General features: G+C 39.1%; 5 protein-coding genes across 11 annotated transcripts; 2 read left to right on the top strand and 3 right to left on the bottom strand.

The window, feature by feature from the left end:
• Window positions 1-8881: 8881 nt before the first annotated feature.
• Window positions 8882-9636, bottom strand: LOC138890198 (peroxisomal and mitochondrial division factor 1-like). The gene is made up of 3 exons (XM_070173564.1): window positions 9589-9636; window positions 9444-9506; window positions 8882-9343 (listed from the first exon to the last, which is right to left on the bottom strand). Exons 1-3 carry the CDS (start codon window positions 9634-9636, stop codon window positions 8882-8884), a joined length of 573 nt encoding a protein of 190 aa, XP_070029665.1.
• Window positions 9637-23176: 13540 nt separating this feature from the next.
• LOC104214060 (serine/threonine-protein kinase SAPK1) lies at window positions 23177-31847 on the top strand. 4 transcript variants are annotated; one of them, XM_009763664.2, is made up of 9 exons: window positions 23177-23463; window positions 23599-23673; window positions 24420-24521; window positions 30130-30183; window positions 30271-30363; window positions 30447-30539; window positions 30630-30734; window positions 31071-31169; window positions 31429-31847. In XM_009763664.2, exons 1-9 carry the CDS (start codon window positions 23344-23346, stop codon window positions 31702-31704), a joined length of 1017 nt encoding a protein of 338 aa, XP_009761966.1. In that variant the 5' UTR covers window positions 23177-23343; the 3' UTR covers window positions 31705-31847. The 4 variants fall into 4 exon arrangements, with proteins under 4 accessions (XP_009761966.1, XP_009761967.1, XP_070028346.1 ...); XM_009763665.2 differs by lacking the exon at window positions 31071-31169 and having other exon boundaries at window positions 23180-23463; XM_070172245.1 differs by lacking the exons at window positions 23177-23463; window positions 23599-23673 and adding an exon at window positions 25025-25840 and having other exon boundaries at window positions 24430-24521.
• Window positions 31848-32868: 1021 nt separating this feature from the next.
• Window positions 32869-59178, bottom strand: LOC104214059 (lysine-specific demethylase JMJ21). Of its 3 annotated transcripts, none has more exons than XM_070172242.1 (16): window positions 58873-59174; window positions 57885-57995; window positions 57736-57791; window positions 57510-57652; window positions 56412-56609; window positions 56133-56332; window positions 43316-43415; window positions 42644-43204; window positions 42087-42209; window positions 37063-37143; window positions 36651-36979; window positions 36271-36579; window positions 35051-35117; window positions 34699-34912; window positions 33726-33888; window positions 32869-33198 (listed from the first exon to the last, which is right to left on the bottom strand). In XM_070172242.1, the coding sequence occupies exons 1-16, from the start codon at window positions 59097-59099 to the stop codon at window positions 33060-33062; spliced, it is 3021 nt and encodes a 1006-aa protein (XP_070028343.1). In that variant the 5' UTR covers window positions 59100-59174; the 3' UTR covers window positions 32869-33059. The 3 variants fall into 3 exon arrangements, 2 of the variants coding, with proteins under 2 accessions (XP_070028343.1, XP_009761963.1); XM_009763661.2 differs by having other exon boundaries at window positions 36271-36525; window positions 58873-59171; XR_011406920.1 differs by lacking the exons at window positions 32869-33198; window positions 33726-33888 and having other exon boundaries at window positions 34859-34912; window positions 35051-35234; window positions 58873-59178.
• Window positions 44901-53552, bottom strand: LOC104214058 (uncharacterized). Of its 2 annotated transcripts, none has more exons than XM_070172243.1 (2): window positions 50148-53552; window positions 44901-50072 (listed from the first exon to the last, which is right to left on the bottom strand). In XM_070172243.1, the coding sequence occupies exon 1, from the start codon at window positions 53317-53319 to the stop codon at window positions 52597-52599; it is 723 nt and encodes a 240-aa protein (XP_070028344.1). In that variant the 5' UTR covers window positions 53320-53552; the 3' UTR covers window positions 44901-50072; window positions 50148-52596. The 2 variants fall into 2 exon arrangements, with proteins under 2 accessions (XP_070028344.1, XP_070028345.1); XM_070172244.1 differs by having other exon boundaries at window positions 44901-50389; window positions 50462-53552.
• A 484-nt stretch (window positions 59179-59662) lies between the features above and the next one.
• LOC138890197 (uncharacterized) lies at window positions 59663-60613 on the top strand. Its single transcript, XM_070173563.1, has 3 exons — window positions 59663-59796; window positions 59968-60086; window positions 60201-60613. Exons 1-3 carry the CDS (start codon window positions 59663-59665, stop codon window positions 60611-60613), a joined length of 666 nt encoding a protein of 221 aa, XP_070029664.1.
• Window positions 60614-72089: the final 11476 nt, after the last annotated feature.

Raw genomic sequence — 72089 nt, 5'->3', positions numbered from 1 at the left:
GAACATCATGGACATCCCTACCATCAATATGAACCTTAGTAGGATTTAAGGATCATACACACTTGTTTAGAATAATTTTATAAGGAAAGAACAACATGGACAACCTTAGTTGCTAGGAGTAGAGTCATTATGAAATAGCGTATCGTTTATGTTCATTTCATTTTAGACCATGCCAAAAGAAAGAAGAAAGTGCCTTAACATACCTTAAACCCGTTGAGTCCTTAATCCCTTCCAAGCAACTCTTCAAACAAGTCAACTCAATCTATCATAGTATAAGGAGATTCAAAATCAGTGCTGAGCAAAGGCTAAGTCTATAACTTAAGCTAGTAGCTCGTTTACGTAAATTTTGGCAGCATCTCCCTTGTAACAAGGGCCTCCTCCAATACCATATACAAACAACAATGACCAGAGCAATCCATCAATACATAATTATCAATATCAAGACACCATATAACAACAACAAGTCACAACTACATTACGACGAGCGGCAAGCTCCGATTGGAATCCGTATACCCCTTATCAATCCTTATAGACTTCTTACTTCAACATAAAAGTATCATTAACTTGATAATGAAGTCATTAATCAATGATTCCAGCCTTATACCATATATTTATAACAACAAAAATAATCCACAACTTCAACTATCCCCAACTAGCAACTTTATTCACTAGTTCATGTCTAGCCCATCCATTTAACTTAATCAATATCAAGATAACCTTAGGCACAAGAAAGAACACAATATACATACCTCCTACATTAACTTCAAGTCAAAATCCAAGTTATATTCATTTTACAACAACCCTTAATAGCAATACAACACCATAAAAGTGACTTAAGCTAGTCCAAGTATTATCTTATAGTTTATCATCCTAACAACTTAACCAACATACAAGCAAACTTAAGCACAATTAGTAGGTTGTTATACTCACCTTAGACAGCAGCAACAACTTGGAATTTCATCCAAATACAGCCCACAAGAATCCTCAATGACAACACAACCTCAAAGAGGTGTTGTTCTTCACTAGAGCTAAGTTTTGATGTTGAAATATGGTGTAATCACTCTGGAATCACTTCAAACCCTTGTGATATATGTTTAGGAGGGTTAGGAGAAGTTTGGAGACGAACTTTAGTTGAAAAATGAGCAAAAATAGGCGTCCAAATCGTTTATAAATTGAAGTAGGTCAACCACCGCCTAAGTGGGTCCCATTGGGAGCTGCTTGCGCGGTCTCGCGAAAATGCAAATATCTCTCTACTCCGATGTCGTATTGACGAATGGTTTAATGCGTTAGAAACTAGACTCGTAGATATTAAATTTGGTAGGTAAAACACCCCATGATTCCAAGTATATTTGGAGAAATTCTCAGATACATTTGACCTAAATTTCAGCAAATTTATGAATGTAACTTGTGATGACCTTTGCCAACTCTTGTTCCACAACTTGCTTGCCTTCAAAATGTAGAAAATGAATATCATACGACTAAAATAACTCATAGAATAACCTCCTTATCATGTTAATAACCCTAGTCTCACCCCAAAGTACATGTTATAACATTCGAAACTTGTCGACTTTCGACGAAACTTATTTTCTTCAATTGGTTTAGCTTCTAAGATTTCCAACCCTCTTGGTACTCGTTATTCATGATCTTAAATATTTGTAACCTCTAAGGTAACATGATTAACTTACTTTATTTGATTCCAAATATAATCTCATTTTCGAGCTTACATCAATGACTTACGACGTACTCTCATGTATGAAAACTTGGGGTGTAACATCATTTCCCCCTTTGGAACATTCGTCCTCAAATGTTGATTGATGCGCTTATCAATTTCATAAACTATGGCTCTTACGAATACTTTAATGCTCATCTTTCCATCTAAGCAACTGTTTTGTGAATAAATCCAAACGCTTGGGCAGTTCCATTTTTAGGCCTCTTTGTCACACCATGACATGTGGTCGGAATTCTTCCAACATCGTAACATTTGCTACCTTATGTCATGCAGTATGTACGACTGTGTCCTTGTATGAGCGCCTAGTGAGTCATATTCTCTTTTTCCTCCATCTTTTAGCCAATCTCTAAGCCTCACTTTATGAACATATACAGAATTATGACAAGCTGTCCCTCTAGGCATCTATAGGTGTACTGATGTCTTTCACTTGGTACTTTATTGAACTTAAGACTATTTCTATATCTTGTTTCATAGCCTTGTATATCTATCCTTATGGATTTACTACATCTAGGTAGGTTATACTATACCATAAAACTTACTTCGGTTTATTATTACCGAGGTTTGCTACCCAACTCCAGGTTACTCTCTCGCTGCTTATCCTATATGTATAAATCTAAGTCCTTTAGTGCTTCCTCATTATTATTCATCTAAGAATAACAAACAAATCTCATCTCGAACTTTGGAACTTGTACCCATCTATTGTTTATTCACCTTAATGTTGATCTATAATCTATCACTGATAACTTGCAACCTCTTACGTAATACACTGTCACTAGGGCTCACATCTTATCGGGGAACATATGAAGTGATTTTCCTGATCCACCTAGGGATAATACTATACTTCAATAACCGTATTTCATTGCATCCCAACGCGATTCATCTTATGGGGGTATTCTAATCCCGTGCAATTAATGAAATCCCTTTCTCGTTAAATTATTAATCAATCAAAGGCCTAAGCATCATCCTCTTATCTATCACAATTACACCTTTATTCTACTGCCAGGGCAACATTCCACCTCTTCTAAGTGCACCTAGTCTCAGACTCCTCTGTGTTCATTCAGGCTGTACCGAGCTTTTTATTACATATGGAAATCATCAGCTCCCTTGTTTTGATGGGTTTAATCCCGAGGACATACATATTCTCGTCACCTTCTCACTCACCTTTTCATATCCTTACTCCTATCTACCTAAAACCTTGTTGCTCTACAATACTTTACCTTAGGACCTACACCGATCTATTTATACTACTCCCAACCTTCCTTTAACTTGATAGCACCATAAATTTCCTTTTGTGCCTTCTCAGTTGTCCTTAAATGTAAGCAATTACTTTTGCTGGTCGTTCTATCACTTGTTGCATGAATACTTGGCTTGTCCTTTTTGCCCACGAATACTATAATTTCTTGTACCTTATATGATCTCAAACATCACCTTTGATAGCTTCTTTTTTTACCATTCATTAGCCATGATAGGTGCCACTTTCTTATGGAGTGTATACAATATTGTAGTGAGACTGTTGTTACAGGATCATTTACTCTCTAGCTCACTATGCTTAGGTGGAAACCTTCTTCCTTATTTCCTCAGCTAGTCTTTCATTGTAGTACTTAGGGAGACCTTCTGGCTCTTGTAAAGTTGCGAGCTTGATATATCGTACACCCGAAGGTAATTTTCGTTATTCTTACTCGCCTATAATAATCCTTAGTTACATAAATTTATGCCTTTGTGCTCGTATGGTTACTTCTAAGCTCAAATTTTTATTGTCTCCTTAGTGACACTCTCTCTTATTTTTATAAACCTTAAAAATGGTACCTTTAATTGCCTCAACTCCTATCTGAAATTTTTTCAAATGATTGCGATCTCGCATCTGTGAGACTGAATTCACTATGCTGCGGTTCACTACATTTATCTTGCATGATCTATTGATTTATCCGTGATGTTTAGCCATAACTGGGCTCTTCCTGAATCAACTACTAATTACTCGTTGGTCCATTCTCATATATATATTCTGCATAATCCCTCTTGGGATATATCCTTTATCTTAACTTATCTCTCGCCACTAGCTCCTGATGTATCAAGTGTCCATTCACACTTATTTATCAATAATATCCTGGCCGGAAACTTTTACTGCCTCTCCCCGGTGTCGTGCTTGTATAATGTTCTGGAGTCGCAACATATCTGCAGGAACTGATAAATGCAACATCATCCCTTTCTCCTTTTTACCACATTCTTCCTTTACCATTCCATAGTTAACTGAACCGCTTAACTCCGACTTAATACCATATCACACAATATTCTCCTCTTCAGGGGAGTACTAAGATTTAGTACTACGACGATCTACCTATAGTTGTTTTACCTCTTCATCTTTGGCGTCTTTCACATTATCAATGAACCTTAATCACCTTATGGTAACCTTCTGTACCAGGGATAACTAAATTTCTTACGCACGAAGGTGACATCTACGGTAACTGGCACACTTACTCCCTTAAGATTAACTCTGCTCAGAGTGCTTGCTTTAGGTAAGCGACTTCCTAAATAACCTTTAAAGGTTATTCGTCTATTGTCTATTCTATTATTGTTGGAGCACGATCTTTGAAATTCTCATGATGTCGACCATTATCAAATCCTCCGGTCCCTAATTCATGTTCGGTTTTATCTTGTTCACCAGCCCATACTGATTTTTATTACTCTGGGGTCTAACCTTTCCTCCTGGTAATCACGTTGAAGTCACCAACTCATTTCTCGAAATAAAAATATGATTTTATGGCTTATACTCTTTTATTGCCTTAAGGCTTGTCACCTCTTGTATTTTCCTTCACTTTGACTATAGACTCTGTCATCGTGTCATATTTTGATTTACTGTTATCACCCCTATATCACATCTTACTCATGATGCTTCATTTATTTTCTTCTTATTCTCCGGATAATATTCTTTTTGTCTATCACTTTATTCTGAAAACTTCAACAAAAAGTTCTTTCCCTATAAGCTCCCCTAGCTTCATCTCACTGGCTCTTGGGAATGCCTAACATTCTTTTTTTTACTCGGGGCTAGAGTCATACTAAGGTAAATATTTGTCCCTTCTAGGATCCCACTGCCTATCTTCTGAAATTTCTGAATATTCTAGTATTCATATCTGATTGTACTACTCTAGAGTTCACCATCTGGGTGTCTTAGAAGGAGATTTATTACCACATTTGCACCATCTTTCGGAAACGTTAGTTAATGATAACAACCTATCCACAATTTTTGGGTTACTCTAACTCCAACTGGATCCTGATATCCCATCTTTCTCTTAAATAATATCTGTTAGCTCCCATAGAACATAACTGAGATGGGTGTGGCCAATTGTACTTACCTCTGTCATTGATGAAGGTACCAAAATGCTTATATTTCTCTGCCTGATTTGAAAATATTGATAATCTTCATTATCTGGGTGCCTCGTACCCCTCTTCACCTTACTTCTTTTACTTGTTAAAACTTGTATCTAGCTTCTGAATTCCTCATAGATTTTCACCATATTCGTGAATAGATATCTGTGCCTTAAGGCTCCTTATTAAGAAGCATACACATCTTAGTACACACATGATCTGTTGAAGACCTCATATTTACTCATCATAAGCATGATGTGAAATCGAGTTCCTCTGACTCAACTCTTCAACATCCACATGCAATCTCTTACCAACTGTCTTTGTGGATGTAGGTATCGTTGTATTACGACTAAAGTCGAATTTAGGAGTTTGAATTCTTACAACTGAGCTCTACTACACGATCTAGAGTAAGAACAAAGAGTGACAGACCTAAATGCCTTGTAGCCTCCTGCTTATAAGTGTGGTGCACAACACACCCATAAACAAGACTCTACTAGACACGACTTGTAGACTCCCTAGGACAGAACTGCTCTGATACCACTTCTGTCACGACCCAAACCGAAGGCCGCGATGGGCACCCGGTGCCTTACTCAACCGAGCACCAATGCAACATATCTTTCTTATCATATTATCATGAGTAAATGAGCCAGAAAACTCGTCATGAGATAACAAGAATAAAACATAAGGGAATACTCAACATATGAAGACCCAAAATGATATACAAACTTATATATGTGACATACGGGCCTATAAGGCCGACATGACCATTTGTAAACTCAAAACATAGGCCGACAAGGCCATACAAGTGTCCCTACAACTGACATCTATCTACAAGCCTCTAAGAGTAAATAAAATCATAAATATCGGGACAGGGCCCCACCATACCAATCAATACATATCCAAAGCATACTGACCAACTAGGCAACTCCGGAGCAAGTGGAGTGCACCAACACCTTCGCTGAGCTGATAGCCTACAAGGAGGACTGTCAACCTATCAATCGGGACCTGCGGGCATGAAACGCAGCGTCCCCAGGCAAAAGGGACGTCAGTACGAATAAAGTACCGAGTATGTTAGGCAGGAAAGCATAAACAAGAACAGTAATGTAAAAAGAGAGATAGAGGAGATACAACCTGTAACATCTGAGTGTCTCTGGGGTTATTGATATGAAATGCATAATACATATATATACATAAACTTTTTAAAACATTCGCCTCTGTGGGCATCATCATATCGTACCCGGCCGCATAGAGGACTCGGTAAAAGCGTACCCGACCATCATAAGGTTCGGTAGAATCGTACCCGGCCACGTGGAGCTCGGTAAACCCAACTGATCAGTGGTTGCACAATAGGTGCCGTACCCGGCCGACTATAGCGCGGCTCGGTAGAGTAAAATAGATACTATATATAATGCATGCTAGACTCATGGAATCATCTTCTAAACCTTTTGGAGTGACTTAAGAACATTATGGACATCCCTACCATCAATATGAACCTTAGTAGGATTTAAGGATCATACACACTTGTTTAGAATAATTTTATAAGGAAAGAACAACATGGACAACCTTAGTTGCTAGGAGTAGAGTCATTATGAAATAGCGTATCGTTTATGTTCATTTCATTTTAGACCATGCCAAAAGAAAGAAGAAAGTGCCTTAACATACCTTAAACCCGTTGAGTCCTTAATCCCTTCCAAGCAACTCTTCAAACAAGTCAACTCAATCTATCATAGTATAAGGAGATTCAAAATCAGTGCTGAGCAAAGGCTAAGTCTATAACTTAAGCTAGTAGCTCGTTTACGTAAATTTTGGCAGCATCTCCCTTGTAACAAGGGCCTCCTCCAATACCATATACAAACAACAATGACCAGAGCAATCCATCAATACATAATTATCAATATCAAGACACCATATAACAACAACAAGTCACAACTACATTACGACGAGCGGCAAGCTCCGATTGGAATCCGTATACCCCTTATCAATCCTTATAGACTTATTACTTCAACATAAAAGTATCATTAACTTGATAATGAAGTCATTAATCAATGATTCCAGCCTTATACCATATATTTATAACAACGAAAATAATCCACAACTTCAACTATCCCCAACTAGCAACTTTATTCACTAGTTCATGTCTAGCCCATCCATTTAACTTAATCAATATCAAGATAACCTTAGGCACAAGAAAGAACACAATATACATACCTCCTACAGTAACTTCAAGTCAAAATCCAAGTTATATTCATTTTACAACAACCCTTAATAGCAATACAACACCATAGAAGTGACTTAAGCTAGTCCAAGTATTATCTTATAGTTTATCATCCTAACAACTTAACCAACATACAAGCAAGCTTAAGCACAATTAGTATGATGTTATACTCACCTTAGACAACAACAACAACTTGGAATTTCATCCAAATACAGCCCACAAGAATCCTCAATGACAACACAACCTCAAAGAGGTGTTGTTCTTCACTAGAACTAAGTTTTGATGTTGAAATATGGTGTAATCACTTTGGAATCACTTCAAACCCTTGTGATATATGTTTAGGAGGGTTAGGAGAAGTTTGGAGACGAACTTTAGTTGAAAAATGAGCAAAAATAGGCGTCCAAATCGTTTATAAATTGAAGTAGGTCAACCACCGCCTAAGTGGGTCCCATTGGGAGCTGCTTGCGCGGTCTCGCGAAAATGCGAATATCTCTCTACTCCGATGTCGTATTGACAAACGGTTTAATGCGTTAGAAACTAGACTCGTAGACCTTCAATTTGGTAGGTAGAACACCCTATGATTCCAAGTATATTTGGAGAAATTCTCAGATACATTTGACCTAAATTTCAGCAAATTTATGAATGTAACTTGTGATGACCTTTGCCAACTCTTGTTCCACAACTTGCTTGCCTTCAAAATATAGAAAATGAATATCATACGACTAAAATAACTCATAGAATAACCTCCTTATCATGTTAATAACCCTAGTCTCACCCCAAAGTACATGTTATAACATTCGAAACTTGTCGACTTTAGACGAAACTTATTTTCTTCAATTGGTTTAGCTTCTAAGATTTCCAACCCTCTTGGTACTTGTTATTCATGATCTTAAATATTTGTAACCTCCAAGGTAACATGATTAACTTACTTTATTTGCTTCCAAATATAATCTCATTTTCGAGCTTACATCAATGACTTACGACGTACTCTCACGTATGAAAACTTGGGGTGTAACAATTCGACCTCGCTCGAATTACTTTACACGACCTTTCTCGAGTTACTTTAAGCTCTACAATCGACTATGCCAAAACACTACACACAAGCGACCGAAAAGCCAGGAACCTCACCGCATAGCAAACAAAAAATGGTAATCCGGAAACACACAGCAAAAAGGCAATAATTCCATTACAACTGTTATATTACAAAAACTTTTTACAAAGGTCCCAAAGACGCCCTCACAAAAATAGCAAGGCAAAATAAAAATAAGTACAACGGCCCTACGCTGCGTCATCTCTTTTGGCGTACTCATCATTATACAAAGAGTTGGAGGCGATCCTTTCCGCATCATCATCAACATCGTCCCCGTCAGGCGTATCGGGGTTATAACCACAGGCTTCACGAGCCGCACGCGCTTTAACACGGACACCCTCGAGTTCTGCCTCAGAAACCTTCCCGTCGGCCTTCAGGGACTTGTACACATCAAGCTGAGCCTCGACATGAATCCACATCTCATACAACTCCCGCGGCACGACGGGATCGACAGAAGTATGAGAGTAGACGGCTGCGACTGCTGTCACACTTTCTCAGCCTTCATAGCAACAACCAGTTCATTTAATCTGTACAACTCCGCCTCCAGATCCTGGATCCGCTCTTCTAACCTCGCCACCTTGAGCGCCAACGTCTCCACCTCGTTATCCCGCTCAGACCTAAAAACACGGAGGGCGTCATCTAAGGCCGCTACTTCAGATATAGTGGCCACCCTGCCTTTTTCGGCATGAGTCAATTCATCGACTTTAACGCTCAACTCGCTCCTCAGATCGACAGCCTCCATTTCCCTTTGCCCAAGCTCAGCAGTTAAAGAAGCCACCCGCGCCTGAAGGCCAGTGTTCTCGGCCATCACCCCCTTGCTCATCTCGAGCTCATCCTCCTTGGCCTTAAGAGTCGCTTCAAGCTCGTTGCATCGGCCTATGTCCTTCATCAGCTCCTCATCCCGCTCCTTCAGCTCCTTAACTTTCCGCGCCAACTCTTCCTCTTTCTGCTTAAGCCCATTATGAAATAGCTGAAACTCTATCTTGGTTAAAGACATCGGCCAACATACTGTGCTTGGTACGATACTCTTTGTACTTAGAGGTCACCTTCTTAAAAACGGTCGTCCTCCGCTCATCCCGCCGGTCGTGCTCGATCCCCATAATGAGAGTCTGACATGCAAAGGAAAGAAAGTCGGCATAAGCAGATTACACATGCGAAACAAATCCTAACAGGAAAAGAAAAAACACTTACTTGCAAAGCCATGCCAGAAATACTCAGCGATAGCTCTGCATCACTCATTGTTTGAAGCACCGCGTTCTCAGAAGCAGCGCACAAGGGGGCGAAGGACGACACCACATATTCAGAGTTCGCCAAAAGGTCGTAACCCACGGGAATGATTACGTGTCAGTTAGGGCCCTCCGTCCTCACTTCTATGCGGGTGTTTTTCTCCAAAAAGGCCCGTACCTCTTCGGGATCGATGTCCGAGCCTGAACCATCGTCCTCTGCAAGCACCGCTCCATCTCCTCCAGCCACCGATGACGCGCCACATCAGCAGCCCGTGCAGGCTCCCCGCCTTGTTGTACCCCCTTGGCCCTAGGGGACCTCCCCGCCATAATAGCATCCGCTATAAAAACAGCCCCTGCATCTGGCACAAGTGGTGACGCCGCTCTCGAGGCAATGACCTTCCTCTTTTCAGCACTGGCAGCGACAGACTTCCCAAATTCCATTCTCCTCCTCTTTCTCGATGGTGACTCCTCTTCGTTAGACGACTCATCTACAAGGTGGTAGATAGGCCGGGAAGAGATCTCATCCTGTATAGTAACACTCCAAGGAGAGGAGTCTCTAGTTGACAAAGTTTGAGTACAACCTCCACGGATGGACTCAGCCAAAGTAAATTGCATCCCTGTCGATGCAATAGCTTGGCGAAATGCCGGCACTTAAGCTTTCTTTTTGGAAGCCCGTTGACCAGTCACCATAAAGAGGTCGTATCAACAAATAGCGGTAAACAACAAAAGGATGAAACAAAGGTAGCACTTACTAAACTGGACCTTTGGTCCAAAACATTTGTAGAAAACCGCCCAATCTCGAATACCCGCCATGTGAGATAGCACGCGAGCCACTCAGTCTTCGACGTCGACGATAGGGGAGGGCGCATGCCTCTCAGCTAAAAAAACAACAACAAAGAAACCACAGATTAATGAAAAATGAAAAGACGAAAAGGAGACAACAAGTGTATACCAATAACACCTACGATTATGGTTCCACTGCTCGGGAAACCCGGCAGGGTCCGATACCAAGTGTTCAGTTTTGATGAAAAAGTACTTGTGCCAAAACCTCCGATTCGTCCTGTCGTCCATTCTAATTATCAGCCCTCTAGTCCCATGATGTCGCAGGTGTATCATAGTGCCTCTGTAAAAACTTGGTGAAAACAAGTGTAATAGGTGGCGGATACCGACCTCGCAACCGGCCAATTCTGCATACTTTGTCAGCATCGAGAAAGCTTTATACAAATAAGGGGATAGCTGTGCCGGACAGACGTTGTAGAATCGGCAAAATTCCTCCGCCAACGGAAGAAGAGAGAGAGTGTAACCGATTAAGAAAGTTATCTTGTTCACTGATTATATTATTGAAGCACACATTGTTCCATTTTCTCACAAAACCTAAAGATTCCACATTCATCTTCATTTCTCTCTTTTCCACGTTGCTGACAAAAGAAAGGAACACTCCAATTATTCAATAATTGGGTGGTAGATCCTTTCTTATTACACTTATTGCAATTATCTACATTTATTACATATTCATGCTATAACGCTCACTGCCAATCATTGAGTATTAAATCTGTTATTTAATGTTCTTGAGCACTACTCGTCTCGCAAGTATTCTATTGCATTTGGTCTAGACTTTATTAAGTTGACTAAAGCTCGCCCTTTAACTCATCATTAATTGGTTTAACTAAAAGATTTAACGTTGTTTTGGTCAAACATGTGGATCTTTAAAATTATTTTACCGTTTTCAACTTTTAAGCTTGCTCTTATGTTGGGAGGCCTAGATTGGTTACTAGTAATTGTTTACTGAACAGTCTTGATGCGGAAAAGAACCTTTTTAATTGCCAAAGGTAATTTGTTTTAAATCTACTGTTAATCTACATCAGCACAAAACTCTTTCAGTATGTCAGTGCCAGATTTTGTATAATTAAAGTAACAAATGTGTTAGAAGAAAGAAAGTATCAATTTGTCTTTTTTTGTTTTCTTACTCGACCTTTTAAGTTGGGGTGTACATAGGTCGGCTTGGTTCGGATTTTTCAATTACCAAATCAAACTAATTGTGACGGGTTATTAAATCTAAAGACCAAAACAAACCAATAAAAATTAAATTTTTTAATCTCAATTTTTCTCGAATTTTTCGGATTTTTTCATTAAGTCTTCATAACACAAAATATAAAATTTATGCTCCAAATATATTTCTTTAATCCAAGTAAGACAGAACTATATAAGATATTTTTCAAGAAAATAACATAAGAAATGAGATGAGTGAAGACATTGTACTAAAATTTTAATACGTAATAAAGATAATAAAATCGCATAAAAATATTATTAATAAGCCATAATAAACATGAACATAATCTAAAATTACTATGTTGCTAAAATAAGTACGACTACTATGTACTATTACATAACTAAACACTAAAAAAAAAGTTATGTATTTTATCTAAACTATGGAAAAACTAAAAAAATATATATCCAACACTATAGTCATTTTATAGTACAATTGAATTGAGTGCCTTTTGTTAGCCGTAATATTGATTTGATTTTGGTTTGGACTTTATTTGAGTTACTAAAATTTATAGGGTATAAAATTTATTAGAGCATTCAAAAATTATAATCCGAACTTAAAATAATACATTAAAAGGTAAAATTATGAAATTTTTAAGAAATATTTATAAATTACACTGAAATAAATAAGAAATAAATACTTTTATATATTAAATATATTTAAAACTTCTATATATGTAATGTCGGGTTGGTTTGGTTTTGGTTTGACTTTTTTTAGTTAAAATCAAACAAAACCAATTATAATCAGTTTTTTTCCCAACACTAAACCAAATCAAATCGAACCATAGTCAGTTTTCTTTGTACACCCCTAATTTTAAAACGAAGGACAGCATCTATATAAAATATATTTACACTCATATAACTTCTGTATGATAAGTATAACAAAATACAGACAGTGATCTCAAATTTTGTTTCACTTTTAATTGGAGATGATTTTATAGGGTCAATTGGTTTTTTGGCTCTTTACAAACTTATTTTTGGTTTTATGACTCTACTTCTTTTTTACACATGAGAGATTTACTTTTACACGTAAGAAATCTGTCTTTTACACATAAGAGGTCTTAAAAGGCCAATTTCTCAAATTCAAAATTATAAATGGGCATGATGTACAAATATAAAGCATAACTCATTGATCAAGAAGTCAAAATGTGAATTATAATATTACAAGTTTAAATTGCTTAGATTGTTTGACCACTTCTGTCTGAAAATTTTCTGTCTTCATGTTAAATATGCGAATGAAAATATAATAGTTGACGGAGGAAAATTGGGTTTTTTGGGGGGGAGAGGGGAGGCTAGTGTTAGAAAAGAAAGTCAAACATCAATTTTTGTGGCACCAACTTTAGAGCTATACTAAATAAATCAAACGGAATAAAGAAAGAAATAGGGAACGTTAGTGGCACTGAAACATGCCCATGCATATGAAACTGTGACAACTTATGATAGTTAAGTAATAAATTAAGTAACAAAACATTATTATTAAGTATAATTAAGTGATAATTCTTATATAATACAATCCAAAGTTATTTATCGTTTGATGCATATACTGGTCCAAGTGAATGGGAGTTTTGGAGTAAAACCATTAGAGATCAGATCTTTTTCGATCTTCGTATATATCGAAAGTTTAATGCGTCGTACATTTTTATATAACGGTCTTACAGGTGAAAGTGGAGTGGGTCCGGCGGAGAGGTCCCCGCCATTTTCGGCGAATGAAGTTGGTGGTGGGCATGGACGGTGCAACTTGTTTGGTTCCTACTTTTCTAATGTGAGCAGCTTGTCCACGCGCTTCCTACAATTTTGCTTATCATCAAAAGAATCCATACACATCACCCAATTCCTCATTCCAAGGTTTTTTGTTTAGAAATTTTATTCTAGAGGTTGATTCCTTCGATTGAATAAGGTTTATCCTACTTTTCTATGGGGATATGACCTTTTGCTTTGGCCCTCCACCCAATAGGAAAGCGAATCTAAATTGAGGATAGTCGTATTATTTTATTTTTAATGGTAGCAATATGCTGGAGATATTATTTGCACAAATAAGATATTTGCGAATCTAAATTGAGGATAGTCCAATTATTTTATTTTTAATTGGAGTGGTGATTTGCACAAATAAGATATTTTGGTGTCACTTTTAATTTTTTGATCCTATTTAACTCATAGACAGAACTTTAAATTTAACAATTGTTGCCTCTTGCTCGCCCCATTGCCAACACTTTTGACTTTTAAGGTTTGTCCATGAGCAAGCGGGGGTCAAAAAATAAGACCATCCATTTAAGGCCATTGGGTGTAATTTCTCTATACTTGATTATATGGTTGGATCTTAGGCATCTGGTTAAAACTTATTGATTTAATATTTGTAGATATAAAATTGGGAAAATTTTGAAAGAGTTTTAATTTTTTGTTAGAAAATAATTATGGAGAAGCATGTGTATTATTTTTGGTGAAATACCATTTGATTATTTTGGTGTTTTTGGGAAAGGAACATTTTGTTTAATTCTCAAAAAATCAAAATTTCTTTTTTTCCCCCAACAAATATATGACACGATTTTGATTTGATTTTAATTTTTGAAAAATTTCTCAAAACCAAATATCTGACAATAACAATTACATCTCAATCTCAAACTAATTAAGGTTAGACAGCAGAAACTTCAATATTCATTCGTTTGGTTCTGATACTCATATTTGTCTTTAAAGAAAAAATCTAGTAGTAGATGTTATTTAGTCTCCGAGAATTCATCTAAATTGACTAATTCTATGTTCTCCATTCAAAGTTGAAATTGACAACTCAGACAGTTGGAATTAGACCTCGTCAATCCAATGAACCAAATAAATTGCTAATGTAATTAATCTCGTGTTAAGATCACACACGTTATTCTCATTGTCAGTTATTGTCCATTTTACTGGAATGTTTAATACTGTTAAGAAAACAAACCAAAAGATAATTCGAAAGTAGTGCATCAGATCATGTCCTGTCTGTTGACGAAAATACTTATTCAAGACTAATTTTTATACAACACTAATAAATGTATGACATTTGCTTTTAAATATTTGTTTTATTTCTCGATCATGGTAAATAATTATATATGGAGAATATATAGAGGTTGAGGAGTTCTTTTGAAGATATCAACATATATTCCTAAAATATAAAAATTTGCTCGCTCATCACCTAGCTAATTCTCTATTTTGATTTTATATAGAGTTCCCTGATATTCTATTTTTGCAAGTTGGATTGTATATGATGCAGTAGTGACTTATGAACATTTTAGATATATTATAAAGTTATATTATTGTATTAGTGAAAATTAGACTCGTCATGTGGGTCCATTAAATGGCGACACGTGTCAGTAAAGTTTGAAGAAAAGTGAAGAATGACATGTAAAGATGATATGTGAAACACCCCCGGGACCGAACATACTCATACCGTGCATGTTAGCCCCGAAACTGATCATCATGAAATAGCCCAAATCAGGCGCGGGAGAATATCGCATAATTACAAATGAGGAAGAAATAAATTAATCCCGGATTATATGAGATTTACCATCATTACACCATCAGTTACAAATCAAATATTAATAAATGCAATAAATGAATGTAACGGTCAGAACAAGGCAATCAATTACAAGATTGACTCAACAGGCACGAGATTGACTCAACAGGCACGAGATTGACTCAACAGGCACGGGATTGACTCAACAATCACGGGATTGACTCATTAATTACGGAATTAATTCATCAGTTATGGAATCAACTCATCAGTTACGGAATTCCAGCATTTACACAGCTGTTACAAGTCTTCCACAAGTAATGGATGGATTGAGTAAATGCTCATAATGGACCCATAATTCAAGGAGACTAGTTACTTAGATTTAGCCCTATAAATAGACATACTTTTACCACCATAAGGGAATCTAATTTTCTTCTCTACAATTCTATACATTGTAATTCATAGCATCTTGCTCCCAAGTTAGCCATAGTTCGGCCCTTCAAGCTCTGTTCGGCTCATTATCCTATTAAGGATCATTCAATAAGATTTCTTTCTTCTTTGCTTTATTTTTATTATATTATCTGTCATTGAATTTATTTCTCACTTCTCTATCACGTTGTATTAACGAAATTTTATATCTTTCGGATTGAATCGGTTGCTTATGGCTTGTCATATAAAATTATTGCTTTGACCTTGAAAACTATTTTTTGGGTTAAACAGTTTGGTTCAGTTACCGGGAACTCAAGCAAATTTGCTATTCATCCAAAGATAGTAACAATTTTTGTTAATATTCGCTTGTTTTTAGTTTAAACCTTCATCATGGCCGAAATTTACCAATCAACACAGTTGAGGACAACCAAGTTGGAGATGGCGTACCAACAAAATAAAAAGGGAAGAATAGCCATGATAATGATATGTAAGTAACAAGCAGAGAAAAATAGAGAATGTACATCGATATATTGGTACCGCAACTATCTGTACCAGAGCTGATTATAACGGATCTGTACGAAACAGTTCCGGAACAGGAGGTTCAGATACACCGGGTAATTTTAATTTGCAAAATTTAGTTCTAACCTTACAGAAACAGATCAAGGAACAGAACGAGCGAATAGAACACCTCCGGGAATTCCTATCTATCCCGCGAGAATGATATGCATAACCATTGCAGCACCGGAATTTAAACAGAAGAAGACACGGTATAAGTGTCCAAAAACAGGTTCGAAAATCAAACCGAGGTGATTCCGGATATGATTGAAGAGTCAGAAGAATAATGTCGGACCTTCCCGGAACTGAAGAGTAAAATTTACATTCGATATAATACAAAGTTTCGAATAGAGGACACGTTCATTCAATTGAAAGTCAAAAACAGGTCCGGAGATCAAGTGGATGTGATTCTTGGGTGATTCGAATCTAAATGCAAAAATCTAAAAAACAGGTCCGAGCAAAGAGATACGAGATTTTCTTCACGGGCTAAAAAAGATCCGGCTCTCCCTGAACAGGCTAGGAATTACCTTGCTAAATTATACAATTTCACAGGAGAAGAACGAAGATTAGGAAGAACATGGGTAAAACACCCACGAGATTGCTTATAAAGATACCACACCTAACAACTGAAAAAGAAGAGATAGATGCGGGATGGAATAGACACGAGGAAGAATGGTTCATTAATAACCTTGGACAATTATACAAATATTTCCGGAAGCAATTATTGAACCGAAGGCATCAGAAGCCACGAGGTCAAATGCTGAAGAACTAGAAATTATCATTGACTTCCCAAATAGGAAGGTTTACGTTGGTCGAGACTCGACACCGAATTTAAAGGTAAGGTGATTAAACTTTTACATGCTAACAAAAATTGCTTTACTTGCCTCCATGCTAACATAGCAGGTGTACCACCGGAGGAAAAGTTTTATATGCTCAATATTGACCCGCGGTATAATCCGGCCAAGCAAAAGAAGAAACTAGAGTCAAATCATAAAAGATAAAGTTACAGATCTTCGAAAGATCGGTTTAGTCCGAAAAGTCGAATCATTCGAATTTGCTATCTAACAACAATGCATCATTACTTTCAAAAATTCGAGGAGAAAGATGATTGCCGGTACACCAAATTGTCTCGGATGTCTCGGTAAATGCAATTTTAATTCAAGAAGATAAAGGTACACATTCTCCTATCTATTATAAAATGCTCTTAGATACGGAAACTACATATCTACATTTTGATAAGTTCGCATTAATTGTAGTTTCCCTAAATCTAAGGCCTTATTTTTAATGTCATTCAATTCCCGTAGTCACTATATTTTTATTAAGCAATATTTTGCATAAATATGAACTGTCAGGAAGGCTAGCTAAATGAGTAGTCGAACTAAGTGAATATGATATTGTTTATCAGCCACGTACGACTATAAAATCACAAATTTAGCAGATTTCATGATTAGTTTTAGCTCGAACATATTACCCGAACATGTTATTTCTGGGATAATTCTTGGGATCTGGACCTTCTACACAATTAGGTCCACAAGTACTAAACTTTTCGAGTTAGGGGCAATGCTTAATACCTATCAGGGAAAGTAGTTATATAATTCATAAAAAATATTTTATTACTAACAACAAAGACGAGTATGAAGCATATGCTACAGGGCTTAAATTAGCTTGGGGACTCAAAGCAAAAATATTGATTTAACGATTGATCAAATCCAAGAAAACTATGCAGCCCAAGAAAATTGAGTCGGATGTGTTAGTCTCAGATCTACTGTTGATATCACTGACTTAGAAAGCAACTCCGGGCACTTATTGAGAAATATCATTTTCGGATCAAACAGTCTCGGGATCGAGCCATCTCTTATTTAGGTGATTTGTGATCTATCATCAATTAGAATGAAAATGAGGTAAGCCTTACTAATTTAATTTGGAATTGGCATAATAAATTCATTTATTACTTGCAGAATGGGACTTTACCCAAAGATAAGCATGCTCTCGATAACTCTGAGTGCGTCTCATCCCGTACTACCTGCCTTGTTAGAGGAGAATTATATTTGAGAATATTCAAGGCTCCAAAAGCTAAAATGACACATGGACCAAACAAACAAAATATATGATGCGAGAAATTTATAAAGAAAGCAGTGAAAATTACTCCGGTAATAAGGCTTCAAATCAAAAACTCATCAAAGTCAATATGAATAGCTCAAATCAAGATATGGTATGATCCTCGACAACATTTTGGAACCTCCGTAGTTCCCGGCCAGAGTACAAAATATTTAATAAAAAGAGCTTCGGTACCGTCCCTATGTTGGAACTGGACCATTTGAAAGTCCATCAATATTGAAACTAACTATCCTACTGGGGACTATTAGACCACGAACTGTCAAATTATGATTCCAGTGTTTGAGTTCTCATACCTCAAAACTCAAACACTAGGGAGATTACTCATACTTGAAGATTAGTCAATTTGACCTGACATTATTTACCAGCTCAACTCAGTTAGTTGTATTACTCATATCAAGCATAAACACTTCAAACAGTGTTAAATGAGCTCTTCAAAAATATATATACTACACGCACACAAAAAGGATCAAGAACTCCATGTCAGAGTCAAGAATCCCACGATAAAAAACGAGAGTGTTACATCTAAGTCAAGATAAATGTATGCAAATAAGCCACCAGAATAAAGTTCACTTTGAACAAACACACGATTTATATTCGGTCCAACAACGACCATTCAAGCTAAATATCTAAGCCTTTCTTAATGGCTAATTGTATTATGACTCGGATCGATTATCCTGTAAATCTCAAATATTATTTCGGACATGTGTCCCTCTCTACTTGGAAGTATGTTCATATACTCCAATTTAGATTCAAAATCCAATCAGATTAAATGTCTCTTCAGGACAAATCTACAAAGATATATATTTATTTGGGATCAATACTCCCTCAAACTCAATGTCTTACAGGGGTCAATACTCCCATTAATTTTAATGGGGTCAATACTCTTGTAAATCCTATCGGGATTAATATTCCCTCAGACTAAAAGTCTACTCGGATCAATCGATCCTATTTTATGCCTGAATAAAAAGGAGACGTCCTCTTCATAGCGTTTAAAGTATATAAAAGAGCCCTCTTTCATATAAAAGTTATACACCCAAAGGTGCAACATTAAGACATCGCACATGTAGCGATGCATCCAGATATATATTTTAAGTCTAAAAGACTAAGTATGAGCACTCAAATAATTTTTTAAAGTGCTAAGAAAAATTTGTACTCGGATAAATTCTCTAAAATACCAAATGATGATATTCGACCCGAAAGACACGAGGAACACTGTATTAATCCCGGTCTAGGTTACAACCCTTTTGGTAAAAAAAGGGGTTAAGCAGTCATCATCTAAATATATAGCTCCGAGTCCCGTATGTTTTTCCTTTTCAGGAAATGGACCACGTGGAAGGAATAATCAAATGCTCGAGATTTCATACTTCAAAGCTCTAACACTTGGGGACTATATATATGGAAGGCAAAGAAGATTAGAAAAATCAAAATTCAAGTCAAGCCTAAGGTCTACCCAACAAATCGAAAGTTAAGAGCAAAGTCACGAGCCAAAAACACAAGCATGACTCGAAAACCTTTAAAAACATATTCGTAAATATAAACGAATGTTTCAAAAAAGGTTAAAGGCAGAATATTAGTTACGGGTAAAAATGCACATCTTTATACTTACTCAAAAACGGTTGTAACTGAAAACAGTTACGGATGAAAAAGCATTACCCTTGTATTCATTTGAAAACTATTATCAATAAAAATAGTTAAGGGTAAATTCATACCCTTATATTTAAAATTGTTGTAAACAAAAATAGTTATCTCCTTGTACTAATTCAAGAAAAAACTGTTGCAAAAGAAAAGCAGTTACGAGTGCAAGCTTATATCGAATCTGTTAAAAGAAAAAACAGTTGCAAAATGAGTTATAGACGATACACAAACACATGTGAAATGTTATGAAAGTAAAATATAAAAATTTTCTTCAAAACATTGTTAAAGAAAAACATGTTTAAAATTCCTATCTCTCTTTTGTATATTTACACCATTATGAAGTTGAGACGTCTTCTTCATTAAGTGTCGTTCATAAAAGGGCCCGCTTTTATAATTCGTGCTTATTCAATAAAGTCACGGAGCATTGAAGCATTTTTAATGCAAAGTTAAAGAGTGAAACAAAAACCCAAACATTAAAATAGGCAGAAAATAAAGCCGAAATATATATATCAAACTTTGCAAACATAAGGCAAAGATTTGTCTTCAAACTCCGAAACAAGACAGGGGTAAACCAACCGATTATTGACGAAAGGAACATAAGCGGTGGAGTTATCATCTGAATATCTAAGTTCTGCACTCTTTTTTCCTTCGTCCGGTTTTTGTCCATATTGGGTTTTTCTGGCAAGATTTTTAATGAGGCAGATGCAAGGATGAAAAGGATAAAATCTTCCACTTCCCGGTCACATCATAGTGAGTAACCGGAAAGTGGGGGACTATCTGTATTAGTGAAAATTAGACTCGCCATGTGGGTCTATTAAATGGCGACACGTGTTAGTAAAGTTTGAAGAAAAGTGAAGAATGACATGTAAAGATGATATGTGAAACACCCCCGGGACCGAACATACTCATACCGTGCCTGTTAACCCCAAAACTAATCATCATGAAATAGCCCAGATCAGGCGCGGGAGAATATCTCATAATTACAAATGAGGAAGGAATAAATTAATCCCGGATTATATGTGATTTACCATCATTACACCATCAGTTACAAATCAATTATTAATAAATGCAATAAATGATTGTAACGGTCAGAACAAAGCAATCAATTACGAGATTGACTTAACAGGCACGAGATTGACTCATTAATTACGAAATTAATTCATCAGTTATGGAATTAACTTATCAGTTATGGAATTAACTCATCAGTTACGGAATTAACTCATCAGTTACGGAATTCCAGCATTTACATAGCTGTTATAAGTCTTCTAAAAGTAATGGATGGATTGAGTAAATGCTCATAATGGACCCTTAATTCAAGGAGACTAGTTACTTAGATTTAGCCCTATAAATAGACATGCTTTTACCACCATCAGGGGAATCTAATTTTCTTCTCTACAATTCTATACATTGTTATTCATAGCATTTTGCTCCCAAGTTAGCCATAGTTCGGCCCTTCAAGCTCTGTTCGGCTCATTATTCTATCAAGGATCATTCAATAAGAATTCTTTCTTCTCTGCTTTATTTTTATTATATTATCTGTCATTGAATTTATTTCCCACTTCTCTATCACGTTGTATTAACGAAATTTTATATCTTTCGAATTGAATCGATTGCTTGTAGCCCGTCATATAAAATTATTGCTTTGACCTTGAAAACTATTTTCTGGGTTAAACAATTATGCAGCTGTTTCCGAAAAAAATCATCTATTACCATCTACTATAACCAAATATTTTTTCAGTTGTGATAAAATGTACCTTCCTCTCTAAATGAGATATGATCACGATTTATTATGGGAACTCCTCCATTGTAATTGGTGGGCTTTGAATGGCCCAAGTTTGTAGAAATGACACCTGGTAGTCACTCTAAAGGGCTGTTATTTAGGAATTAGCCAGTGCGTTCTGAATTTCAATTTTTTAATTCAATTTTTTCCGAAACAAAAATATTACGAATTATCTTGAAATTAAGATTTTTAGTTTAAAATATCATGACAAAATAACTACTGACTAATCTCTAAATAGTATCCCTGAGAATGACTATTTGTGCACTTACCCCAAGTTTGGAGGGTCCTCTCCCCCTCTCCCTCGAGTGGAAATTCATCAAAGAGGCAAATCCAAAGGTCGAGGACAATATGAAGAAGGGCTAAATCAGTAGCCACTTTAGATCTATTGTTTAAATCACTAATCAACATTTGCAATGTATTCAAAACATCGCCTGAATTTAAAAATGATGGCAGATACTCTACCTTTTCATTTCAGGATAATTCTTTAGTCTACAGTTGCACCTATGTAAGTCCCCTTTCCTGCCTCCAAACCAAAATATGCAATGACACCTCAGAAATAGGGGCTGAGCCACAAGTTTGCTACGGGTTCATTAGAACTTAATAATTTTAACCCAAATTCTATATTTATATTAAAAAATTTATTTAATATGTATAAATAATTTAAACTGTTTTTCTCTAATATTCAAAACCCGTAAACTCAAAATACTAACCCCGCCTCTGTTTAAAACCTCCATCCAAAATTGTCTTCCTTTTGTCCCATGCAATTGCATCATGTTAACCATCAATTTTATTAATCTTGATAGCAGCTTGTGCAACAAAACCCTGATCGAGCAATTGGATTATTAGGAATGCTTTTTAAAACTCTTTTGTGTTGGTTTGTGCTAACACCAAATCCAAATGACCCACCAAAATCAAAAGCGCATCAGACGAAAAAGAAGCACAACAATTAAGGACCCGTTTGTCCATAAGTTTTTTTTTTTTTTGATTTTTAAATAAATTTTGTCCATAATATTTTGCAAGTTTTGGAAATTTTTAAAAAATGAGTTTTTCAAAAAACAAAAAGTGGTTTTGGTCACTTTTTCAAAAAAGAAACTTTTTTTTCACTTACAAAACTGTAATATTTTTTCAAGTAAAATATATATCTAATCATAATTTCAAATTTCAAAAATACTGGACTTTATAACGTAACTTCCAATATTATTTTATTAAAAAATTACAATTTTTATGTCCAAAGCCCTACGTTCATCCAATTTATTGACCTACCAAAATCACAATTAGTGGCAATTTTCCCGCAAACCTTACGGACAAGAAAGTTGTCTTGTCATCTACTACTGTATTCTATTCTTTGTTTCGTTATCAACTCTTACCACGTGTCTATCCTTATTCTTCCCTCTCTCTTTCAATTCAAGGTCCGAAACTCAAACCTTTAACCGCAGTAATAAAGTAAAAAACTTACAAAACACGCTTCTCTTTCTTGTCTTCTTCTTACCCACTGAGCTGATAGTGATAACAATAGTTAAATTTATGAAAACTTAACCTCTGAATATTTTGAACCTCTTTTCTCTTACCTTTGAATATTATCAATTCAGTACGTCAATATACGCAAGCCTTTGAGAAAATTTTTCTGAATTCTGAAGAATCTGAGATTAAACCCCTTTTCCCTTTTTTCCTTGATTATGGAGCGTTATGAGATAGTGAAGGAGTTGGGTTCTGGTAATTTTGGGGTAGCCAAGCTTGTTAGTGACAAGAAAACCAAAGAGCTTTTTGCTGTCAAGTTTATTGAAAGAGGCCACAAGGTTTTTTTTTCCCCACCTTAAATTTGACACCTTTACTTCATTATATATTTTGATTTTTCATTGAAGTAGTTGTTAATATATGTTCTTGGTGATGATCAAATGTTTTTGTTTTGGTTGACTATTTTGAGGTTGCAGATAGATGAACATGTGCAAAGGGAAATTATGAATCACAGATCATTGAAACATCCAAATATAGTCAGATTTAAAGAGGTGTGTATGCTCTCCTTCTTACTGTTAGAAAGAATCTTTCTTTTTTCTTTATTCTGTTATGCATTGATTCCTGTGGGGATTCTGAATATTGCTGCCATCGAGGCTTATTAAGGAAATCTTTTTAAGTTGTTTTCTTAGCCATGTGATCATGTTTCTTAAATGGCACCAACTCCTTTTCTTAATGATCAGAAGTGGTAATGAAATTTAATTATTGGAATAGATGATCTGGTTGGTAAATTGTTAATCGTAGTAACAAGATACTTAGAGCTTGTTTGGTACGAGGGATAAGGGATAATTAATCCCGGAATTAAATTTGAGATGAGTTTATCCCACATTTGGTTGGGATAAAATCGCGGTATGGGATTGTAGTGTTAATTTTTATCCCGTAGGGAAGGTGTGATAACAACCCCGGGATAATTAATCCCAGGATAATTATCCTGGGATAACTTATTTCCCAACCAAAGGACCTTGCTGCTCGCAATTAATTGCAATCTTCTGCATCTTATAGATTGAAACCAATGAACTTTTCCTTATAGTAGCTGGAATTGATGGTTTACAGATATTTTGTGTTTGGTGATTTAATCGTGGCAATTTGCAATTAATGGGATTACAATGATTGTTTCAGAGTCCTTGTGCTGGTTTAAAATAATAATCAAAGAAAGTAAATGATGTAGATGAAGTGGCAAGTAGACTCTTGAATTCTGTTTATAGTTTGCTTTTTATATGAATTGACTTAACTCTTATAGGTCTTGCTGACACCGACTCATCTAGCTATAGTAATGGAGTATGCTTCCGGAGGAGAACTCTTTGCGAGGATCTGTAATGCTGGAAAATTTAATGAAGATGAGGTAAGAATGATACTTGTACCACTTATTCAAAAAAAAAAAAGAAAGAAAGAAGAAGAATGACACTTCCTGGAACTGCAATTAGTCTTGGCTAGAACGAACGAACGAACAAACTGTATATTGCTCATACCTCTTTTAATTTTTAAAGTGTTGGTTTATGTTTAGTCAACACTGGCATGCCAATTGGAAAAGTTGGTGGAAAGAGTTGGTGTGGATACTAGGATACAAAGGTAGTTTGATGTCACCAGTGACATCAAGAGGAGGTCTTTACCTCTATAAATAGATGCACTCCCTCATTTGTAGAAACCATCCCAAAAATAATATAATACATTGTAGTGAGTAGAGAGTTAAGGGAGAAATTCTCTTAAGTGTAATTGGGAAATCTCCCCTTCCCTTTTTAATATTAAAAAGGCAACTGTTCTCTGGTGGACGTAGGATTATTTTGATCCGAACCACTTTAAATCTTGTGTTCTTTCTTTTACATTTCCGCTAACAATTGGTATCAGAGCGACATGATTCTTTAACGATCCAAGGAGGAAGAACAAGCAAAGATGAGTTCCATGAAGTTTGAAATTGATAGATTCAGTGGACGCAATAACTTCAATATCTGGAAGATCCAGATGATGGCGTTACTGCGGAGGGAAGGTTCAATCCATGCTATTGACGGAAAGTATCCTAAGGATATATCAGCTCCCGACAAGGAGAAGATTGAAGGGGATGCATTGAGTGCAATCCAACTATCCCTTGCACCTAACGTGCTTTGTGAAGTGAGTACGGGTACCGAAGAGACGGCCAAACAGTTATGGGAAAAGCTAGAAGGGCTATACCAAGACCGATCAGTGACAACAAGGATGTTGTTACAACGACGTCTTCACACATTTAAGATGGGGTCAGGTACTTCGTTACACGATCATTTAGATGCGTTCAATAAACTTGTCATGGACTTACAGATTGCAGGAATTGAAAAGGATGAGGAGACGCTTGCATGTGCTTTGCTATTTTCATTGACTTCAGGATATCGTGATATTGAGAATTCAATGATGTATAGCAAGGAGCCTATCAAGCTTGAGCAAGTGCGGCAGACACTTAACTCTAGTGATGTGCGGAGGCACATTGAAGGAGATAGAGATGACCAGGCAAGTGGGCTCTTTGTGAGAGGCCGGACTAGCCAACAGGGAAAGAGTAAATCAAAGCACAGATCAAAGTCTCGTGTGAACAAGAAGAATACAGAGTGTTGGGGTTGTGGCAAGAAGGGGCACTTTGAACGAGATTGCCCAATGTCAAAGTCCGAGGAAAAGGCGAGTGCATCTACAGTTGAACAGGTACATGATTTTGATAATGATTATGTACTAACAACATCATGTAATAATAATAGTAGTTATGGAAACAAATGGGTGTTAGACTCTGCTTGTACTCTGCATATGACGTTCCGAAAAGACTGGTTTAGCAGCTATGAGAAAAGTGGAGGAACCGTAGTAATGGGCAATAATGCAACTTGTGCAATAGTTGGCATTGGCTCAGTTCAGGTTCGCTGCCATGATGGAGTCGTGAGGACTATTACACAAGTCTGTCATGTTCCTGATCTGAAGAAGAATTTGATCTCCCTGAGTACTCTAGATGAACAAGGCTACGGGTACATGAGCGAAGCAGGAACTATAAAAGTGACAAAAGGTTCTTTAGTCATGCTGAAAGGCAAGCTGGAGAACGGCCTTTACACATTGGCCGGAAGCACCATTGTTGGCTCTGCAAATGCATCTACAGTGCAGTTATCTAATGATGACAAGGCAAGACTATGGCACATGAGACTGGGTCATATGAGCGCACGTGGACTGGAGATGTTGAGCAATCGTAAACTTTTGGAAGGTGAGAAGATCAGCACGCTTGACTTCTGTGAGCACTGCGTTCTAGGGAAGCAGAAGAAGGTCAGCTTCAGCACTGGCAAACACAAGACAAGAGGAGTGCTAGACTACATCCATTCAGATTTATGGGGTCCTTCTAAACTTCCATCGAAGGGCGGAAAGAGGTATCTTCTCATTTTTATTGATGATTTCTCACGAAAGGTTTGGGTGTATTTTTTGAAGGCAAAAAGTGATGCTTTTGAAGCATTTAAAGAGTGGAAGATTTTGGTTGAAAATCAAATGGAGCGGAAAATCAAGTATCTTCGCACAGACAATGGCTTGGAGTTTTGCAATGAAGAGTTTAATGAATTCTGCAAGGTTCATGGGATCTCAAGACATAGGACTGTCAGGCATACCCCACAGCAGAATGGAGTTGCCGAGAGAATGAACAGAACTCTTCTTGAAAAGGCTCGTTGTATGCTCCTACAAGCCAAAATGTCCAAAGTATTTTGGGCTGAAGCAGTTCACACTGCTGCTCATATTGTCAATCGATCTCCAGCATCGGCAATTGACTTTAAGACTCCGAATGAGGTATGGTCAGGTGAACCCTCTAACTATTCATACTTACGAGTATTTGGGTGTCCAGCTTATTATCACGTTAATGAAGGAAAGCTTGAACCAAGGGCTAAGAAGGCCATATTCGTAGGGTATGTGGATGGAGTAAAAGGGTACAAACTTTGGTGTTTGTCTTTACTCAAATTTATAGTTAGTAGAGATGTCACCTTCGATGAATCCTCTATACTTGATCCCCGTAAAGTTTCCGTGGAGTTTTCAGGAAACAAGAACAACGAGCAGGTGGAGCTTCCGGTGGAGCTTGCCAAGGAAAAGGATCAAGAGACTCAGGTTAAAGATGAGTCAGAAGATGTAGGCGTTGAAGAACTTGCTGTCAATGAACCATACACAATTGCGAAGGGGAGGGAGAAGAGGCAGACACGAGAACCGGAACGCCTTATAAATCAAGCAAACTTGATTGCATATGCGTTCGTAGCTGCACAAGAAGAGATTAAAGATCTGGAGCCCTCCTCGTATATTGAAGCAACTTCTTGCAAGGATGCCGCACAATGACGGTTAGCCATGACTGAAGAGATGGAGTCTCTTCACAAGAATCAGACATGGGTCTTAGTGAAAAGACAAAAAAGGAAGAGGACAGTTGGATGCAAGTGGGTCTACCGAAAGAAAGAGGGAATTCCTGAAGTGGAAGATGCTAGGTTCAAGGCGAGATTGGTTGCAAAAGGTTTCAGTCAGAAGGAGGGAATTGACTACAATGAGATTTTCTCTCCAGTCGTGAAGCATAGCTCAATTCGCGTGCTACTAGCATTGGTTGCCCAATTTGACTTGGAGCTTCAACAGCTTGATGTCAAAACTGCTTTCTTACACGGTGATCTAGAAGAGACAATCTATATGGATCAGCCTGAAGGTTTCCTAGCTGAGGGAAAAGAAGATCACGTATGCCAACTAAAGAAGTCTTTGTATGGTTTGAAGCAATCCCCTAGACAGTGGTACAAGAGGTTTGATGCATTCATGACTACACATGAATTCTCAAGGAGTGCATTTGATAGCTGTGTGTATCACAAGAAGATGTCTGGTAACTCAATGATTTATTTACTGTTGTATGTTGATGATATGCTTATTGCTGCTAACAACATTACAGAGATAAATGCTTTGAAGAAACTGTTGAGTAAGGAATTTGACATGAAGGATTTAGGAGCTGCAAAGAAAATCCTTGGTATGGAGATTTCAAGAGAAGACGGTGTTGTACATCTTTCTCAGAAGAGGTATATTGAAAGGGTTCTCAAGAGATTCAATATGCATACGTGCAAGCCTGTAAGTACACCATTAGCTCCTCATTTTAAACTTTCAGAGTTACAAATGCCTCAGTCCGAGGATGAGGTGGAGCATATGTCAAAGATTCCTTATGCCAGTGCAGTTGGTAGCATTATGTATGCTATGGTATGCACACGTCCAGATATTGCTCAATCTGTAAGTGTGGTAAGTAGATACATGTCCAGCCCAGGAAAGAGGCATTGGGAAGCTGTCAAGTGGATATTGAGATATCTCAAAGGAGCTTCTGGTGTTGGTCTGACCTTTCGAAAAAGTGGTGGAGGTATTTCAATTCTCGGTTATGTAGATTCTGACTATGCAGGAGATCTTGACAGAAGAAGGTCCACAACTGGATACATCTTTACCCTCGTTGGCAGTGCCGTTAGTTGGAAGTCGACTCTGCAGTCGATTGCCGCTTTGTCTACGACAGAAGCAGAATACATGGCAGCAGCGGAGGCGGTGAAGGAAGCTATCTGGTTGAAAGGTTTAGTAGCGGAATTGAGTTTGGTTCAGCTGGAATCAACTCTTAGATGTGATAGTCAGAGTGCTATTCATCTAATGAAAAATCAGAGATTTCATGAGCGCACTAAACACATTGATGTCAGATTTCATTTTATTCGAGATGTTATTGATGAGGGAACTATCAAGGTCGTGAAGGTTATCACAGACGATAATGCTGCAGACATGTTGACCAAGATAGTCCCGCTCGCTAAGTTTGCACACTGCAAGGACTTGGCGGGGGTGTGCATCAACTGATGCAACTCCGAAGAGAACAGTTGCTAGGTGGAGGTGGTATGTTCAACAATGGTTTGATTCTTCTTGTTTCTTACAACGGGGTTGCCCAGTAAGCTTAGAAGTTTTGGCCAGAGTTGTTCACACGCTCGAAACGCAAACCAAGGTGGAGATTGAAAATGTTGGTTTATGTTTAGTCAACAATGGCATGCCAATTGGAAGAGTTGGTGGAAAGAGTTGGTGTGGATGCTAGGAGGAAGCTTCCTCCTTTGATGTCACCCATGACATCAAGAGGAGGTAGTTTGATGTCACCAATGACATCAAGAGGAGGTCTTTACCTCTATAAATAGATGCACTCCTTCATTTGTAGAAACCATCCCAAAAATAATACAATACATTGTAGTGAGTAGAGAGTTAAGAGAGAAATTCTCTTAAGTGTAATTGGGAAATCTCCTCTTCCTTTGTTAATATTATAAAGGCAACTGTTCTCTGGTGGACGTAGGATTATTTTGATTCGAACCACGTTAAATCTTGTATTCTTTCTTTTACGTTTCCGCTAACAAATTTTATCTCCATTGTAATAAGTTCATGGTACTGTAGTGGTCTACTATATATGGCATTCATATGGTCCTTTGATGTGGGGTGGTCCGCTGGTAATATGCTTTTTACATTGTTAGAGGCAGAACATTAAAAGGCCTCAAATCATGGGTCCGTTAATGGGTAGCGAAAGTAGATTTTTAACTTCCAAGAATGCGTTCTTTTTTCTTCTTCTTTTATAACTGTGGTGTCCGGGCTAGCTTGCAGGCACCCCGACTAATCCCGCCTCGACTAGTATCTGTATGGGAAGAAATTACCTAGTATTTTTGCCTTTGCTGGGATCAGAACCTGAGACTTCATGGTTCTCAACCCACTTTATTGACCACTAGGCCACACCCGTGGATGCTTCCAAGAATGCCATCTTATAAGTTGACACCACGAAGTAATGTGCTTTAGGAAGTGTCACTTGCTATGTTATAAGTTCATTATTGTCATGTGTTTATGCAAAATGTCAAAGTTAAAGTACTAATTTCCTATTACAATGCTCACTGCAGTATTTCTGAGCAGGCTCTTTTCTAATTTAGTATCAGCTGAGTTTTTGCTTATGTTTACTTTTTACTCAGGCAAGGTTCTTCTTTCAACAATTGATATCAGGGGTTAGCTACTGCCATTTCATGGTACAGCATCAAATATTCTCATGCTGTGAACTTCATTAATTCAGTCCTCCTTGTCATTTAGTATATGTTTCTGGTATTTTATTGCAGCAAATTTGTCATAGAGATCTCAAATTGGAAAACACTTTACTCGACGGAAGTGCTGCACCACGGGTCAAAATATGTGATTTTGGGTACTCCAAGGTTACTGATCTTTTCTCAAGTCTTAATTCTTGCTGCTATTCAAGGTTTAAGCTCATATTCCTTAACTGCTAAACTTGTTGCAGTCAACTGTCTTTCATTCTCAACCTAAGTCCACTGTAGGGACGCCTGCATATGTAGCACCAGAGATCCTAACAAAGAAAGAATATGATGGGAAGGTGCTACTTCTTTCTTTTTTCCTTGCAGAAATTTTCCTTAACGTTTCTCGTGTATACTCATTTCTCTCCTTTTAATTTTTGGAACCATAGCTTGCAGATGTTTGGTCATGTGGAGTCACCTTATATGTAATGTTAGTTGGAGCTTATCCATTTCAAGATTCAAGTGATCCAAAAAACATTACAAAGACTATTGCTGTAAGTGATGGCAACATAATTAGATTTCTAGTGGATTACCCCGAATTTTGTTTATCAAATTACTGCATTAAATGAAGGGCAGCCTTGGTGTAACTCGTAAAGTTGTTGTAATGTGACCAGGAGGTCATGAGTTCGAGCCGTGGAAACGGTCTCTTGCAGAAATGCAGGGTAAGACCGCGTAAAATAGACCCTTGTGGTCCGACCCTTTCCCGGACCCCGAGCGAGAGCTTAGTGCACCGCCCTTAATTTACTCCATTAAATGGATCATTCTATTAATGCAAGTGTCCAGCATTGAGCAATTTACTGCAGCATTATGATTGGCTAGTTTCCGTGCAGCAAATACTCAGTGTCCGCTACTCAATTCCCGAACAAATCCAAATTTCCCACGAATGCCGCCATCTCTTATCCAGGATTTTTGTGGCAGACCCTGAAAAGGTAATAAATCATCAAGTCCTCTAACAAAGATGTGGATCATGGAAGAGTTCATGTATTATGTCCAGAAATTACCTCATTGTCTCAATATATTCTACTTAGACAAAAGGTTCAATCCCACCAAAGGCCCTCCCTTATTCTTCCTTCCATAAAATTGCATTCGCGTTTCATGATTAGTAAGAATACATAGTGCACCTCAGTATTGCGGATGTGCCTAAAGCATAATACAATATTGATGGTGATTTGCTGATTCTTTTTGTAGAGAATAACCATTCCGGAAATTACAAAGCATCCCTGGTTTTTGAAGAACTTGCCAGTGGAACTGATGGAAGGAGGAAGTTACCAGTGCGTCGATGTAAATAACCCCTCCCAAAGTATGGAAGAAGTTTTGGCAATAATACAAGAGGCTAGAGTTCCTTTGCAGGTATCAAAGGGTGGAACAAATTCTTTTTGGGGCAGTATGGAACTCGATGAATTAGATGAAGCTGATATTGACGATATAATTGAAAATAGTGGTGATTTTGTTGGTCAATTGTGATGTAAGTACACAATAATATAATTACCAAAAGGGTGAATGTGTAATGTGCTGTATTTTCCAGAATCGACTCTCAGAGTTCACCCTATAATTTGCTGATAGTTTGTATTTTTGACTTGGTAAAGAGTGTTTACTACTTTTTGAAACCATGGCCTTGTGGAATTTTAGGTAGTTCTCACACCCCTTGAAGTGCCGCGCGGCCCTTTTCCGGACCCTGCGTGAACGCGGGATGTTTCGTGCACCAGACTGCCCTTTCTTTTCCTCGACACTGGATAAGAATTACAACAACAAATCCAGTATAATCTCACAAGTGGGTCTGGGGTGGGTAGTGTGTGCGCAGACTTTATCCCACCTTGAGAAGGTAGAAAAGCTGTAAATGAAAATAACATAAGCAGTAACGACTAATATGTCGTAGAAGAGCAAAAAGAGAAGGTTTCAGAAACAGTGACTTCTGGAACTGAGATATATGGAGTAAAGCAATCTCTAAAACGAAAATAATAGTACTATAAATTGGTATTAGCAAGATTTCAACAATTTTCTCTAAATTTGCATTATATTAACATGAAAGTTAACCTGATCTAACTCAAGTGTTAAAGGTATGTACTATAAATTGGTGTTGGCAACAACGTTCAACAATTTTCTCTAAATTTGCATTATATTTTAATCTAACTCAACTGTTAGAAGGTCATATTTATTTTCTAGTTTTTAGAAGCTCACAAGGCGCCTCGAACTGTGAATTGTCTGAATTTGGAATTAGATGTTTTAATTTGTTTTTTTTTTGGCAATGTAGAGTTTTAGTGGCGAAATCTCTGACCTATATAAATAGCATTGTGTCCATTGAATATGCGAAGACAACATTGTTGTCGTACTAAATTTGTCCCATACAACGATTTTTCAACAATATTCCGTTTGTAGGTAGCATAAGACGTGAACTCAATATCTGTCTAATAGTATGTTGAATTTGTAAATCGGCATATATACAGGTTATCTTCAGAGGACGACAATGTTCAATTATATGCATGCCAAACGTATAGAAGAACATCAGAACAAACTCAGGTAAGACATGATCTCTGTGGCTTTAGCTTAAAGGAAAGCGGTAAAATTACTAAAATCAGGAAACAACGAAAATAGATGGGTTTTCCACTGGAGTACTGACAACACAATAACTGTTTCAAGTTTTATCGTACATGATAAATTTTATTAAAATGTTAACGATATGATCAGAAGTTAAGATGAATAAAATCAACAAATAAATTCAAACAAATGTGTGTACAAGCGACTGGGACTTATTCAACATACAGCAATAGAAATTTTACCAGGGGCGTGATAGACTAAATTAAAAAGAACAAAAAGAAAGTTCAACAGGAGCCTGTATAACTGTTGAGATCTCCCCATACAGCTTCCTCTACTTCTTCCCATGATTTTGCCTTCCTTAGTTCCTTCCAAGTACCGAAGATAACTCCCAGAACATTTTCATCATGCAAAATACAGTAGCACCTGTATCAACGGAAGTCACTTAAGGTGAGTTTCCAGCATATTTCATGGCAAAAGGAGTATGAGGCTCCAATCTACTCTTATCTTCATCTACAGTGCTCATGTTGGCTATCACATAGAACAATGTCTCTAGTTCCAGTTATCTACTAAAACCTGCTCAACTTAACAATCTCAAGTTCAAACTCCTACTGTATTCAGCAACTCCTTAAGTGATTGAGGTATCTGATTGATGAGAGTATCAATCAGTGGAAATCAACAATTCTAAAAATGACAAATGATGCCTCAATATGGTGAAGGACGAGGGTCATGGATTCTAAGGCCTGAGTCCACACGTCAACATTGGTCCAAATATATGTCGGTTGCCACATAATCGAAGCACGCATTACTACTATCTTCATAAGGTCGGGTATTATATAAGCTCTATTAGTGAAATTTCACTTTGAAGAACAAAACGCCTCCAATTATCTCATAGAAAAACACACGAGGACAACACAGAAGAAATATGACAACATCAGACTATATGTACTCACATGGCTCGGTAAGAAAGTCTCTGAAATCTGTTGCTTTCGGCTGATGCATTAAGTCCTCTTTTAACAAATGGAAGTTTATAGCTATCCAAAAACTGCTTCAGTAAATGTGGATCTCCTCTAAAGACATCCAGGTATATCGGGATTAAGTCAGAAATTGGGTCCCCTGAGAAAAGAACTGGGTTACTGATCACAGAAACTCAAATGTTTAAAACTAAAATCAAATCAATGAATATTTTATAACCTTCCACATCTTAAGTTTTTAGTGATACAAGATTTACAGTGCTAATTTTAGACTGATCTAGTTAAATTTAAGTAATGGCAGGTATAATTGCAAGACTCTCTGAGCCAATTAATATCCACCAAAAAGCTTCTCTTGTCAAAAGTATGCGAAACCACTTAAAAACGGTAAAGCCTTTTTCTAAAATGGACCTCATTGATTAGCTCACATGTTAGAATAAGTAAACCTAATCTGCAAATTGTAAGGAGGGTAGAATCTAACTGTCTTAGAATTACTCTGACTCTAAAGCTTTTCTTCTTTTAAGTAGAATCTGCAAATTGTAAGGAGGGTAGAATTATTCTTCGTCGTCGTCGTCGTCTTTTTCTTAAATAAAAAAAAATTTGTTTTCTTTTAACTTGGCAAAGCCTGCCTCTGAAGCTGGTGCCAAATTCCAAATCAGTTCCATATCTATTTCCCTTTTTCTTTTCTTATTTTTCTCTTTTTCTGCTATTATAATCATTGATATTCATCCAATACGCTCATAAACTTTACCAGATTCATTTGAACAAGCAGTCATTAAAAAGTTACTATCTTAGACATACCGTAACTTCTCCAAATTATACATAATCTAGGGCCAAGCAGCAGAAGCCTAGTAGAGTCCAAATAAGAACATGGTTCATTCATCGGGAAAAGAAATATGAAACTATCAGCAGACCAAGCCCGAAAAAGCAAGGTCAAAGTTGCTTAATAACTCACCAACTGAAAGATCACTGAAATCAAGTATATGAGTAGGACGCCATGCATGTCCAGGCTCACCCAAATCAGATCCATTAGCATAAACATTGTCAATCAACTCAGGATCATCAATAGTCCCTGCAAAGCGAGAAGCAACGGAACATGGTTCCATGTGGATATTGTCATCCATTACATCAGAGTGTATCCAGGTACAAGATCTGGATCCCATGTCAACCTTAAAAAAGAGACAATAAACAAGAAGTCAGAGAAATGCATTTTCTTCAGAGGAAGGAAAAAGGGACAAAAGAAACAATAAAATGTCTAGCAGACTGAAGGAAGTCCAATGAATCACTTCATTATTAAATATAAGAACCTTTCCAAGGTCATCAGGGATGTATTCCTCAACTTTCTCAATCAGTTCTCCAGGAATCGGATCACCCCTACAGATTGAAACAACAAAAGACTCAGATCCAACTTCTGCATTAGAAGCTCAAATTCACAGTGCTTGTGCCAGCATATCTAAATGTCCAGGGAAAAGGTCACATATAGGTGTCACACTGCAAAAGAGTAATAGAGTAGAAAGCAGTCATCATAATAGCCAACATACAGAGATTATTTTTTGATGAAGAGTTAACACATACATATATTAACACGCAAATCTGTCGGAATAGATTTTTTTCAAATAAGGCACAAATAACTGACGTACATTACCTTTTATGAAGTGAACAAAAAAGTTAAAACATTAATCCAGTAGAAAACAAGCACCACAAAACGCAAAACACAGAGGTTAACAAGAAGTCCTTGCCTAAATATAATAACTGAACATAATTGTCTTTCATGTGGTGAACAAGAGAGTTAAGCTAGGATAACATGCCTCCTCTATCATATTAATTATGCAATATATAAGTAGTAAAGAAGTCATTACGGACTTTAACTTTTCAATTGAAGAAATAACTTTATAAGAGTATCTTTTTTCCCCAATGTAGGTGTCTCATGAAATTTCAAAACTACATTTCTTTATAAATGAAATTCACAACTATTAAACTAAAAGTTGAAATGCATTTTATATATGTGTCTTTGTTTATTAAAAGTAGAGTTGAACTTTATTATATTTAAATCAAAATTAGTCAAATAATAGAGAAAATTTGACTTCAGAGATTTGTAGCATTATTTGGAATAGAAGAGGGGCCCAAGTACCATTTTGAAGAAACTAGTGGTAAGTCGTGGTAGGCAATAGTCCAAAGAAAGGCTTTAGTTTAATAGAATAACACGTATCGCTGATCTGACACCAAATGAAGAGACAATTCAGAATCAAAAAAGAAAACATTCGTATTACCCCTGACATAGTTGTTACATTAATGCAACACTAACCAACCCAAGAATTCTATAAGATAATAGAGAGGAATTAGACCCACAGTTTTATTATCTATGGCGTTTGTATCTAGGAGAATAAACGAAGATCATGGTGTCAAATATAGTCAAAGTCACAAAACCAGGTGAGTAGAAGCAAGGTAATAAGAGAAGCTTCACTACATAATATGAGACTTTAAAGCTGCTTTATGATCAACAAAGTATTCGGTATTAAAGGCTTACCATTTGGTCAAGCGGTTACAAACATCCTTCTTTCTCCTGTTCAGAGTTCTCAGGAACAAATTCCACTCTCCAAGAGCACAAATCTTGCCCTCATCATCCTCCAGATACCCATTAGCATTGAGGAGTACTTTCTGCTGGGCTTCCGAATATATTGAATCATTCAAAGCTGGGCATGGCACAAGATGAAGGTTGCGCATTTGTTCTCCCAGGAAGGAGGCCAAATTTACAGTATCTTCCCATGAGATGGAATCTCTTCTGCTAGCAAGAGCAATGCAAATGAAAAGGAGGAGCAGTGCTTCAAAATAACAACTGAAAGTACTTCAAATGAATGATACAGTCAATTATAGACATCTATTAAAATATAAATGGATCTCACTAACATTTGAGCATATATTTTTCCTTTGCATCTCTGTGTTATGACATATGGCCATATTGTTGAGCCGCTGCCAGCGCTTACTAGTTCGGGTAATGACATCCCAGCTTTTTTAAAATCAAACTGCCTTTTACTCCAAAGACCAAATGGATAATCAACTTGCTCAAGTTCCACAAGGGGAGTAATGTTAGCAACCACCTCCGGAACTCCTTTGCAATCCCAATGCTGAACTTTATACAATCCATTTTCAATATAAAGAATCCCACTGGCCAAAACATTAGGAATGTGATTCTTCAGAGGGGAGTTTATTTTCTGGAGTAGACTGTAAAACTCAAGCTGCAAAAGATCAAACCATAACTGAATCAATAATAGTACAAAGAAATAGAAGGAAAAAAAAAATGCCAGAACAACAGATCTACCTCGGTGCCCAAAGAATGAAGGCAAGCTTCTAATCCCTCTTCAACAAATATTTTTATAACATTGTCCCCAGCTAGATAAACCTGTACACAAGTATTACGACTTGCTAGGTTAATGATGATACTACATCTTTGTAAGAATAATTGATCTTACACTCTTTTGTAAGACATCTCAACTTCAGCATTAACTCATTGAGATGAGAACAGCCTACTTGAGTATTGATGTTTTAAACCCTCAACATTATCACATGTGAGAATGCACGGGAGAAAAATATGATATTATTCACATATGTATATATATATATATATACATATAAACCCTAATCCCATATGTATTAGGAGTAGGACATGTATTTTATATATATTTAAAATACATGACCAACTCCTAATACATATGGGATTAGGGTTATTTACTACTATTTACATAACTATTCTAACACTCCCCCTCAAGCTGGTGCATATAAATCATATGTACCGAGCTTGTTACATATGTAGTTAATACGAGGACCAGTGAGGGACTTGGTGAAAATATCTGCAAGCTGATCACTCGATTTCACAAACTTTGTAGCAATATCTCCCGAGAGTATCTTTTCTCTGACAAAGTGACAGTCAATCTCAATGTGTTTAGCTCTCTCATGGAACACTGGATTTGACGCAATATGAAGAGCAGCTTGATTATCACACACAAGTCCCATCTAACTAATCTCACCAAATTTTAACTCATTGAGCAACTGTTTGATCCAAATTAGCTCACATGTCGCCATAGCTATTGCTCGATATTCTGCTTTCGCACTAGACCGAGCAACCACATTCTGTTTCTTGCTCTTCCAAGACACCAAATTTCCTCCTACTAAGACACAATATCCATACGTAGAACGTCTACCAGAAGGGGATCCTGCCCAATCAGCATCTGTGTATCCAATGATCTGCTCATAGCCTCGATCCTCAAACAATAAACCTTTGCCTGGAGCTGATTTTATATACCGAAAATGCGGACAACTGCACCCCAATGACTATCACACAAAGAATCCATAAACTGACTCACAACGCCATAGCCATTGCTCGATGTTCTGCTTCCGCACTAGACCGCGAGCAACCACATTCTGTTTCTTGCTCTTCCAAGACACCAAATTTCCTCCTACTAAGATACAATATCCAGACATAGAACGTCTATCAGAAGGTGATCCTGCCCAATCAACATCTGAATATCCAATGATCTGCTCATGGCTTCGATCCTCAAACAATAAACCTTTGCCCGGAGCTGATTTTATATACCGAAGAATGCGGACAACTGCATCCCAATGACTATCACACGTAGAATCCATAAACTGACTCACAACACTCATAGGAAAGGAAATGTCAGGTCTTGTCACTGTAAGGTAATTTAATTTACCAACCAACCGCCTATATCTTGCAGGATCACTAAGAGGCTCCCCTGTCCTGGCAGAAGTTTAGAATTCGGATCCATCAGAGTGTCAACAGGTCTACAACCTGTCATTCCTGTCTCCTCAAGAATATCTAAGGCATACTTCCGTTGTGAGATCACAATAGCTGAGCTAGACTGAGCGACCTCAATACCCAGAAGATACTTTAGTTTGCCCAGATCCTTAGTCTGAAAGTGTTGAAAGAGATGTTGCTTCAATTTAGTAATACCATCCTGATCATTGCCGGTAATAACAATGTCGTCAACATAGACCACCAGATAGATACAGAGACTCGAAGCAGAATGCCGATAAAATACAGAGTGATCAGCTTCACTCCGAGTCATGCCAAACTCCTGGATAACTGTGCTGAACTTACCAAACCAGGCTCGAGGAGACTGCTTTAGACCATAAAGTGGCCGGCGCAAGCGACATACAAGGCCACGAGACTCCCCTTGAGCAACAAACTCAGGTGGTTGCTCCATATAAACTTCATCCTCAAGGTCACCGTGTAAAAAAACATTCTTAATGTCCAGCTGATAGAGAGGCCAATGGCGAACAACATCCATGGATAGAAAAAGGCGGACTGATGCTATCTTAGCCATGGGAGAGAAAGTGCCACTATAATCAAGCCCAAAAATCTGAGTGTATCCTTTTGCAACAAGACGAGCCTTAAGACGATCAACCTAGCCATCCGGGGCCGACTTTGACTGCATAAACCCAATGACAACCAACAGTAGACTTACCTGAAGGAAGAGTAACAAGCTCCCAAGTGTCACTCGCATGTAAAGCAAACATCTCCTCAATCATAGCCTGTCGCCATCCTGGATGAGATAGTGTCTCACCTGTAGACTTCGAGATAGAAACAGTGGACAAAGATGATATAAAAGCATAATAAGGTGATGACAGACATGATAACTTAAACCGACATAATGAGGATTAGGATTAAGAGTGGATCATACACCTTTGCGGAGTGCAATTGGTTGACTAAGAGGACACAAGTCCGCAATAGGTGCAGAATTTGATGCAGGACGTGAATCACCTGGGCCTAATGTTGAACGTGGACGACAATGATAAGTCAAGAGTGGTGGAGCTGCAGAAGGTTGAACTGCACTAGGTGGTGGAACTGGAGCTATAGGTGGTGGAGCTGCAACTAGAGCAGTAGGTGGTGGAGCTGCAACTGGAGCAGTAGGTGGTGGAGCTAGAGTTGTAAAGGAAGATGAATGGGAGGTAGTGACTGAATCTTCAAAAGATGAAACTGGTAGCACCTCAGAAATATCTAAGTGATTACCTGGATCTATGAAGTATGATTGGGTTTCAAATAAGGAACATCAGCAGACATAAGATACCGCTGGAGGTCAGGAGAATAGCATCGATACCCCTTTTGCTTTCTTGAGTAACCCAGAAATATACACTTAAGAGCACGAGGAGCTAACTTATCTTTTCCTGGAGTAAGGTTATGAACAAAACACGTGCTTCCAAAGACATGGGGTGGAAGAGAGAACAAAGGTAAGTGGGGAAACAGGACAGAAAATGGAACTTGATTCTGGATAGCTGAAGATGGCATACGATTAATAAGATAGCAAGATGTAAGAACTACATCCCCCCAAAAACGCAACGGAGTATGAGATTGTATGAGTAGGGTACGAGCAGTTTAAATAAGATGTCTATTCTTTCTTTCAGCTACCCCATTTTGTTGAGATATGCGGACAAGATGTTTGATGAATGATCCCATGAGAGTTCATAAACTGCTGAAATGGGGAAGCCAAATACTCTAGGACATTATCACTACGAAATGTGTGGATATAAACCCCAAATTGATTTTGAATTTCAGTGTGTAAGGTCTGAAAAATAGAAAACAACTCAGACCGATTTTTCATCAAAAATATCCAAGTGCACCTGGAATAATCATCAATGAAACTAACAAAGTAGCGGAATCCCAAGGTAGAACTGACTCGACTAGGACCCCAAACATCTGAATGGACTAAAGTAAAAGATGACTCTGCTCTATTATCAGGATGCAGAGGGAAATGAGAGCGGGTATGCTTACCGAGCTGACATGACTCACACTCTAGAGTGGACAAGTGAGATAAACCAGGTACCATTTTCTGAAGTTTTGACAAACTGGGATGTCCCAACCGTTTATGTAATAAATCTGGTGAATCGATAACAAGACAAGTTATTGAAGGAAGACAAGATGCGAGTCCATGTGATTTTGCAAGGATAAGGTAATAAAGTCCATCTGATTCACGTCCGGTACCAATGATCCGCTCCGTACTGCGTTCCTATATAAAACAAGGTCATCAAGAAATAAAACAGCGCATTTAAGTGATTTGGCTAAGCGACTAACGGCTATGAGATTAAAAGGACTATTGGGAACATAAAGCACTGAATCTAAAGGTAAGGAAGGAAGAGGGCTTGCTTGACCTATTGCAGTTGCCATGGTTTGAGACCCATTAGCCATTGTGACTGCCGGAAGAGATTGAGAATATGAAATACTAGTGAAAAGAGATTAGTTACCGGAAATATGATCAGATGTTCCTGAATCAATGACCCAAGACTCATAGGTTGAAGATTGGGAGACACAAGTCACGCTATTATCTGTTTGAACAACGGAAGCTATCCCTGAAGATGTCTGTTTACATGCTTTGTAGTGAAGGAACTCAATATACTCCGGTAAAGAAACCATCTGGATTGGATTCAATGCATTGGATCCAACGGATTGTGAGTTAAAGACTTCTTATATGAATGCCATTATAATATTGTGCTGGAAAAAGTAGAAATTTTCTGGGGATCACTGTTCACGACGGGAAATCACGGTAGCTCGCCGGAAAATCACTGTAGCTCGTCGGAAAATTCCAAAGTTGTCGGAATCTGTCGGAAATAGTACCAATGGACTCGTAATTTATGTGCGACTAGGCTGTCCTGAAGAAGCTTGGCCAAAAAATGGCCGGAGAAACACGCACGCGCCGGAAAAATATAAAAGTGGTCGGAATTTGGTTTAAATTGGATGGGTAGACTTGGAATTGCAAGGAGATGACACTATCCAAAAGAAACGTTTCCAAATTCTGGCCGAAACAGCCCCCACGCGCCGGCGCGTGGGACAGACGCGCCGGCGGCGGTAGATTTCCGGCAGGCGCGTGGATGGCCTTTTTCAGGTGACTTTCTGGGTTTGGTCGCCTATCTCTTAGGAACCTTTTGGTGTTGTTGGATTTCGCACAACACTGATAATTAGTGACTTTGACGCAAATAGTCACTTAGGTCACCGGAAAACCGCACGGTGATTAAGTTCTTTCTTCCCGGATGTCGCTGGAATGACGCACAACGATCTCTTCTCACCAAAGCTCTAATACCATGTGAGAATGCACGGGAGAAAAATATGATATTATTCATATATGTTAACTATGATATATATAATACATGTCCTACTCCTAATACATATGGGATTAGGGTTATTTACAATTTACATAACTATTCTAACATCACAAATGTTAAATGTCAGGCTCCAAGAATAACTAAATGTTCCCTTCAACTTCAGTCTAGAGAAAAAAGTGACACTAAGGAATAAGCATAACAGTCGAAGATCTGCTAAGCACAAAAACTTACTGGATTGCTGCCTGTTCCAACAGGAAGCCTCTCATCATCAGTTGGCAACGGCAACCCATGGGAGGTACAAATTTCTGCCACATATGTGTACCATCTATCAGCATTCAGCGCCAGACAGGCTCCCTAGCAAAAGTAATTCTAAGGTAGTCAGAAGTGATAACAGAAGCTTAAATTACATAAAAGTCACCCTGACAGATGACAATTATTAATCTAACACCTCATTGTGCACAGTATACAATATACATAACATGCGACTATGTGAGATCAGCTGTGCAGCTGAAAAAGGTCAAGGTTCCTGCTATGCAGCAACTTAGGCATATATAAACTCTTCAAATTAGTATCTTATTTCATGGTCCAATACAAATAACAAGCGGAGAGACATATAAAGATAATTTTCTATTCCCTAGCCACAATTGACTTTTTCCACGAAAGCTTCTAGTATACTTAGAATAGTAATATTGACTGCCCCCCCCCCCCCCAAAAAAAAAAGAAAAGAAAAAGAAAAGAAGAACAACAAAACTAACCATAAACAAGCAGAGAATGGAATATATAAATACCTTCCATAGAAGGTCTCTAATCCCTGGTTTTCCAACCCAAAGCTTCGATAACCACCCTCTCATTTCTCGCTGCCCAATAGAGTTGCTCGAGCTCCATAACGAAGTGTAGTGATCCCGCTCTTTATCCAGAAACATAGCTAAGAAATTTATGTCATAAGAAAATTCCACCTCTCCCAAATCACCATCTATAGTACTTCCATTTTCTGAACCTTTAGCAGGTTGGTCAACTCTAATCCTCTTCTCTTTCCTTGACAGGTCAGAGCAGCTCAAACTGTTGTCCAAGGACAACACATTTTTTCTGACATCCTCAATACTGATATCATCCAAAGCAAGAAGCCCAGCACGGCAAACTCCTTTATGCCTATAACCAGGAGCCATATCCAGACACACAAATTCAAAGTTCTTGGTGTTCACAAAATTCTGTGTCACAGCAACAGTAGTCTCCAAATTTAGCACGCAATGCCACCATCCGCTAGGGACAAATATTGTTTCCCCAGGCAGTTGAGTACATTCTATCGGCTTGTCCTCCTCAGCGAGAAGAGGGTAGAAGTCCAGCCACCACTGGATGGACAGGAGAGAAAAATCACATAACATGGCTCAAACAAATAAAAAACCATCACAACATTAGGCAAAGTGGAAGCAAATTATTTGCATCTAAAAAATAATTAATACCTGCAAAGATGATGGAGTGTCAATACTGACATCACCATCTTCTTCATTTACATGAACTGTCACTCCTAAAGGTACTCTCCCAGGAGGATAAAGTGCCCACCTGCATAATAAAAATGAACAATGACCTTTTTATCCCCCGATAAGCATTGCAATGGTGATTAATCCACTAGTTCCAAACTACAGTATAGGAATAATTCTTGGAGCAGTGTAAAATGAGAATACCATCAAGATATTTCAAAAGTTCCAAATGATGCAAGTTATATGGTATAAAACAAACTCAAATCTACTCCTTAATATTCTGATTCAGAGTATGTTCCTATCCACTGAGTAAGTAAATAACTATCAAGAACGAAGTAATCTTTTACTTTGGTTAAAGGCCCTTTTTCTGAGAAAGGAGAATAGGAATGAAATAAAATAGAAATAGAAAGAAAAGAATCTAATTGCACAAGCAACCCAACTATGAGGTACATCAGCAGATGTTACAATAAAACGTATATAACTTTTTGCTGGTACAACCACTCTATTGTCGACTTCTAATAAACGTGATTGACCCAATTCTGGATCATCTTCTGGAAAAGCCTTCTGGCTTTTTCTTTTCTTTCCTTTTTTTTGGGGGGGGGGGGAGGGGGGGGGGCAAGGAGAGTCATAACTCAAGAAGTAGACAACTTAGAACCATTTCTTATCTTAGAATTTTGAGCAAACAGCATCAATCTAGTTTTATAGGCAATAAACTCCCAGCTGAGAGCCAAAATCTGTCTTTTGTCACCATCCACTTCTTTGCTCAGCTTCTTTTTAGCTCATTCCCTGCTCCAAGCTATCATAAATGCAAAGCACTAAACTCGTAGTGCATTAACTTAATAATGTATATACGGTGAAATCGGAGGAGTCTATTTCCCACCATTAAGATGCATTTGGGGGGTCATATCAGTATCTCGAGGCTGCAGGACTACGATCGAGCTCCCTCCCCCGAGGTTCGCCCGCGACCCAACAAAGGTTCCGAGGATGGGGAATTCCCGAGGCAAGCAGCCAACATCAGCAGGGTCTAGCATCGTGCCTAGCCGTCCCATCCCCGTATCTTTACATTTAATGCACTCTGTACTATATCGTATTCTCTCTCCTATATAAAGAGAATCCATGCCACTTTGTAAGGGGCTGATGTTGCTCCAACTATTCTCCACAAGATCAATAATATCTCTCTCTTCTCTCTAACCTGCTCGTTCTTATTAGCTCGAGGCCACTCTTAACGTTTATAGCTTTTATACTTGTTCTTCATTTATTGTTTGGTATTGGCCATAAAGAGCCTTGCTTGATCATATCTCAACTGTTATCCCATTCCCGACTACCCCGATAGCTCGAGCCAGATATCGACCTCGAGGTCCTTCATCGACCAGTCTGAGGCTCGGGCTGCAAGCCTCTCGGTTTGATTACTGCCCCGCTTTAGCTCGTATTTCTTCGTTAAACCTCATACTCTTCGCATCTACTGCTCTAACAACTAGCATAAAAATAGATCACATATTTTTAGTCACATTTACAAATTTAATTGTTGTTACCATTTTCACGGTAAACAGTTTGGCGCCCACCGTGGGGCTAAAAATAATAGTGATTATTTTCTTGCTAGTTTCATTACACAAACGCAAGTTATCTTTCACACTTTTTCTTGTCCAAGATCTCTTGATTTCAGGTCGAAACTTCTGGCTCGGTAAACGAGGTTAAGAACGACTACCTCGAAAATCACGGAGAAAATGGTATGGTTGTTCCAGTCGTTGGCGCACCGCCGCGTAACCCCGATAACGCACCTGGACCGATTCTAGCGGATGTGGTTTCGCGAGACACGCAGCGGGCCGACGAAACTTCGCGCACCGACGGAAGCATACAACATGGCGACCAACAGGAAGCCCAAAAAACTCCGGCTCGGGAAGCACAGGAAGTTAGTCTTCATGTTATTTTTGAAATGTTGCAGGCACAACAGTTGGCCATTGCTTGGTTACAATGCCATCCGAAGACTCCCAACACAGCAGCGCCGGAAGCAGCTCCCCCCACCGAGCAAGTACCCGAGGGATCAAGCAATAACGGATCGGTAGCCGGCCTTGCCATAGCAAAGATGCTTGGGGATCTCTCCGAAAGGATCGAATCAGGTTCGTGGAAATTCGTGCAACGGCCGTTCCCCGAGAAAGCGGCCCCGGAACCCATTTCAAAGAAGTACAGAACTCCCTAAGTACAACGGGACCTCAGATCCCAACGAACACATCACCGCCTATATGTGCGCGGGAAAAGGCAACGACCCAAAAGATGATGAGATTGAGCCCGTCTTGTTGAAGAGGTTCGGGGAAACACTCTCGAAAGGAACCATGATGTGACATCATAACCTAGCACCCGACCCCATAAACTCGCTTACCATACCGGCTGGCTCCTTCATAAAGACACGCGCCGATGCCATCGAAGCAACGACGAGGGAGCCCGACAGATCCAGGGTCGAACAAAGGGGGAATGAGACGCCAAGGGAATTCGCACCTCACTCCCTGATGGAACGAACGAGATTGTCCCCGGTTTCGGATAACTGGGCAATACAGGCTTTCACTCAAAGCCTAAACAAACCAGGCCCGGCGATTTCGGGGCAGTTTAAACAAAACTTGATCAGGTACCCAGCCAAGACCTGGTCGGATGCCCGTACCCGGCATCAGTCGCAAATTAGGGTCGTGGATGACCATCCGGGAGCCTCCTCGGGCTCAGCTTACCCAAACAGACTCCTGGCAAAGAAACCAATGCCAAACAGAGGGAGGTACCACCCGCGTGCCGCAGACTGGAACGCCCCGAGATGCAATCTACCTTGCAACGATCGGAGAATGGTCCGAGGAAAATATCCTCGAGGAATCGTTAACAAAGCCAGATTCGACGAGGACGCATGGCCGACAAGGGCGCCTCGCCCATCAGAGTACAATTTCCACATCGCTGTACCAAATATCGTGTTCGCTGTAGGCGAAATCAGGGACGTCGAATGGCTCGGACCAATTTGGTCGAATTCCTCTCATAGGGATCACAGCCTGACGCGGGAACTACATAGCAAGTGCGGCCGCGGGGCCGAAGATAGCCACCAGCTCCGAAGGAAAGACGCCAAGCCGCTCGACAAAAATCACCGCCGAGAACTGACGAGCGACCGAATACAAGTTTAGTCCCCAGTATGGCAGGCGGCCAGGAAGAACAAAGCAAACGGGCCACAGCGCATTGCCACGACAATGGAGGATCGACGACCCTTTCCAAGAACTTGTAAAAGGGAGAGCAAAATTTCTCGTCACCGGAGAAAGGCAGATCTGGGGATATACCCCCAAGGACACCCTTACATTCAACAAAGAGGATACTGAGGCCTCGTCTCGACCTCACAATGATGTACTGGTAACCTTCTTCCTCACTCAATCTGTTTTAAATAAAACATGTGCACATGAGTGCATGTGACTCGATCAGCACTGTCGGGCCGCCGGGTCAAAACACAACCACCTCTCGAATCTTTGACAGATTCCGAACGACGATCGCTACGACAAGGAGAAAGACCATTCTCTCAGTACAGCATGACTGGCCCAGACCGGAACGCCGAGTTTCGTATCATCAAGGGAGGCGCAAGGCACGGACGCCTTATTCAGACGACCGCGGGCACATCGCCCGAAGACAGGGCCGCCCCCACTTCGCCAAAAGGATGAAATTCCCCGCAAGGGACGGAACTAAAACCGTCGGCAGGAAGCAATACGCGACAAGGGGAAATTCCGCATCACATGACGCATCGCCGACACCAATATCTCCACTCTCGAAAGAGTCAAAGGGTAAGCAAACCACATCTTCGGCCAAGCCTGATTAAGCACAGCGGAGGGCCGTACTAGAGTCCACGCCCCGAAACAGTAGGAACATACCAAACCCCGAAACGTCGCCTACACATCCCGCGGTAAAGAAAAATTACCTTCCCCCTTCGTTATTTTTCACTAACCTATATGCAGACACCCGGCCAGGGCGTTCGGAAGTTCTAACTCTACCCAGAGACCCCAAGGCCTTAACGGAACCTGCCGCGCTCTTTCCCCTCGGCCGGACTTCCGCCCAGAAGAGGGTCTCGCCAGCAAGGTTCTTAGCGGAGCAACGTACCCCCTAAGGAGGATCCGACTAGATCACAGGCCTTCTTCTGTAATCAAACGATGAAGGACACCCCCCCTTTTTGAAGGCGCCGTCCACTCGGAAGGGCCGGGGAACGGCAGACTGAGTTTCAATAGGGAATCGTGTACCGGACCAAACGGTCCAAGGAGCCACGCCCGCACGGGCCTAGCTCACAACAATGAAACGATATGTATTTACGTCAAGCAATAAAAGAATATCTTTCAGCATCTCGTACTCCAAAAAAAAAGGGGGAGGAAATTTCAGCATACTCTCGACAGGGATCCCTCCACCAAATGCATCCCGAAATACTCGAAGACTTAGCGTAAACTATTTGGCACCCGCACGACCCCAGGGTCGGAACTCCGGGCTCATAAGCCCCAACAAGGTAACTCCGAGCTCACAAATAACGGCCTTCGAGCCTAAGCAAACTTGATGACTCGGAGACTGTCGCCAATCGCCGTACACTGGAAAACCCGAGGCCGTAAGTCCCCGAGCGGGCAGACCCGGCATAACCAGAACTATTCTACATAGCATGACAAACTGTAAGACCTCAACAAGCATGACAAACTGTAAGACCTCAACAGGCATGACAAACTGTAAGACCTCAACAGGCCTGAAAATTTTGTAAGACCTTACTACAGGCATAAAACTCAATCCCGAAGTTTAGGCTATACGTCGCATTTGTAAGAATCCCGAAAGGGCATACCCTCGGTGTAGACGCCTAACTATCACTCGGGATCAAAAATGGCTCCGGCCAAACACATATGACTACGGTCAAAACGGCTACACCAGCCAAATTAACGCGACTCGGCCGCCCGATTGTCGCTAACAAAATCGCAGGCCATTACTTCGAATATACTTCGAAAAGAACCGGTTAAAACAAGCTTCCCTCAACAGGCAAACGAGTTTCGACCATGTTAGCTCCAAATCACAAGGCTTCGAGCTACTCAGCCTACGAGCTAAGAACCTTCCGAAGTGCTCGAACATCGCCGTTAACGACTTGAAATCGAGGTTCTTCCCGAACCAACGACGGTTCAGGCAAAATCATTTCGAAAAGACCTTAACGAGAGGGAAACAAAGCCTACAAAATGCCCACGGGCAAAAACGTAAGAGCCATTGTCGCCAGCCAAACGAGCCTCCGGGCCGCACATTAAAAGGTCTCAACGACCAAACAGCGTAAGAGCCACTATCGCCAGCTTGAAAATTGAAAACTTGAGGATTAAAATGAGCTCAAGTCGTAACCCAATTCAGAGACCGGATCCAAAATAGTTAACTATGCATGCCTAAGGGCCACATACATAAAAGGTCGCTCCGACCCAAGGCGTAATAGCCATTGTCGCCAGCCCATGCAAACACAAAACTCAAGGGTAAATTGAGCTTGAATCGAATCCCGACTTGGAGACTAAACCCGAAGACGGTTAAAGTACGCAAGCCTAAGGGCAAAAAATAAAAGCCGCTATTACCAGCCTAATAAACATCGGGGCCATATTGCAGGTTCGGAGGTTTCTGTCAGCCCAAAGGTCGAATCGACCGGATTGAAATCCCGACGAACAAGAGTACAGAAGATACAAATTGCGGGGTTCCTCCTCTTATTTTTACATATTGGCGATGAAGCACAATCTCAGCCTACGACATATTATGAAAGCTATACACACAAAGAGGAAAGCAGGGAATAGACGTTCCCCCTTTCGACAACTATGGCCCGGTGGCCTCCTCCTCACCGTCCTCAGCATCGGACAGAAGGAACTTGGCATCGTACTCCTCTCCTTTGGCTTGCTCGATTTCCCCCAAGTGATCGAAGCCCCTGGCATGAATCTCCTCGAGGATTTCCCTCCGAGATCTGCACCTCACATATTCCTTGCCATTGCTTGCACGATCAAGGGCCCTCTTCAGCTCAGCGTCCTCACCACCGTCCTCAGCATCGGACAGAAGGAACTTTGGCTTGCTCGATTTCCCACGAGTGATCGAAGCCCCTAGCATAAATCTCCTCGAGGATTTCCGTCCGAGATCTGCACCTCACATATTCCTTGCTATTGCTTGCACGATCGAGGGCCCTCTTCAGCTCAGCTTTAGCAACGGCAGCGCTCCTTGAATAGGCCGCCACTTTCTGTCCCGCCCTGGTATTGCTCATCACAACCTCGGCCCGGACATTCACCACCTCGGTTTTCGCCCTCAAAAGCTCGGATGAAAGCCTTGCGATCATCTTCGCCCGAGCAGAATCATTCACACGGACGGTCTGGATTTGCGCCTCAAGAGCAAAAGCCCCGGCCTGAGCCCTCTCTTTGGCCACAAAATAGGCACTCACATGCGCCTGCAGCTCGGTGAATTCGCGTTTGACTCGGCCAACCTCGCCCCAGAGTTGTCCCAGCTCATCCGCCTTGTCCTTCAACTGAAATAGCAAAACATCAAGACGCCAAGATAGAAAGGGAGCACAACATGAAATACAGGGTACCTGTTTCTTTAGGAGGACCTCCCGAGCCCGGCTCCAGTCCATCTCACGCCGTAAAGAGACGAGCTTGCTTTCCTTTGCCACACAAAGAAGCTTGAGGGATTTCTCCCTATCCAGAGCCTCCCACAACGGGGCCTCGCAACGAAGCAGCTCGGCTTTAAGCCTGTCAAAGGCCTATGAAAGAAAGCCAGGTAAAGAAAAAGAGGAAGAGCGCAGGGCCAGAACATTTTTACGGCAGTCGAAACTTACCAAAAGGCCAAAACGCTGAGCCTCGCCGAAGGTCGAAGCAACGTCTGATAACGCGCCACTCCCGGAAGTTTGCCGATCGACCGAATCACTTCTCCTTAACCGCTGCGAAGAAGTCGCCTCACTACAAGCCTTTTTGCACCCCGGAACACCTTTCCTTTTATTGGCACTCCTTCATCCCAAAGCCAGCAACCTCTCCTCCTCCCCCGGGGAACATGGTCCCGCCTCGAAAGGACTCTCGGCACCTGCGACAGATAAATCAAATAAACTGGCAGGAAAGACGCCATTTCTTAGGAGGCAGAGCGTCGGGCACCTACCATAATGCTTCGCCTCCCATCTCCTTTTTGAGAGATCTCGCCACCGGCGCCTGTCATAAATCGAGCAAGCTGCCAGCTTACGATACCACTCGGCTAAATCAGGGACCTCGCCGGGCGACCAATGAGTTGCTACAAATAAAGAACAAAAAGATATTGTTATGGAGCCAGCCTCAGGTTGAAACGAAGACAGCTCATATGAAGCACTTACGTGTGAAGTTCCATTTCTCAGGAAACGACAAAAATTCTCCAGGGATAACATCGGTCGTTCGGATCCGAACGAACCGATTCATCCATCCACAGTCCACATCCTCCTCGCTGCCAATCGCAGGAGCTCGGGTGGATCGACGCTGAAGAGCAATCAGGCCCCGGTAGCACAATGGCCGATACAACCTCACGAGGTGGCTGAGGGTAAATTCTATCCCGGCCTTGTCGGCAAAATATCTCGTCGCCTGCACTGTTCTCCAAAGAGAGGGATGAACCTGCGCCAACGTTACTTGATATCTTCGTCAAAAATCAAGTACGACCCGGTCCGGGGAACCCGGCGCGAAAACATGAGTGTATACACTCAAAAATTCCTCAACATATGTCATGGCACTCTCCTCGAGGGAATGTACTTGCAAAATCGCGTCTTCCGCCCATCCTCAATCTTTTCTGATCACCTTGAGGTTTTCCTCCCTCATTGATGAAATGATCCTGGACACATGCTCTCGATGGCCCAGAACATTGGGAGGCTTCCCCGGCGTGACAGCCCTCCTCAAGGCGGAGCACCCCGAGCCTCGCTCTCTCGACATCGGAGGCGAGCCGCTGGCACCGACCGAATGTGGAACGCAGGAGAGACTCCCCTGCACCCGATGATCAGACGTCGAAGCAGCGGCCATGGCTACGACAGATTAGGGGGGAAAGCAAGGATCCGAGCAAAAAAAATTCCTGAAACAAGGAAACGGAAGGGCTAGCAAAAAGTGTCAGGCTCTGCAGAATAGATAGCCTTATCAAGAACAGCAAATTCGCCGCTTAAGAGACAGATGAACAAATATATAGGGGCAAAGAAACAACTGCCTGCTTACCCAAGAAGGCCAATTAATTTTGGCCGCGTTAAAGTCACCCTCTCCTAGGGGAACATACTAGCGGAGTCACTCCGGCTCCCATGTGACTCAGAAAACTACGGGACCTCGGCGACGTCACAAACATCGGTTCGAGAGGAGTTGTCGATTTAACCCCGGGGTATGGCCAGTTTCAGGGTCCCGGTTGATCCGAAAGTAGGCCCCGAAAGGCCGGCACCGAGAGGCACAAGCAAAAACGCAAAAGCAAAGGGGCAAGGAGAAGGGCTGACAGAATGAAAACTCCTTTTCTACATTGTCAAAAAGAAAAACATCTTTACATTGTACATTCCCCGGAGGGCCACATACATAGGGATGGGGAAGGTATGCACAAATGACTCGGAGACTACTCCTCGTCACTATCATCTTCACCCTTATCAGGGGAAATCAAAAGCGCCAGTTTTTCCTCCACTGCACGGGCCTCCTTAAGGTCAGTTGACAGGTTGATACCTCTGGCCCCGAGTTCCTCCAGGGTCTCTCTCCTCGCCTCCGCCTTAGCATGCTCAATAGCCCGGGTCAGTTTTTGCTCAGCTGCTACGGATATGTCACGAGCTACCCTATGCGCCGTGGCAGCGTCCTCCTGATAAGTAACAGCATTTTGCTCGACCTCGGACTTAGCCGCGGCCAAAGCAGCAATCTCTCTGCGAGCACCCTTGAGAAGATCCCGGGATGTTGCCAACTCCCCGGCCGCTATTTCATTTCGCTCTCTCAACCCGGAGATCTCTGCATTCAATTAATTAATCTGTGAGCCACTATGCTCGACCTACGTGAGAAGGGTAAGACAATGAATATATGGATACGGAATGTATGTGAATACGGGATAAAAGTCGGGTACGAGCAAGGCAAAGTACCCGAGCAGCAAGATCGGCCTTCTCTCGGAGAGCCGTTCCCAAAGCGGCCCGAAGTTCTCCCAACTCTTTATCTCCCCGGGCAGAGCGAGCCTCCGAATCATGCAGCTTCGAGGTAACCTTCTTACACTCTTTCTCCTGATAAGAAAGCTCCCCGCGGAGTCGGAGGATGGCATGATCGTACATCTCCTTACACTGCGACAGCGGAAAAGTTAGAAAGACGAAGAATGATGCTCGAGGACGAAAGAAATGCACGAGAAATGGCTATCACCTGCTGCATGAACTTCCCCGCCGCTTTGACGGCTCCAGGAATATCGAGATCAGCTCTATCAATAACACCATCAAAGATGGTAGCAATAAAGTCTCCCCCTTTGAGAGGAGTCCCCGCTGTGGCGCCGATCATCCCGTGGGCATCCCGCAGTTCCCCTGACGAGACCGGAAAGCTCGACATAAAGTCGTTCAGGTCACCAATTTCTCCAAATGGCAACCCACGTTCCTGGAAGGCTTCGAGCCTCGACCCTTCAAGATCAACGCCAGCAGTCCCCCTGGCGGAAACTGCATCAAATCCGGCTGCGCGATTCGAAGCTACATCAACATCCTCTTCAAGGACCCCCAGCCCACGAGCCCAACCGGAGCCAGCCGTTCCGGACTCAGTAGCCTCCGACCGAGGCGCCTGCAAGTCTCTCGCACTCGACCTCGTTCTCCTCCTTAGCGGGCTTCCATCATCATCCTCTCCTTCGGTATCAGGATTTGACTTTGAGGTTGAAGCAGCAGTCCCGACAGTGGCTCGGTGCTCGAGTGACCTGGTTTTCTTTGCCGCAGGACGGACAACAGCTGCCCTACTTTTTCTCTTCTTGCTCGTATCGAGCTCCAAGGCCCCTGCTTCGCCACCAGGGGGTGGCCTCATCAGCATATTCTCGCCAAGACCTGCACCAGCACAGTAACCGCAATACGCTTTTGCTAAGGGCTCAAAAAGAAACACAAAATACGAAGCATAGGCGGTAAAGAAACCTCAACATGATTCTTGGCCACCCAACGATTCTTAGCCAGGCCGGTCCAAGACCGAACGCGATATGGGAACTTCTCGTTCAACCTCCTGATCCATCCCGACAAATCTGGGACCACCTCCGAGCGCCAAGCGGCGGCTGCAGGGAGCACAAAGAGATTATTATTTCAAAAGGAAGAATAGTTGAAAAGCAGCTAAGGGGAAAATTGCTTACGTCGGGTATTCCACCTCTTTGGAAAGGGCATCCTCTGGGCCGGGATGATATCCGAGGTCCTTACTCGGATAAACCTGCTCATCCATCCTCGATCCTTTCCCTCGTTGACGCTCGTGAAAAAAGATTTTTTGGACCGATGGCAGAGCCTGATTAAGCCTCGATACAATCGAGGACTGTACATACTGACCAGATGATTGAGGGTAAAGATCTCACCCTCAACCCCTTCGGTGAAATAACGAAGCATCAACACTATCCTCCAAAAAAAGGATAGATCTGACCAAGCATCACTTGGTATCGGTCGCAGAAATCAAGGATAACCGGGTCTATCTCCAAGGGAGGGGACTCGACAGATTTATCAGGTCCCAGGGTGAATGGGTAGGTGTACACGTGAAGGAAGCTAGCCTTAAAGTCAGTTATATTATCGTCGGGACCGGGAATCTGAACCTCCACTGCCTCGTTCAGCAGACCCTCTTCACCTTGCTAATATCGGTCACGACGCTAACGTATCGGGACACCTTGCTAATATCGGGACGCATCGGCCCGACGTAGATGAAGTGGCATCGACATTAAAATCCTCTGACACATCGAGATCAGGTGGGGTACATTGTTCCAAGAAGGGAACCGCTCTGGTTTCTTCCTTAGGCGATCGGGATGATGATGCAGCGTCGTTCACTCGGGGAACCGTCCTAGAGGTCCTAGCCATGTCAATGGTAAAAATCCTTCTATGAAAAGATAAAGGGGTGTCAAATACAAAAATTCTGACTCGTGAGCTTGGAAGTGGGGTGAAAGTGGAAAGTGTTACGCAACCGATGCATTTATAGGAACAGCTGGGGAAGCGGAAGGGACGAGCCAATGGCAGTTCGTGGGTTTCTCGATTACCGCATCTGATGGCGACCTTGCACAGTTCTCTGGAACATGGCATTTAATGCTCTTAAACGGTTGACGTCACGGCAATGATGACCTCGAGACGACGGTTCAAAATCGTTTCCTATTACTTCATTCTTGGAAATGCGGAGACTATTTGTATAAGGTGAAATCGGAGTCTATTTCCCGCCATTAAGATGCATTCGGGTGGTCATATCAGTATCTCGAGGCTGCAGGACTATGATCAAGCTCCCTCCCCCGAGGTTCGCCCGCGACCCAACAGAGGTTCCGAGGATGGGGAATTCCCGAGGCAAGCAGCCAGCATGAGCAGGGTCTCTGTACTATATCGTATTCCCTCTCCTATATAAAGGGAATCCATGCCACTTTGTAAGGGGCTGATGTTGCTCCAACTATTCTCCACAAGATCAATAATATCTCTCTCTTCTCTCTAACCTGCTCGTTCTTAATAGCTCGAGGCCACTCTTAACGTTTATAGCTTTTATACTTGTTCTTCATTTATTGTTCGGTATTGGCCATAAAGAGCCTTGCTTGATCATATCTCAACTGTTATCCCATTCCCGACTACCCCCGATAGCTCGAGCTCGAGCCAGATATCGACCCTCGAGGTCCTTCATCGACCAGTTCGAGGCTTGGGCTGCAAGCCTCTCGGTTTGATTACTGTCCCGCTTTAGCTCGTATTTCTTCATTAAACCTCATACTCTTAGCATTTACTGCTCTAACAACTACCATAAAAATAGATCACATATTTTTAGAGTCTCATTTACAAATTTAATTGTTGTTACCATTTTCACGGTAAACATAATGCCTATCCAGGAAAACTATGGGAAGATATTCATTGAGTCAAACTCTTTTTTCCTTTGTTTACACTTTTAAGAATATATGAATTTGGCTATTTTCGAAGCGCACTTTTCATGAAATAACTTCAAGGAAAAAAGTGAAAGACTGACCGAACTCAAATTTTCAGCAAAGCCAGCCTCTTTGTAGATATACACTAACGAACCTACCATGAAAAGCAAGTATGATATGCCTATAGGACAGAAGGGCAGAGAGAGCTTAAAAAAACTCGTTCAGAAGTATAAACTCTCTAAATAACATTCCTACTTAAGCCTCAGCATTCCATCTATGACTTCTTTTTCTTCAACACTAGGGCTGTTTTCTGACCAACCCCATTATCTCTACCCACAACTGAGCAAACCAACATTATCTCCAATGCGTTCTGCCTTAACTTCATTGATTGGTAAGGGAGATTATTAACTAAGTAGGCAATAGTGAGTACGAGAGACAAGAGGGGTTGCTCTGATGGTAAGCAACCTCCACTTCCAACCAAGAGGTTATGAGTTCAAGTCACCCCAAGAGCAAGGTGGGGAGTTCTTGGAGGGAAGGATGCCGAGGGTCTATTTGAAAACAGCCTCTCTACCCCAGGGTAGGGGTAAGGTCTGCGTGCACACTACCCTCCCCATACCCCACTAGTGGGATTATACTAGATTGTTGTTGTTGCAATAGTGAGTACGAGTTTGATTGGTCAGGAATTATTAAAGAACACATGCACTAACTGAAGTATTCAGCAAGACCCTGAGACAAGATGACTGGGAAAGAGATAGACTGGTTCTCAATAATATACCTTTTACGACCACATAAAAGTGTATTCCACGCACTAGTTAGGGCAGGATCAACATGCCAAGAGGCACCAGACCTCTCCGGTCCCATAATGAGCCACCTGAAAGGAGGTCGTTGATCCCTGTCCAGCACATCAAAGAAGTCTTCTTTGAATATATTTGGAACACTGTAATCCTCCAACAATTCTGGTGCAGTTTCCCCAAACTGAGAGAACAAAATTCAAATTAGAACAATCTGTCACGAGAGAAACTGCACAGAGAGAATAGCAGGAGTGTAAAGGAACCTTCTCATCGAAAATGTAAAGAGGATCCTCGTCATGCTGAAGTTTGATGTAAGACACATAGTCCTTAAGTTTCATCTTAATCTTGTGACGACTTCTTTGAGATAATTTAAATGCTGTATCTTCATATTTCTTCAAAAGCTCTTCCGTAGTCCATGTAGTGCTTGCAGGCCAAGTGTCAGCCAATCCAGCAATTAGTACCTGTTATAGTGTAAGTAATAAGCTTGGTGAAGAAGATAATCTATACTCTCATAAGCTGTCAATCAAGAAAACCATGCACATAAGCTGTCAGCACTAAAAAGTTTCAGACTAATTAAACCCATGCCTTTTGCCCCCTTTTAAGAATACATATGAACAACATAGGTCATATGATAGAAAATGCAACCAGCTAGATTTAAACAGAAAGGGCCAGTCTATATCATCAATCAACTATACTAGTTGGAGTCTAGCCATATGAATCCTCTGTATAATACGATGAATTCAGTGTATATATAAGAAAGAAAAGGAGGGAAATGAAAGGCAAAAAATATTGTAATGGAGACGGGAAAACACAAGAAGAAGAAGAAGAAGAGGCAACGAAGAATCACTAAACAATTTGTTTTCTGATATGCACGTGTAAAACTAATTATTACAAGACAATAAGCTCTCCCTTCATCTATTCAAGTGCCCTACTTTGACTTGGGAACAACTAGTAAGGAACACTTGAAATGCCAGAATAGTTGAGTAGAAGTGGGTCCAAAAGTGACAGAAAACTAACTTCGCAAGAACTTGAACATTTTAGACTGATTTCAAGTTGCAACTACAGTAATTTTTGATAGTAGGATATCTGTTAAAGGTAATAGAGTAAAGGTGTCCCTTTAAGCAAAGTAGACACAATTGTGGGATAACTTAAATAACAGAAAATATGACATATAATTTGAGAAAGGCAGTATGTTCAACGGAAAGGAGGTAAAATTGCATGAAATGATGCAAGCTAAAACATAACTTTACCACAAGTTGTATGCAATATAAGTAGTGGATACAAAGATAATCCAACAAATTACCAACAATCTGACAACCACGCCATGTGAGTTAAACGATTTTAGGTAGCGAACACCATACCGGTTTCTGTCCATCATACTTATCATGAAACTCTTCTATAGAAAGGTTCTTCGCTCTTTCCACGTTTCCGGTATCATAATAAAATCCATTCAATGATGTATAGCACCGGTATAATCTACGATACAGGAACAAAGAATTGAATCCTGCACAAGTTGAGCTCCCATTAGTACATTGTGTAGAAAATCCAAGAAACCAATAGAAATATATGCATACATATATATATTACCGTCAAAGTGTAGCGGCTTCCGGCAGGATTCATTGTTTTCAAAAGTCACATTCAATCTACATCCAAAGGGAAAATACAATGAACTGTCAGAAAACAGAATATATGAAGGCTAACTACACTGCAGAGGAAAATCCTATCAATATCCATACTGGTCCAGGGCTGTTCTTTTCCAGGAGCCTTTATATTGAAGCTGACGATTAGCAATATCAAGGCATATGCTCATCCATAGGGGCTCCTCATTGCATAGAATATACATCACACTGCAAAATGGTAAGTATTTGAGAAATGTACGGGATAAAGTGGCAGTGAGTTTTTCCTTAAGCTTACATCAGAAAATGAAGGCACTGAAAGCACTACGAATAAGGAGTTGTATCTCAAGAAATCATGTCCAATCAATAAGCTCGGCTCTACTGACTCTACGAGTGATTAATAGGCATAGGCAGGAGCGGATTTAGGGGGGGCGCAAGGGGGTTCGCCGAAAAAACACTGTATATATAAGGCAAAATCTGTTTTTACCTCTATATATTAAGTTTTGAACCACCTTAACACAATCCAAAAGTGTAGTTTAGTGGTCAAAGGGGTTCAAAATCTACATAAGGTCATGGGTCCCCCTTCGTGGAGATTTTGCCTCCGCCACTGGGCATAGGGGCACAATCAATAAAGGCAGTAACTTTGTCACTATCATCCATACTATCTTAAGCAGATATTCTAAGTATTTAATCAGATTCCAATCAACATGCTCACAGGCACACCAACAACTTGATCACCCGGCCAGAATAAGCAAACTATCTGCGTCTATCTGCCATAGACCAATAATAACTGAAAATGAGAAGAAAGAAACGGACACAAGATCCACATTCTACTAATTCATAGAGATCAAATAAAAATTGAACACCTATAGGTCAGAAGAAGCAATGAATCATGCGATGATGCAATTGAAACTAAAGCTTAATTAAACTCGAAACTGAACCGTCATTCCTATTTACATATGATAAGCAGAAATTGAGCTCCAAACCAAAAGTCATTGCGAATCATCGTATTTACAAACAATATGATCACAAATTCCACATTCAAAAACATCAAAAATACACAAAACTAAGTTTTTTGCAGAAAAAACAGTAAAGGAATTGAAAAAACCTGCTAACACAGGAAAGGCGAGCGACATCGTGAGGAGTGAGAAAAGTCAGTATAGCGCACAAAACTTCGTCGGGAAGAATTCGGAGGTCTCCGAGAGCCGCCGGCCTCCGATCTATCTGTTCAACTTCCATTGGCGATGACTCAGGTTGCGTTTGCAATTGAGGATTTTCTTCTACCTCCATTTTTCGTTTTTCTAATGTTTGAATTGAGAAGATGATTTGCAGCATTCAATAGTTTGTTAAATCTGCGGCGTAAAACTTAAGCAACTCTTCAGCGCGTTAGATTCTTTTTTTTTTTTTTTCTTAAAAAAATCCTTTTCTCCGGTTCCTTAGGCGTGGTAATAACGTGTCGCGTTCCACCAAAATTCACATGTTATCCGATTATCATTGGTTTTGCTAGTCTTTGTTGCAAATTTCTACTAATTCTTTTCTTTCCAAAAATTAACGAATCATATAATTATCTGTTATAAATAAAATTATATTTACAGTGAATGTACATATTTAGAGAGATTCTAGGGTTTTTTACTTTGTGGCTAAGTCATTTTTCCCCTATAAATATAGGGGTCTTACCCCATTGTAAATCATCCCAAAATTCAATAAGAATTTCCTCTCTCTTTCTGTGCAATATTGTTCTTCTACTTTTATTGTTTCATAACACGTTATCAGCACGAGACTCTACCGTCTCAAGAAGCGTTTGAGAAGATTAAGGTACAATTTTTTTCCTCTTTTTAATTATGACTAACATTATGAAAAGAAAGTTCGTTGCCCTTGAAATTTCGGGCAAGAACTATATGACATGGGTGTTGGATGCTAAAATCCATTTAGATGCAATGGGTCTTGGAGACACCACTAAAGACAAAACTAAAGCATCCACCCAAGACTGTGCTAAGGCCTTGATTTTCTTGCGCCATCACCTTGATGAAGGGTTGAAAATAGAATATCTCACAGTCAAAGATCCACTTGTTTTGTGGAATGGCTTAAAGGAAAAATATGACAACTTAAAGTTGGTCACTCTTCCACAAGCACGATATGATTGGGCTCATCTTAGGCTCCAAGACTTTAAGTCTATTTCTGAATATAATTTTGTGATGTTCAGAATTACTTCTAAATTGAAACTCTGTGGAGATACTATCACTGATTATGATATGCTTGAAAAAACGTTTACAACGTTTCATGCCTCCAATATGGTTTTGCAACAGCAGTACAGAGAGAAAGGTTTCAAGAAGTACTCTGAGCTGATTTCTCTTCTCCTTTTGGCTGAGCGAAACAATGACTTGCTCATGAGAAATCACGAAAATTGACCCACTGGGTCTACACCATTGCCTGAAGTGGATGAGGTGTATTCCCATTATGCTAAGCGTGGAAAAGGCCGTGGCTCTATTCGTGGTCGTGGTCGTGGCCGTGGCCGTGGACAAAGAAGAAATTTTCCTGGTGTTAATCACCCCCCAAAGAAAAATAACCACCAAAAATGGAAAGGGAAAGATGAGAGGTCAAAGGCAGATGGTTCAGAAACTGAATGTTATCGTTGCGGTGGAAAAGGGCATTGGGCAAATATTTGTCGTGTATCAAGACATTTGGTTGAGCTTTATCAAGCATCTCTAAAGAATAAAGGCCCTAAAGCTAATTTTGTCTATGACAATGAATTTGACATCACCCACTTGGATGTGGCAAACTTCTTTGAGCACCCTGATGGAAAAATAGACCACTTGATCGGTGATGGATCCGTGGTTAAAGATGATTGAGTAGTTTGATTTTTATTTTTGCTTATTCGTAGTAACTAGTGAATAAATATCATGTAATCATAGTTCTTTACATGAGTAGTAGTCATTAGTATCAATTAGTATTATTTTATGAATTAGTGTTAGTTCGTTCTAGTATTCGTTTTAAACAATATTTCAGCCTTTGACCATATCATAATTATTTTCATACACATGCATGTGGTAAGAATTCAAATGTGGCATATTGTTTTAGTATTTAACAGTCTCTGTACATAAATTCTTACCAAGTGTTTCTAATACTAAAGTGTATGTTGAGTATAATATGTCAAAAACATATGTATCTATTCTGTACTATATTACGAACTTAGTGTGCAATTATTGCCTTTACACATTATACTATTATAATGAAAATTCATCATAACTGTAACAATATTTTTCTTTACCAGTGTGCATACATCAGGCAGATAACGCAACCTTAGAGTAGTACATGAAAAAGCATATTATGATTTCACTGTTTAATAGTGCTAACAAGTGAAAAATCAGTAATAGCATGTGATAATCTTGTTAAAAGGCTTTCTCGTAGTGTTAATAACCAAACACGAAAATCAAACTATAGCACTTATAATTGTATTATTACTCCTAATAAATTAAAATAAAATTGATGTCTTGTTAAAATTTGCATGTGGCCTAGATGTTATGTGTATTAAATCTCGGTTGTGTGTGTAATACCATTATTTTGCATTTGTTTGCATTCTTTCATATAAATACATTTTCTTCTTTATATTTTTTCTGAATTTCCCTTTTAGACTAATATTTATTCATATATTTCTTTTGTATGTCAAACCATGGGAAGCAAATATGGATATCCCACAAAACAAACTTGGATCAAAGTTCAATTGTAAAAATATTTGTTTAATTGATTCATGCACGACACATACAGTATTCAAAGAGAAGAAATATTTCTCTCATTTAAGTATGTGCAAGGCAGATATTACTACAATTTCTAGTAGTAGTAATTTAATTGAAGGCTCTGAAAGAGCTACTATAACTCTGCCTAAGGGAACAATATTTATCATAGAGAATGCAATGTTCTCCTCCAAGTCTAATAGGAACTTGTTGAGTTTTAAAGATATCCGTCGAAATGGATATCATATTGAGATAATAGATGAGAATAATCTTGAATATCTCATCATTACCAAGAATGTCTCTGGCCAAAAGAGGGTTATTGAGAAGTTCCCATCTTTATCTTGTGGCCTGTATTGGACAAGAATTAGTGCAATTGAGGCACATTCTACCGTAAACCAAAAGGTTACTGATTCAAATACTTGTGTACTTTGGCATGATCGATTGGGACATCCTGGATCAATTATGATGAGACGAATTATAGAAAACTCAAATGGGCATTCATTAAAGAATCTAAAGATTCTTTTAGATAATGAATTTTCTTGCATTTCTTGTTATCAAGGCAAGTTAATTATTAGACCATCACCAACAAAGGTTGGAATTGAGTTCCCTGCGTTTTTGGAACGTATACAAGGGGACATTTGTGGACCTATTCACCCACCTAGTGGGTCGTTTAGATATTTTATGGTCTTAATAGACGCATCTTCTAGATGGTCCCATGTGTGCTTATTGTCATCTCGCAACCTCGCGTTTGCAAAATTAACGGCACAAATAATTCGATTACGGGAACAATTTCCCGATAATCCAATTAAGTCTATTAGACTTGATAATGCTGCTGAGTTTTCATCTCAAGCATTTAATGATTATTGCTTATCAATTGGGATAAAAGTGAAACATCTTGTAGCTCATGTTCACACTCAAAATGATCTTGCAGAGTCTTTAATTAAACGTCTACAATTGATAGCAAGATCGTTACTCATGAAAACGAGGCTACCCACTTCTGTTTGGGGTCACACCATTTTGCATACAACAATGCTAGTTCATCTCAGACCGACAAGTTATCATAAATATTCCCCGTTGCAATTAGTTTTGGGTCATGAACCTAATATATTCCATTTAAGAATTTTTGGATGCGCAGTATATGTGCATGTAGCGCCGCCATATCGCACCAAAATGGGTCCGCAAAGAAGGTTAGGAATATATGTTAGGTTTGAATCGCCCTCCATTATTCGCTACCTCAAAACATTGACGGGGAATTTGTTTACTGCACGATTTGCAGACTGTCGATTCGATGAGACACTTTTCCCAAAATTAGGGGGAGAAGTTGGTGAAACCAAACGGGAAATTTTGTGGAAAAATCTATCATTATCTCATCTTGATCCACGTGCCTCTATTTGTGAAAAAGAGGTGCAAAAGATTATCCATTTGCAGAGAATAGCAAATCAAATGCCAGACGCATTTACGGATTTGAAAAGGATAACAAAATCACATATCCCTGAAGAGAATGTTCCAATCCGTATTGATGTCCCTATTGGACAATCTTCTAGTGTCATAGCAAATGAGTCAAAAGCACACCTAAAACGTGGCAGACCATTAGGTTCAAAAGATCGAAATCCTAGAAAAAGGAAAACAAATGATCAATGACACTACAAAAGAATCTCATGAAGAAATCCATGATTTAATAAATTTTGAGATTCATGAGGAATCCACTGAGCCCGAGGTTCAAGAAAATAAGGAACTATCAATAAATCCAATCGATATTGAGACAAATTTGAATCTAGTGGATATTGTGGTGGATTATGTCTTTGCATATAATGTTGCATCTAGCATTACACAAGAAAGTGAGGATCTTCAACCTCAATCTATTGGAGAATGTCGACAAAGACTTGATTGGCCAAAATGGCAAGAAGCAATCCAATCAGAGTTGAATTCACTTGCAAAATGTGAAGTTTTTGGGCCTGTAGTCCAAACACCTAATGGTGTTAAGCCTGTTGTCTATAAATGGGTCTTTGTACGCAAGAGAAATGAGAAAAACGAGGTACAAAGATATAAGGCACGCCTTGTTGCATAAGGATTTTCACAAAGGCCTGGTATCGATTATGAGGAGACATATTCACCCGTTATGGATGCTATAACTTTCTGTTATCTCATTAGTTTTGATGTCCATGAAAAGCTTGACATGCATTTAATGGATGTGGTTACCGCCTACCTTTATGGCTCACTTGATAATGAGATATACATGAAAATTTCCGATGGATTTAAAATGCCAAACGCACATAATTCAAAGTCCCGGGAAATGTTTTCAATCAAATTACAAAGATCTTTGTATGGTCTAAAGCAATCAGAACGAATGTGGTATAATCGTCTTAGTGAGTATTTATTAAAAGAAAGCTATATAAATGATTCCATTTGCCCATGTGTTTTTATAAGAAAACAACATCGGAATTTGTTGTACTTGCCGTATATGTTGATGACATAAACCTTATTGGAACTCCTATAGAACTCCAAAAGGCAATTGATTATTTAAAGAAGAAATTCGAGATGAAAGATCTCAGAAAGACAAAATTATGTCTTGGTTTGCAAATTGAACATTTGGCAAACGGAATTTTTGTTCATCAATCTGCCTACATAGAAAAGGTATTGAAATGGTTTTACATGGATGAGGTGCATCCATTAAGTACTCTGATGGTTGTTCGATCACTTGATGTGAATAAGGATCCATTCCGGCCTCAAGAAGAGAATGAAGAGCTACTTGGTCCTGAAGTACCATATCTTAGTGCAATTGGTGCACTAATGTATCTTGCTAATACTACAAGGCCTGACATAACTTTTTCAGTTAATGTCTTAGCAAGATATAGCTCTGCTCCTACAAAGAGACATTGGAATGGAATCAAACACATATTGTGGTATCTAAAAGGGACTACCGATATGGGCTTATTTTATGGCAATAATTGCAGTCCTGATCTTGTTGGTTATGCCGATGCTGGGTATTTATCCGATCCACACAAGGCTCGATCTCAAACAGGTTATGTGTTTACCTGTGGAGGCACTGCCATATCTTGGCGATCAACTAAGCAATCAATTGTGGTTACTTCATCTAATCATGCTGAGATAATTGCTATTCATGAAGCAAGTCGAGAGTGTGTGTGGTTGAGGTCTATAATACATCTTATTCGAGACAAATGTGGTTTGAAATGTGACAAACTATCCACGATTTTGTATGAAGACAATGCAGCATGCATAGCCCAATTAAAGGGAGGATTCATAAAAGGAGATAGGACAAAGCACATTTCACCAAAGTTATTTTTCACACATGATCTTCAAAAGAATGGTGATATCAATGTGCAACAGATTCGTTCAAGTGATAATATGGCTGATTTGTTCACAAAATCTCTACCAACGTCAACCTTCAAGAAACTAGTGTACAAGATCGGGATGCGAAGGCTCAAGGATGTGAATTGATGCTCTCATCAGGGGAGTTAATGCGCGTTGCACTCTTTTTCCCTTACAAGGTTTTGTCCCACTGGGTTTTCCTTGAAAGGTTTTTAACGAGGCAACCAAAAGGCGTATTATTAGAGATGTGTACTCTTTTTCCTTTTCTAGAAATTTTTTTCCCATTGGGTTTTATTTTAGTTAAGGTTTTAACGAGGCACATTACTTATCGAGTAAACATTCAAGGGGGAGTGTTATAAATAAAATTCTATTTATGGTGAATGTCCATATTTAGAGAGATTCTAGGGTTTATTACTTGGTGGCTAAGTCAACCTCTCCATATAAATAGAGGATTCTATTCCAATGTAATTCATCCCAAAATTCAATAAGAATTTCCTCTCTCTCTTTCTCTGCAATATGCTCTTGTTCTCTTTATTGTTTTATCACATTATCAAATAACTTTTGAACGATACTCAAGTATCTTAATTATATAGGTTGTGCTACAAATTAATATGAAGTATGATTCAAAACGAATAAGAATACATTATAATTAAATGAATCTAAAAAATTCTTTATTTACTAATTATCTAACTCCATTTGTTATTTATCCATCATCATTACAATCTTCAATCCTTTCTTACTTGTAACTCGTGATGCATAAACTGATTTATTTGTAAATACATATTTACTTAGAAATAGTCTCATATGAAATAATAATTCATCTTGACTTATAATGAGGGTAAAAGAAAAATGTGATAGAATTTTATTATTCATATTTTTATATAAAAAATTATATTTTAATCAAGTCCAAAAAATATATCTATAAATTCAAAATTTTATCCTTCAATTCAAATTAATTTTTATTACATAACCTAAAAGATATTGTCTTATAATTGCTGGTGGTTTCTATTAGCTTATCTTTTTTTATTATATAGACTAATAGATTTTATCTTAAAATTGTCAAATGCCTTTTTATTAGTTTGCCACATGGCTTAACCTTAATAGAAACTACTCTTTTTGCTGCGCAAATAATAGATGTTTTACTTATTTTTTAGCTCATTTGTTATTTGTTCATCATCAACATCATTCCTTTTCTACTTGTAACTCGTGATGAAAATCATAAAATAGTTCAGTTGTAAAAATATATTTATTTAGAAATAGTCCAATATGAGATAATGATTCGTTTTAATTTATAATAATAATAATCAAATAATAGTACGATAGAAATAATCTTCCCTTGAATTTAGAAGGTATTTGACTCATATGAAGTTAGCATAATTATAAATATGATCATTTTTTGTCCAACATCTTTTATAACGAACATCGTGTTTTATTTAATAAACTATTATATTATTTGTTCACTTTATTATCTATAAATGTCTTATATTTTTTAAAATATTTTTTCATCCTTTTCCTCCCTTCAATATTTGTATTTATTTTAGGGAATAAAACAATAGCCTATAACGTTATAAACATACAGATATATAACTTAGATTTAATAATTTTTTTCGTGTTCTATTGTACTAATAATTACCGGTAAAGCCTTTCATGAAATTATTTACATTAGTTTTAATAATTATTATTGTAATAATACGTACAATTAGAAATTCAATTTTTTCTCTTATATTATTTTTAATATAATATTTTAATAATAATTTCAATTCTTATTAACATGACCTATATTAATAATTATGGGTGAGACTTTTCAAGAAAATTTTAGCATTGTTTATAATGATTATTATTATAGTAGTACGTACAATTAAAGATTAATTTTCTCTCTATGTTATTTTTGACATAATATTTTAATAACAATTTCAAACGTTATTAAAATTACATATATGAATAATTTATTATATTTCTAAAATTTTAATGAGTTGCTTCAAATTCCTTAATTTGAACTTTTCTCATCCTAATATAAAAATATTTGTCATCTCGAATTCCAATAAGTCTAACATTTTATTTTTAATCTCATGTCAAAATGCGATTTAGTTTATTTTAGCACATTAAATCATATTGGTTTTATAAAATTCTAACTCTCAGCTTCTTTTTTAACTCAACCTATGAGACTCCTTCGTAACTACATAATATATAAGATTTAAATTTTTCTGATTGATTACCACAATTATTTAAGTAAATATGGTCTTTTAAATTACGTTACAAATATATCACTATTCTATTGGTATATGTATATGATAAATCACATTCAATATTTCATTTTCATTTTGTATTTAATCCTCTAGCAACTCTTTGGGAAAGATAGATTTCAATGTAATTTTTCTTTTTTTGTTTGAAAGATCCCGACATCTTGTATCTTAATTGTTGGCTCCTTAAATTCTTGGAATAGGCTCATTCAATATATTGGACTATTCCTACTTCTATCAACACGGGCAGAAAAATTAAATAACAATACACTACAGAAAATAATGTAACTATAGAATTATATCTAATTAAACAATACCTTTTCACCCTTCTTGTGTGCATTACCGATTTTTAGTACACATAGATTTCAATTGCAACCATGATGCAGTCCATCTCTGTGATTTTCTTTAGGGAATATTCAGGACTACTCCATCATCGATGAAACTATTTTATCTTGCAACATAACCAATACTTGAATTTATCTACTACTATTTTCAAGTTAGATCGTGTAAAAGTTGAAAAAAAAGCACAGGAGATCAACTGTGTAGGAGTTTTATTTTAGATTCAATATTTTAGCCACATGTTTAAAAATTGAGAGTTATCTAGAACTTGGATAAGATTTAATTTTTTTAATATTTTTTTATTGCAAAAACTTTAACCATACAGTAAAAATTTGATTTTTCTTTTTCAATCTCAAATTTTAGAAGTGACGTAACTGTTCTCTCCTTTGAAATATGTACCAATTTGTTCTCAAAGAGTATAACATGGATAAACTACGTAGCAGTTACGGTGTTGATTTCCTTTTTTTTAAAATATATATTTGAAGATTGATAGGTTACAAGTACTTTGATCATAAGTACTTTACTTTATATTTTGATGATCTAACAAACTTACTATCCAAGAACCAGATAAAGAACCTGTTACACATTTACAAGACCTTAAGATCACAAGGTTCCAGTTTGGGATCCAGCTTGCGTTATGATTCAACTCTTCAGAGTGGAAGGAACAACTGAAGGAATAGGTCCCTACCAGTTCCCGAGGAGACTGTACGAAGTCAACTTTCCAGCTGGAAAGTTGCTGCTTGCACATGCTACAGTGAAGGAACAATGCTGCAGTCAACTTTCCAAGGAAGACATTTTACCTACCTTGCTTATATCATTGTAAGTGATGTCACTCATGAATATATGCATTCAAAGGAGGCAAAACACATTCACTTGAACACTCAGAGATTTCGGCAAAAAGCTTTCTCACGGGATCATCTAGTAAGCAAGGTTCAAGTGCTTCAAGAATAAAAATAAAGCAACTACGGACCAGTTCCCACATAGAAGTTATTGTATGTCCGTAGTTGAGTTGTAACTTTGTAATAGTTCTTCATTTGTACTTCCTATCTAGCTTATTTAGAAGCATTCTATAGGAACCTCTTTGTAAACCTTAAACCAGTGCGTTTGAGTCTTAGCTAGAGTTAGTCATATTGTAAAGTCTTTGTAATAGAGTTATTACAAAGTGGCTTGTAATATGTGTATTACAAGTTAGTGAGGGAGTATGCATGTCTTGGATAGATTCATTATCATATTCTATGAGCTCTTCAGAATGAAAGATAATGAATCTATCCAAGACATGCATACTCAATTTACCTCCATCATCAATGAGCCTCACTCTCTTGGTGAAAGTATTTTAAGAAACAAGCTTGTCAGAAAAATCCTTAGTTTACTACCCAATTCTTAGGAAAGCAAAGTTAACGCCATTACAGAGGCTAAGGACCTGCAGACACTGACCATGGATGAACTTGTTGGAAACTTGAAAACTTATGAAATAAAGAAGAAAAGGACAATGAAAGAAGAGAGCCCAAGAGAGAGAAGAACTTGGTCCTCAAGACAGACAACAATGACTCAAGTGGTGAAGACGGGGACATGGCCTACTTGACAAAAAATTTCCAGAAGACGGTTCGCAGGAATGGAGGCATTCCAAAAAGGTAAAGTTCTAGCAAGCCAAGAAATTATGACCTCTGTCATAAATGTGGCAAGCCAGGACACTTCATCAAGGATTGCCTCCTCCTAAAGCAAGATCAGTATAATAACAACTTTGACAAAACAGCCAAAAGGAACCAGGTTCTTAACAAACACTTCAACAGGAAGAATGATGCTGACAATGTTGTAAAGTAAGCTCTTGTTGCATAGGGAGACTCCTCCAGCGAATATGAAGAAGAAAACGACTATGGTGGTAGTTCAATGATGGTAGTGAAAAATGAAACAACTAAGTATGATTCAATCTTTGCTTTAATGTCTCAATCTGATGACGATGAAGATGAGGACGATGATGAGGTAAACTTTCTGGATGTTCCGAGAAATCTGAAGTCTTACTGTCCTAAAAAGCTCATGTCATTAGCAAATGTGCTAATTGATGCATACCATAGTCTTATCAATCATAAAGATGCATTAGCTATGGAGCTAGGGGAAGCAGAACGAACCAGAGATGACCTAGTAGTCGTTGTAGTCGATTTGAAAAAACAATAGAGAACCTGAAAAAAGAAAGGAATTCCTTAGAAGAGAAAATTGCTAGTATAGAATATGAAATAGATGATCTAATGATTGTTGTGGTGTACTTAAAAGAAACCATTGAGTGTCCAAGTAAAGAAAAAGAAACCTTGACTAAGAGAGTTGCTATCATTGAGCAAGAAAGAGATGACCTAGTAGTGGTGGTAGTATACTTGAAACAAAAAATTGAGGAGTTTAAAATGGTAAATAGGCATGGAAACTCTGAAAAGGGAAAGGAAACTTGGTAAAGACTAGTCTGTGTGCTGAAATTGAGAAAAACAAATAGCTTCAGGAAGAACTAGGGAAAGTAAAGAGTGATCTTGAAAAATCGCTTAAGTGGACCTGGTCCTCTGATGCTATCACTGCCATGTACACCAACTCTGGGGGAAACAAGCAGGGGATTGGGTTTTAAAGAGAAAAGATTCCCTACAACCCTCATAGCAAGTATGCTACTGTACCTGACAATTGGCTATGTACCCACCGCGGTAACAATGGGCACCTCAAGGAAAACTGCATGGGTTCAATCTCATCAGAAAAATAAAGTTTTTGCTAAGAGAGTAACTACTACAAGAGGACCTAGTCCGTCAAATAGAAAACCATCAAATAGGAAACGCATTTTGCCTGCTTGGACTAAGAGAGCACTCATTCATCCCTTATCTCATAACAAGGGACCCAAACTAGTTTGGGTTCCTAAATCTAACCCTTGATTTCCTTGTGCAGGGAGCAGTGAAGGGGAGCGACCAATAATGACATATGAACATTGGCTGCTCAAAGGACATGACTGGAAATACGATCAATTTTCCTTCACTAAAACCCCTACAAGGAGAGTGTGTACCCTTCTGAAAATAGCTAAAAGGGGGTACGCTCTAGGAGTTGGAAGATCTGTGTCAAAGAAAATAAGGTGGAATTCTTGTCCAGGATATGCACAATCTCAAATCCTATGACTGGTGAGGTGATGCTATAGTCAAAAGACACAAGGGTACTTATTTTGATGTGCTTGAGCCTCTGCAGAGTGGATATATAAGTTGGTTGAAAGTTGTTGAAGACAATACTGAACTATGGGACAAAAGACTGGAGCATTGCAAGTTATTTATCACTAAACAAACCAGATCTGAAGGACCTGGTTCATGATCTAATCAAGTTGAGTATCAAGTAACACAAAGCATACAATGCCGGTGCAAAAAGAAAGCATGTCAGATCTCTATTTAAGCCCAAAAGGGGACAATCAGCACCTCAAGTCCACTTGGACTTTGCTCTTCAAAACCAAGGATGAGATCTTTCAAGTAATTGTGGCTTTTGTCAAGAAGATCCAGGTATAGATACAAACAAACGTGGCTTACATCAGATCAGTTCATGGAACAGGTTTGGTTAATGCCATAGTGGATGAATGATGTATTCAAAGAAGAATTATTCAACCGCTTAGCTCCAAGAACACCACAGCAAATGGAGTTGTGGAAAAAAATAAAGGGACTCTTGAAGATTGGGCACGGTCAATATTATTTGATAGAGGAATTGCAAACATCTTGACCAAAGTTGCTGACTCAATTGAGGATATGTGGGTACAATTGTTATGCTCTCAACAACGGGAAGGATCAACCTTGAAAATCTGATGGTAAAAGAGATGGAGGAATCTTCCTGATGTACTTGTCTCAAGAGAGAACAAAAATACTAATCAAGGTAGAGAACGCTCATTGATTCCAGCACGGAACCTGGTCCTGTCTCTACAACAACAGAAGCTGAAGAACAAGTTGTTGAAAAAGGTTATGACATAGAAGCATCACAGGTCATCAGCACTCCCATTGCCACAACTACACACCCAGATATGGATGAACCTGGTTCTCCTCTAAATCAAACCATGTATAGAGACATCATTGAATCACTCTTGTATCTCACTGCAAGTAGACCAGACATCAAGCTTAGAGTTGAGTTTTGTGCAAGGTTTAAGTCAAATCTAAAGGATTCTCATCTGAAGGCTAGTGTAATAATTTTGAGATATCTTAGAGGAACACAGGACCTGGTCCTCTACTATCTTTCAAGTAATGGATAGGAAAAGTTCGCCTGAAATGGGACATTCTCTGGGTTCATGTCCTGTCTCATGAGGCTCAAGGAAGCAAAATTCAATGACACTCTCAACAGTTGAAGCAGAATATGTATCATCAACCTCCTGTTGTGCTCAAATGTTGTGGACCAAGCAACAAATTAAAAAGAACTTGAATCCAACTCAAGAGGGCCAAATAGATTGATTACCGAAGATCAATGTGCAGGCATCTTCACCAAAAGCCCTGGGAAGAAAGCATTTTGAGAAAAATCATCTTGCACTAGGGGATGATGAAACCTAACTGAGAATGTGGTTCCTCATGATTGGTTATGAAAGTCATAGTCAAGTAATAGCTAAAGTATTTTCTGGCTAAGTCTAACTCACCCTATACCGTTACAGGTAGACACGCATGATGACTACAAAGTAGATGATGCAATACATATTGGTAAAGAGG

Source organism: Nicotiana sylvestris, chromosome 4, assembly GCF_000393655.2.
Source record: "Nicotiana sylvestris chromosome 4, ASM39365v2, whole genome shotgun sequence".
Taxonomy (NCBI): Eukaryota; Viridiplantae; Streptophyta; class Magnoliopsida; order Solanales; family Solanaceae; genus Nicotiana; species Nicotiana sylvestris.
This window is presented reverse-complemented; position numbering and strand designations above follow the sequence as displayed.

Coding starts and splice junctions, on each gene's coding strand:
- LOC104214059 (XM_070172242.1), bottom strand. CDS start 59,099: ATGCTGCAAATCATCTTCTCAATTCAAACATTAGAAAAACGAAAAATG. Junction 37,144..42,086: donor TTGGAACAGGCAGCAATCCA/GTAAGTTTTTGT, acceptor ACTTGTGTACAG/GTTTATCTAGCTGGGGACAA. Junction 33,889..34,698: donor TTTCAGTGATCTTTCAGTTG/GTGAGTTATTAA, acceptor TTCTTTTCTCAG/GGGACCCAATTTCTGACTTA.
- LOC104214060 (XM_070172245.1), top strand. CDS start 25,070: ATGAGTTCCATGAAGTTTGAAATTGATAGATTCAGTGGACGCAATAAC. Junction 25,841..30,129: donor GTGCATCTACAGTTGAACAG/GTACATGATTTT, acceptor CTTTTTACTCAG/GCAAGGTTCTTCTTTCAACA. Junction 31,170..31,428: donor TTGTGGCAGACCCTGAAAAG/GTAATAAATCAT, acceptor TTCTTTTTGTAG/AGAATAACCATTCCGGAAAT.
- LOC138890198 (XM_070173564.1), bottom strand. CDS start 9,636: ATGAGTGATGCAGAGCTATCGCTGAGTATTTCTGGCATGGCTTTGCAA. Junction 9,507..9,588: donor TTTCTGGCATGGCTTTGCAA/GTAAGTGTTTTT, acceptor TTTGCATGTCAG/ACTCTCATTATGGGGATCGA. Junction 9,344..9,443: donor GGACGACCGTTTTTAAGAAG/GTGACCTCTAAG, acceptor GGGCTTAAGCAG/AAAGAGGAAGAGTTGGCGCG.
- LOC104214058 (XM_070172243.1), bottom strand. CDS start 53,319: ATGCTGATGAGGCCACCCCCTGGTGGCGAAGCAGGGGCCTTGGAGCTC.
- LOC138890197 (XM_070173563.1), top strand. CDS start 59,663: ATGACATGGGTGTTGGATGCTAAAATCCATTTAGATGCAATGGGTCTT. Junction 59,797..59,967: donor CGCCATCACCTTGATGAAGG/GTTGAAAATAGA, acceptor TGTGATGTTCAG/AATTACTTCTAAATTGAAAC. Junction 60,087..60,200: donor ACAGCAGTACAGAGAGAAAG/GTTTCAAGAAGT, acceptor CATTGCCTGAAG/TGGATGAGGTGTATTCCCAT.